At 34.4% G+C, this 72,089-nt stretch overlaps 3 protein-coding genes and 1 long non-coding RNA gene across 5 annotated transcripts; 3 read left to right on the top strand and 1 right to left on the bottom strand.

Moving 5' to 3' along the window:
* Nucleotides 1–26,572: 26,572 nt before the first annotated feature.
* LOC107890579 (uncharacterized) lies at nt 26,573–28,658 on the bottom strand. The gene is made up of 3 exons (XR_001681995.2): nt 28,429–28,658; nt 28,009–28,323; nt 26,573–26,847 (listed from the first exon to the last, which is right to left on the bottom strand). It is a non-coding gene; the product is annotated as an uncharacterized lncRNA (long non-coding RNA).
* Nucleotides 28,659–28,767: 109 nt separating this feature from the next.
* On the top strand, nt 28,768–32,306 carry LOC107890564 (bromodomain-containing protein 4). 2 transcript variants are annotated; one of them, XM_016815063.2, is made up of 7 exons: nt 28,768–28,938; nt 29,067–29,144; nt 29,601–29,639; nt 29,725–30,303; nt 30,426–30,473; nt 31,540–31,722; nt 31,831–32,306. In XM_016815063.2, exons 1-7 carry the CDS (start codon nt 28,846–28,848, stop codon nt 31,954–31,956), a joined length of 1,146 nt encoding a protein of 381 aa, XP_016670552.1. In that variant the 5' UTR covers nt 28,768–28,845; the 3' UTR covers nt 31,957–32,306. The 2 variants fall into 2 exon arrangements, with proteins under 2 accessions (XP_016670552.1, XP_016670544.1); XM_016815055.2 differs by having other exon boundaries at nt 30,390–30,473.
* Nucleotides 32,307–48,154: 15,848 nt separating this feature from the next.
* On the top strand, nt 48,155–49,219 carry LOC107908385 (dynamin-related protein 12A-like). The gene is made up of 4 exons (XM_041099092.1): nt 48,155–48,307; nt 48,418–48,488; nt 48,601–48,826; nt 49,112–49,219. The coding sequence occupies exons 1-4, from the start codon at nt 48,179–48,181 to the stop codon at nt 49,202–49,204; spliced, it is 519 nt and encodes a 172-aa protein (XP_040955026.1). The 5' UTR covers nt 48,155–48,178; the 3' UTR covers nt 49,205–49,219.
* Nucleotides 49,220–52,950: 3,731 nt separating this feature from the next.
* Nucleotides 52,951–53,968, top strand: LOC121202952 (tubulin alpha chain-like). Its single transcript, XM_041099091.1, has 2 exons — nt 52,951–53,097; nt 53,172–53,968. The coding sequence occupies exons 1-2, from the start codon at nt 53,062–53,064 to the stop codon at nt 53,823–53,825; spliced, it is 690 nt and encodes a 229-aa protein (XP_040955025.1). The 5' UTR covers nt 52,951–53,061; the 3' UTR covers nt 53,826–53,968.
* Nucleotides 53,969–72,089: the final 18,121 nt, after the last annotated feature.

Below are 72,089 nucleotides of genomic sequence, written 5' to 3'. Positions count from 1 at the left end.
CCAGCCTCACGAATTAAATCAACCCGTGTATCTTTTTCTCACTAAGCTCAGTCTAGTATAATGGAGTTCAACATTCACGACCATACAAAGTATCATACGGTGCCATTTTTATGCTTGACTGCAAACTGTTGTTATACGCAAATTCAACCAACGGTAGATATTTCTCTTAGTTGCCTTCAAATTCTAAAACACTGCAATGAAGCATATCTTCTATAATTTGAATTACTCGCTCGGACTGACCATTGGTCTGAGGATGAAATGCAGTACTAAAATGTAATTGCGTACCAAGAGCTTCCTGTAACTTTCTCCAGAATTGTGATGTAAACCATGGATCTCTATCCGAAATGAGAGAAACTGGCACCCCCTGTAATTTGAAAATCTCAGAAACATATAATTCAACTAATCTGTCAAGGGAGTAATCTTTACGTATCAAAATAACATGTCCAGACTTCGTTAAACAATCAATGATAACCCAAATAGCATCTTTCTTTCTCGAAAATGAGGGTAAAACCGATACGAAGTCCATAGTAACTCAATCCTATTTCCACTTCGGTATCATCACTGGCTGTAACAATCTAGAAGGTACCTGATGTTCAACTTTAACTTGCTGACATACTAAACATCTCGATACAAAGTCAGAAATCTCGCGTTTCATTCTCACCCACCAGTACATCTGTTTCAAATCACTGTACATCTTATTACTTCCTAGATGAATAGAAAGCTGCCACTATGAGCTTTGTACAAGACTATCTAAATGATTTCTAGATTTTTCAGTACACAAATTCTACCTTTGAACAATAAACAATCATCGTGTTCTATTTGAAATTCTGAATCAGAAGTCGACTCACATTTTTGAGCTTCACAAATGTGCTGTAAAAACATCGGTTTAGCTTTCATCTCGGCTAGGATCAAGCCATTGTCAAAAAGTGTCAGTCGCGTGTTCATTGCTCGCAGAGTAAATAAAGATTTTCTACTCAAAGCATTAGCAACTAGATTTGCTTTTCCTAGATGATAATCAATGATCAACTCATAATCTTTTAATAGTTCAAGCCACTTGCGTTGTCTCAAATTCAAGTTTTTTTTTGCAACATTAAGTAATTTAAACTCTTATGATTTGTAAAAATATGACATATTTCACTGAACAAATGATGTCACCAAATTTTCAACGCAAATACAATAGTTTCTAACTCTAGGTCATGAGTCGGATAGTTCTTTTCGTGCGGCTTTAACTGTCTAAAAGCATAAGCTATTACTTTGCCTTCCTACATCAAAACACAACCTAAACCATTTAGGGATACATCGTTGAAAATCACAAACTCTTTACCTAATTCAGGCTGAACCAGAACAGGTGCCTCGGTTGACAATGCTTTCAGCTGATTGAAATTTTGCTGGCATTTTTTGGACCATTCAAATTTCACATCCTTTTGTAAGAGTCGCATCATTGTTGTAGCTATCATCGAGAACCATTTGATGAACCTTTAGTAATAACCAGCTAATCCCAGAAAACTTCTAACTTCATATACGTTTCTCGGTGGTTTCCAATCAACAACTACTGAAATTTTACTCGGATCAACTCTGATGCCTTCAATTGATACTATATGTCCTAGAAAATTGGCTTATCAGAGCTAAAAGTCACATTTGCTAAATTTAACAAACAATTATTTATCTCACAGAGTTTGCAACACAATCCTCAAATGTTAAGCATGCTCAGGCTCATCTCTTGAATATATCAGAATGTCGTCAATAAATACCACAACAAATCTGTCTAAATACAGTCTGAAGATTTTGTTCATCAAATCCATAAATATTACAGGTGCATTAGTTAAACCAAACGACATCACAAGAAATTCATAATGTCCATACCTGGTTCTGAATGTAGTTTTTGACACATCTGAATCTTTCATTCGTAGTTGATAGTAGCCAGAATGAATATCAATCTTCGAAAATAATGTGGCACCTTTCAACTAATCAAACAGATTGTCAATTCGAGGCAGTGGATATTTATTCTTGATTGTAACCTTGTTGAGATGACGGTAGTCAATACACAATCTCATCGATCCATCATTTTTCTTAACGAACAGAACTAATGCACCCCAAGGTGAGAAATTGGGTCGAGCAAAACCCCTATCTGTCAACTCTTGCAGCTGAACTTTCAACTCTTTTAACTCTATCGGAGTCATTCTATAAGGTGCTACCGATATCGGTGATGTTCTTGGTACAACTTCAATAGGAAATTCAACCTCTCTAATCGACGGTAATCCAGGTAATTCCTTTGGAAACACACTAGGATACTCGCACACCACTGACATTTATTCAAGCTTCGATCCAAATACTTTAGTATCCAACACTTAAGCAAGGTAAGCATTACAACCTTCTATCATATATTTCTACACTGACATAGCTGATATAGCAACAGGCAACCCACTCTGACTATCTGATTCAATACGAAGTGTCTCACCGTTTTGACATTTCAATAGAATAATTTTTCATCTACAGTTTACAACAGCGTCGTGTAGAGTTAGCCAGTCCATGCCCAAAATCATGTCAAATTCATAAAAAGGTAACAACATCAAATCAGCCTGAAAATTTTAACCTCGAGTCATCAAAGGATGATTCTTGCAAACTTTATCAACTAGCACATACTGACTTAAGGGGTTCAACACTTTAACTACAAATTCAATGGACTCAGTAGGTAAATTCTTACTAGATACTAGATTCATGCAAACATATGAATGGGTTGATCCTGGATCAATCAAAATAGTAACATCAGTATCAATAATAGAGAAAGTACCAGTAATAACATCTGGCGTAGAAGTATCTTCTCGTACGCTTATAGCATAAGTCCTAGCTGGTGCTCATGCTTCGGATCTCACAGTAGAGTCTTTCATCACACCATGACTACCACTCACATTTTTGGGATTACGAGATGGTCTACCTCTCGTAACTGTGTTGCTCGGCCTCGTAGTCTGAACTTTCTCTTTCTCAATTTCTCTAGGTAATCACGAAGGTAATGCTCGAAGGAACCACACCCGAAGCATACTCCATTCTTCATTTGACACTCACCATAATATGGTCTTTTACAGTGCTTTCACTCAGGCTAAACATTTCTGGCACTACCCACACTTGTTGATACGTCTCCGGTTCTGTTGATTAGCCTGAGTAGTATAGTTGCCCGATCGTTAAAACAAAAAAGAGTCGTTGAGTTTGAAATGGAATCAGATATTAGGCTAAATGGAGTTTTAGGGTACAAGGATAGGTTTAAAGAAGAAGGCTAAGTCAATTTAGGAGGTTCGGTGAAGAAAGAAATTGGAAGCTTGGTGATTAGGTTTAAAAACAAGAACTTAAGAACAAGATTGAACCAGCGCTTTGGTTAAGGGTTGACCCGAAATCTTATAGGTTCTTAAAGTATTTTCGTACAAATTGGGAAACCTTGACCCACTATCTAAAATAGATAGGACCCTTGGTATAATTTTGGGTGAACGCCACACAAATTCGTGATAAGTTCAGTAGAATAAAAACGGGCTGATGCCACTAACTAGTTAGATAAGTCAATAGAGTCTTTGGACGAAATTTAAGAGAAGAATTCTCTCAACAATTTGATAGTAATTCATTAAGGTTTCAAAAGTCCTTTACAAAGTGATTTCAGCCTGAATTTATAGTTTTTACATGGTAACCGAATAGGCATTCTTAAGGGTTAAGAAAATAGCTTGAAAATTCCATAATTTTGGAGGAAGGTTCCTTGAAGCTTCCTATGCATGAAGAACGTCAATAGCTCTTCTAGAAGGCTTTAATTAGGCTGGAAAAATAAATGGAATGATTGGGAGCTGAATTGCAATAATTAGGACCAGCTAAGTTGCTTGAATCTCCTTTAATGGGCTGCTAAGTTCAGCCGAATGTGCTTGGAATAATTAAGCTGCTTGGGTGACTTCAATGGCCATGAGGTGTGAACAAATGAAATGGAAGGGTCATGCAGATGTGAACACACAAAACCGAACAGCCCCTAATGTGAATGGAATATTCTACTGGTGTGAACAGCCTTTAAAATGCTTTAGGCAGTCAAATGAGTCTTCTTGAGGAGCTAGAGAGTTGGCTGAAGAGTCACTTGGAAAACTTCAGCATTCAACACACTTTTCTTTAAGTTTTCATGCACCTAGGACGTCCAAGAGTAGTGTACCTGCAGCAAATACATTCAACAAATTAATTACAATTTAGACACATTAATTCGGCAACAAATAACACTAAGATCCTGCACATTAAATTCGGCAGCCCTTAGAACATAATTAAAACATGTTTGAGTTTTGGACAACTTAATTATTTAACATAAATTTGGCTGGACTTTGGATACAATAAAGCATGTAATAAACTTAGACAAATTAATAACATGTATTAAAAAAAACACTTTTATCACAAAATTTAATATGTCCAGATTTTAATAAATTAATTAGGTTTAAACTAATTAACTAATTTAACTAACAACAACTTATTAATTTATTCCAGAAAATTTAACGAAAGCTAATAGGTGAGCTCCTCGAGCTAAATTTGAGCTAATTGAGCTTGCAGGAGGTTGCATGGTTTGTTCCGTTCGATGTTCTCAAGCTGTTCAGCCGTGACATTGCACCAAATTCGATCTATGAATGCCTAAACTCCTTCTTTGAATCTTTTGGCTCGAGCACGAGTTATAGGACCCGTTGGAAATTCCAAGGGTTCATCGACAGCCTTAGTTGGTTCCCTAGCAACGGCCGTGTCATCCCCTCCCCCTTCGAAATGACTTGTCCTCAATTCGTCACCTACATTGTAAGGAGATAGGTCAGAAACATTGAAACTAGCACTCACACTATATTCACCGGGAAGGTTGAGTTTATAAGAATTATCATTGATCCTTTCCAAAACTTGAAAATGACCGTCACCCCTCGGCAATAGTTTGGATCTTCGTTGGGCTGGGAACCGTTCTTTCCTCATGCGTACCCATACCCAATCTCCGGGCTCGAAGGTGATGCGCTTTCGACCTTGATTGGCTTTTTGGGCATATTGCTTAGTCCTTTCCTCAATGTTCTTTCGCACCTTTTGGTGTATGTCCTTCACAAACTCAACCTTCTATTTTGCATCTGCATTCACAAATTGTTCGTTAGGCAATGGAATTAAGTCTAGAGGTTTCAAAGGGTTAAATCCGTAAACAATTTCAAAGGGAGAATGTTGAGTTGCCGAATGAATAGAAAAGTTATAGGCAAACTCTATGTACAGCAGGCATTCTTCCCATGTCTTGAGGTTCTTTCGAACAATGGCTCGTAATAACGTCGACAAGACTCGATTCACCACTTCTGTTTGCCCGTCCATTTGAGGATGGCAAGTGGTCGAGAACATGAGCCTTGTGCTTATCTTTCCCCAAAGTATTCTCTACAAAAGACTCAAAATTGTGCATCTTGATCGGAGATGAGTCTTCGGCACTCCATGCAAACGCACTACATCCCTGAAAAATAAATTAGCAACATGCGATGCATCATCAGTTTTATTGCAAGCAGTAAAGTGCCATTTTGGAAAACTGATCTACAACCACAAATATGGAATCTTTGCCATTTTTAGTTCTAGGAAGATGTAGAACGAAGTCCATTGATATGTCGATCCATGGCCCTTCGGGAATAGGCAAAAGAGTGTACAAACCATGTGGTTTGACCTTTGACTTGGCCCTTTTGCAAGTGATACATCAGTCACAGACTCGCTCCACATCTCTTTTCATTTTCGGCCAATAGAAGTGCTCGTGCAAAGTGGCCAACGTCTTTGCAACACCGAAACGGCCCATGAGGCCTCCACTATAAGCCTCATTCACCAAAACATTCTGTATAGAGCCTTGAGGATACATAGTTTTCTTTCTTGAAAAAGATAATCATTTCGACAATAAAATTTCTCACACGATCCAATTTCACAAACTTTGTACATTTCAACAAAGTCAGGGTTATTTACATATAATTCTTTCAAATATGAAAATCCCAACAATTTTGATTCGAGTGAATTAAAAAGGGCATACCTTCTCGACAACGCTTCCGCTACGATATTTTCCTTACCTTTCTTGTATTTGATGACGTACGGAAAGGATTCCAGAAATTCCATCCACTTTGCATGTCATTTGTTTAACTTGTGTTGTCCCTTGAGATGTTTCAACGCTTCGTGGTTCGTATAGATAACAAATTCTTTGGGCCACATATAATGCTGCCACGTTTTCAAGGCCCGAATCAAGGTGTACATCTCCTTGTCGTAAGTAGGATAGTTAAGTGTCGCCCCATTCAAATTTTCACTAAAGTAGGCTATTAGTCATCCGTCTTGCATTAACACGCCTCCAATGCCTAAGCTCGAGGCATCGCACTCGATTTCAAAAGTCTTGCTGAAATCTGGTAAAACAAGCAAAGGGGCATTAGTTAGAAGGTCTTTAATTGAATTAAAGGCACGCTCTTGTTCATCACTCTAAAAGAAATCAGAGTTTTTCTTAATGACACTAGTTAATGGAGTAGCGACGGTGCTGAAATTTGGAACAAAGCGCCTATAGAAGCTCGCCAAACCATGGAAGCTTTGAACTTGACTGATGCTTGTGGGTCTTGGCCACTCTTGTATCACCTTAACCTTCTCTTGGTCAACTTCAAGTCCCTTTGAGCTGACAACAAAACCTAAAAAGACAACTTGATCAGAACAGAAGGTACACTTCTTAAGGTTGGCATACAACGTTTCCCTTCGCAACACTTCCAACACAGCTCGCAAATGTGCCACGTGATCTTCTAACGACCTTCTATAGATAAGAATGTCGTCAAAATATACAACAAAATTTTCCAATAAAAGCATGCAAAACATAATTTATTAAATGCATAAATGTGCTGGGTGCGTTAGTTAAACCGAATGGCATAACCAGCCACTCGTACAACCCATGCTTGGTCTTAAAAGTCGTTTTCCACTCATCTCCTTCTCGCATCCGAATCTGATGATACCCAATTTTAAGATCAATTTTGGAGAAGCGTTGTGCCCCGCTTAGTTCATCTAACATGTCATCAAGGTGTAGGATGGGATGCCTATACTTGATAGTTATTTTATTGATCGCTCGACAATCCACGCACATAAGCCAAGTACCGTCTTTCTTGGGTACCAAAAGTACGGGCACAACGCACGGACTTGACTTCCTCATATGTAGCCCTTTTCCATAAATTCGGCCAAATATCGTTGCAACTCTTTGGTCTCTTCAGGGTTGCTATAATATGCTGGGCGGTTCGAAATTGTGGCTCCAGGAATGAAATTGATTTGGTGTTTAATCACTCGAAGGGACGGTAGGCCACTAGGAATGTCCTCCAGGAACACGTCTTCAAAATCCTGCAACAAAGTAACAATCGAAGATAGAAGTGAAACATCTAATTCATTAGTGTTAAAGAAATTTTCTTTATACATGAGAACAATCATTGGTTGTCCAAGAAGCAACGTTTTCCTAATATCTCACTCTTTAGCATAGACACTCAATTTTTCAATCCCTCGCTCATCTCGTTCTTCTTGTTTATTGCTCACTTTTACCTTATTTTCCTTGCTCTTATCTCTCGATTTTACCTCATTTTTTTATTTTTTCATTCTATTTTTCTTTTTCTATCTTTTCTATTTGTTCCTTTGCTCTCATTTGCTGAACAGAATTTTTTAATTGCACTTGGTCCTCGTACACTTATTTGGGAGTCATGGGAGCCAACGTCACACTCTTGCTATGGTATTCGAAAGTGTAACGATTCTTGTAACCGTTGTAAATGGCTCGTCGGTCAAATTGCCATGGCTTTCCCAATAGTAGATAACCCGCATGCATTGGGACCACATTATATACAACTTCGTCGCTATATTTGTCGTTAGAAAAAGGTATGACGGCTTGTTTGGTGACCTCTAATTCACCTCCGTCGTTGAGCCATTGTAGCTTGTAAGGTTGAGGGTGTTTCACCGTCGGCAATCCGAGCTTTTCTACGAGTATGCTGCTAGCAACGTTTGTACAGCTACCCCCATCCATAATCATACTACAAACTTTGCCCCAAATATGGTACCTCGAGTGGAAAATGTTCTCGCGTTGTTGTTCATCTTCGGTGCTTTGAACACTCAAACTTCGTTTTACAACGAATAATTCACCTTCAATGGAAAATTCAAGTTATTCTTCCTTCTCTTCGTCGGTGGGAGAGTCGGAATCATTCTCTTCCTTATCTTCAGATAAAATTTCACCATTGGGCTTCAGAGTCATCACCCATCGATTTGGGTATTGACTTGCATATGGCCTCGCCCGAGACATTTGAAACACTTAATGTCTCAAGTGGAATTGTGCCCGGCTTTATTGTTACGTTTGCTCATCTCCCCACTCGATTTGTTGGCCTTTGGATTCACAACAGAATCTCGTGACTGAATGGAAGTCTCCTTTTTGCCGGTTCCTTGGCTCTATTTTGAATTAGGAATGGAGTTTGGATAGGCTCCATGAATAGGGCCTTTTCTTTTGAGCTGTTTTTTGACCTTAACGGCCATATGCACTATTTCTTTGATCTCAACGTAGTGTTGAAGTTCAACTACGTTGGCAATATCTTTATTCAATCCAGCCAAGAACCTCGCCATTGTGGCCTCCCGGTCCTCCTTGATGTTGGCTTGAATCATGGCCACCTCCATTTCTTTGAAATAATCATCCACACTACGATTGCCTTGCGTAAGATGTTGTAACTTTTGGTACAACTCTCGATGATAATATGCCGGAATGAATCTTTTACGCATCAAATCTTTCATTTCAGCCCATGTATTGATTGGACACTCCTCGTGCCTCCTCCTGCTAGTGGTTAATTGATCCCCCCAGATCATTGCGTAGTCAGAGAATTCAATGGCCGCCAACTTCACCTCTTTGCTTTCTGAATAGTTATGACACTCAAAAACTAACTCAATCTTCTTTTCCCACTTTGAGTGCGCCTCCAGGTCGGATTTGCCTTGGAATAGGGAAATTGACAATTTGATGTTTTTCAAATCGTCATCTACTTGAACTCGATCTCGTTGAGGACGATTTTGCTGGCCTCTCCGTCGTCCACTTATATTGACCCATGTTCACTCTCGACATCACTTGGCTCGGTCCAATCTTCTTCAAGTGCTTGTTGCCTTCCGCGTAGTCTAGGTGGACTTTGAGGTGTTCGTTCGCGTTGAGCACGTCCCTCGACTTGGTTGAGCCTTTCTTGGATTGGCTCAAGTTTGCGATCGAACAAACGCTCCACTTCTCGCAACAATGCTTGAAGACTAAGGTCCGGTACATTTTGAACAGGTTGCCTCTCGACTCTTTCCCCCATGTTGCGCTCCGGGCTTCGTGACATGACTAAATGTATTCCTCATCACAAATCCTCTCGGTCACTCGAAAAGAAAGAGTAGATGTCTCTCATGCTCGTGTTTACACTCTATTTGGCTTTTACATCCCCTCTATTGTGCTCACTCACTCACGCCTTTTTCCGCTCATTTGTTCTTTTGTGATTTCGTATAAGATTCCGTTGGACTAGATATTCTAGTTTAGGGGTCGGTTTCAAGAGGTTTGCAAGGGTAACTATATAAGGGTTGTGGGTGGGTTGAAAGACAATATTTGGTTATCTAATGTGGCGTGAAAGTGGATCGTAATGGAAATAAGAAGTCGATGATCGGGAATGTCCAAAAAGATGAAAAATCATTTTCAACACTTTTTTTTTCTTTTTTTTTCAAATTTTTTTATCTAAATTTTTTAATAAATTTCAATATAATATGCTGATTTACAAATAAAATAATAATAAATACAACCTTTTTTTACGATTTTTTACAACTCTACTTACATCGGTTCTTCTCGAACATTCGTTCTTCTTATTTTTAATAGCTCTGATACCAGATGACACGCCCCCGGTTTCGTTGATTAGTTCGAGTCATATAGTTGCCCGATCGTTAAAACAAAGAAGAGTCGTTGAGTTTGAAATGGAATCAGATATTAGGTTAAATGGAATTTTAGGGTAATAAGGATAGGCTTAAAGAAGAAGGCTAAGTCAATTTAGGAGGTTCGGTGAAGAAAGAAATTGGAAGCTTGGTGATTAGGTTTAAAAACAAGAACTTAAGAACAAGATTAAACCAACGCTTTGGTTAAGGGTTGACCCGAAATCTTATAGGTTCTTAAAGTATTTTCGTACAAATTGGGAAACCTTGACCCACTATCTAAAATAGATAGGAACCTTGGTATAATTTTGGGTGAACTCCACACGAATTCGTGATAAGTTCAGTAGAACAAAAACGGGTTGATGCCACTAACTAGTTAGATAAGTCAATAGAGTCATGCAAATGTGAACACACAAAACCGAACAGCCCCTAATGTGAATGGAATAGTCTGCTAGTTTGAACAGCTTTTAAAATGCTTTGGGCAGCCAAACGAGTCTTTTTAAAGAATTGGAGAGTTGGCTGAAGAGTCACTTGGGAAACTTCAACAAATTAATTCGGCAGCAAATAACACTAAAATCCTGCACATTAAATTCGGCAGCCCTTACAACATAATTAAAGCATGATTGACTTAATTATTTAACATAAATTCGGTTGGCTCGAGCACGGATTATAGGACCCGTTGGAAATTCCAAGGGTTTGTTGGCAGCCTTAGTTGGTTCCCTAGCCATGAACGTATCACTTGGTACAGACGTAGCCTGAGGTTTTGGACTGGAGCACCGGTAACCTCTGTCTCTACTAGAATATCCCACAGAAGTTGTAGAACGGTTGTGATGCTCTTTAGATCTCTTTGATACCGATTGATATGACTTTCTCGAAGATCTCTTTCTCAAGTCTCTAACTTCAAAATCAGCATGCCTTTTCTCTTTACTCAGCTCATCGGCCTTATGTGCTAGTGGACCAATACAACAAATTCTTTCAGTTCAAGAATTCCAACTAATATCTTTATGTCTTCATTTAACCATTCTTCAAATATTTTAAACATAACAGTCTCGGTTGGAATACACTCCTAGGTATATTTGTTCAGTCTAAAAAATACCCGTTCGTATTCTGACACAGTCATACAGCTCTATTTGAGCTCAAAGAATTCTTTACATTTCTAATCCAAAAACCTTTGTCTAATATATTTCTTCTGGAACTCGGTTTGGAAGAATTCCAAATTGATCCGCTCTCTTGGCACTACTGAAATCAACGTGTTCCACCACTGGTAAGTCGAATCTTTCAATAATGATACCGAACACTTGACACACTCGACCGGCTAACAAGACAATTCGTCAAAAACTCTAATTTAGGTCTCTCGATATCATTTTCAATAGTAGCTCAAAATTCTTCATCCCCGTATTTACAGATCTTATCAACAGGTGGCTTATTGACTCATATAGGTTCCACACCTTGGGGACTAACGGGAATCGGTTGGGGAGCAAAGGGGTGGAGGTTTTTGAGCAGCCGGATTCGTCCGTACGAACTCAGTAAATCATTTATTCATCATCTAAAAGAAGGCTTCTTTAGTCTCTCCTCCCTTGCCTTTAGATACGGACCTTGTACAGCTCGATGCTACTCTGTAAACGGAGGCTTGAATGTTGCTTTCTATCCATTGGAGTCACCTCGGTTCGATGTCATTGCTACATGAAAACATGTTTTAAAACTGTCAGGATATATCACACTATCATAGGTTATATAATGGCATGTATAGCTTGACTCGTACACACTACGTTTAGTCCTAGAATTGAATACACTGTTACTCTAATACCAATAAATGTAACACTCTTAACCCATATTCGTTACTAGAATAGGGTTACAGAGCATTATCAGAGTTTACAATTGAAACGGATAGAAATTTCAAACATTTCATATCATAGCAATAAACATATTAAAACCAAGTCAAAACATACATACTGTCCCTCATACGAGCCCTCGATGCCCTAAATATTCATTAGAAACAAGTCAGGACTAAATCAAAAACTCAGAGAATTTTTCAAAAAATAGTGAAAATTTTCAACACTGCAGGGATCACACGATCGTGTGATCAGGCCGTGTGAGTAAGAACACACCCGTGTCTCAAGCCTTGTGGGCATTCGATATAAGGACACATAGCCATGACCCAGCCCGTGTCCGTGCCTGAGTATCTCACAGACTTATCTCACACGGCCAAGCCAGACGCCCGTGTGCCTGGCCGTGCACCTATCGAAATAGCCTTACACGCCCGTGTTCCAAGCCGTGGGCTAAGCCATCTAACAACCTAACTTGCAACCAGTTGAAAGCTATAGGAAATACTCTCAAATTAAATAGGATGTTTGTATAATGAAATAATGTAATTAAATGCTAAAAGACAAAGAATTGATATGGCAAATAAAATGTAGTGGCAAATTACAGAGAAAAGTAAGAGTAATTCTGTTGCAGAATGAATAGGGTTGGAATTATTCTGGTGAAATGCTCATGTCAAAGTAATGCCATGGGAAAATATTGTCTAATCAACTACTCAGAAAGTCACACTATAACTTGCCTTTTTCGATAGCTAGAACTTAAGCTAAAAATCTAGGTTAGTGTATGTCTACAAAACTCTAGATTAATAATTACAATGAACGTTCTTCTCTTACAACTCACAACATCTATGTCTCAAGAGCTACGAATATTTTGTCGAGTATTCGCTTGTATCAAACAAGTCAAGATCCAGTATATTTAACCTTTTCAGAATTAAAAATACATCTAAGAACACAACACACAATCAACTATGTTTACAGCTTGCATGCATGTATTTAAAATAAGCATAAATCGAATGAAACATTGATATCAACAATCTCAAATCACAAGAATTAAAGATGATAAAACATTCACCCTAATAACTCTAACCTAAAAAAGATTTAGTTCATGGGTGGAAAAGTTAAAACTAAATTAAAATCATTCATCAACATTAAAACAAGTGTGAATCACAATAATCAGGAAAAAAAAGGTAGAAATTTCAGGATTTCTCGCCACACTTTAGCTTGTCTTTTATCTTCCGATTGTACGTGAACCCAGGTTAGATGTCTCTTCCCTTTTCACGTCTATATTCTGCTCTCTGTAGATGCTACTCTTTCTTTCTCTAGAATTCTCCAATGGAGTTCTTCTTTGCGGAAAGAGAGGATTGTTATCACCAGTCTCTTTCTCACGCTGATTTCTTCTCTCTCCTTCTTTTATTAGGTAGATCTGTCCCACCTCAACACACATTTTCCACTCCCCTTTTCAGGTTTGTTTTTCTGGTACACGCACAGTGGTTGAGAATGACGTGGATAAAGTGCTGAGTCATCTTCCCAGAATTGCCATGGCAATTCTGTTGGCAATCAATCTTACCATTTGCGACGACAATGTTTCACTTCCCTTATTTTCCCTCTTCATCTTCTTCCTCTTCCTACTCCTGTGTTCACACAAAACCACAACTTTCCTCCCAAAGTGATAAAAGTAACAATTAATGATCATTATATTACAATCCATGCTTTGTTATGCAATGTTCTAAAAATATCATAAAAAATGTATTCACTTAATTACAACCACTTAATTCCATTTAGAGGCCTTAAATATAACTCTTTTCGAGAGTTATCAAAAATAAAGAGAATTTATTCTCAACTTATAAACATATTTTTCAAAACAAAAATTTTATCGGTTTCTATTAAAAAAGAGAGAATTTTTGTTTTCACAAAAACTTTTTCTAGTTCTATGTTTTGATTCCATTGGTTCAAGCCCACACTTGAAGTAGTTCATGGTACGAGAATAGTAGAGAAGATCGTTTGGTTGAAAGCTAGAAAACATCAAGGATCCGCTTATCCAAAAACACAAGTACAAATTTGGTTAAGGTTTATTGCTATAAATATCACAAACTGGGTCGGTTTTCAAATGTTTAATTTTCTACTATGCAAGAAAACTATTTTCAAACTGAATTTTTTCCAATAGTTATTATAGTCTTTTCAAATTGTGATGCCTTCCGAGTTGCCCAAGAAGCTACTACCTAAGAGGGAGGTAATCAAAAGATCGAGTTGATGCCTAATACTAAGCTGTCGACTAAGACCCCATATCGAATGTCTCCACTAGAGTTAGAAGAGTTGCGGAAATAGTTAAAGGAGATTTTATATGTTGGGTTCATTAGACAATCTAAAGCCCCATTTGGTGCACCAGTTTTGTTTTAGAAAAAGCACGATGGGTCATTAAGATTGTGCATTGATCATCGAGAAGTAAACAAGATTACTGTGAAGAACATGTACCCAATTCTTCTCATTATAGATTTGTTTTATTAGCTTGGTAGTGCGAGGTAGTTTACTAAGTTGGATTTGCAATTGGGGTACCATCAATTTAGAGTAGTCAAAAGGGACGAGCCAAAGATAACTTGTGTGACGCGTTATGGTTGAGTTTATTTTTATGCCTTTTGAACTGACGAATGTTTTAGCGACATTTTGCACATTTATGAATAAGGTACTTCAACCCTTTTTAGATTGTTTTGTGGTTGTTTACCTTGATGATATTTTGGTGTATAGTATGTCCCTTGAAGAACATATGGAGCATTTAAGAGAAGTGTTCCAGACCTTGCAGGCGAATGAGCTTTATGTAAAGGAGGAGAAATACTCATTTGTTCAAGTGAAATAGGTGATGACAGAAGAGCCTATGATTGCCTTGTAGGATTATACCAAACCGTTTGAGGTGTATACAGACGCATCAGACTATACCATTTGCGGAGTTTGATGTATTGACGTAGGATAGGCATCTAATTGCCTTTGAGAGTCAGAAGCTTGATGATACTGAGTGGCGGTACACAATTCAAGAGAAAGAGATGATTGTAGTGGTACATTGTTTGTACACATGAAGACATTATTTGTTGGGTTCCAAGTTTGTAGTATTTACAGACAATGTTGCAAATAATTATTTTTTGACTTGGAAAATTTTTTCTCCCAAGTAGCCTTTTGGCAGGTTTTCTTGGCAAAATTTGATTTCAGTGTAGAGTATAAGCCTGGGAAAGCCCATAAAGTGGCTGATGCACTAAGCCAAAAAATGGAGTTTGCAACAATCAATCAAATTGATAGCTCTCTATTGAAGATAACTCTCTATTGAAGCACATTAGAGAGGGATTGTCTTATGATCCCACAGCCAAAACATTCATCAAACTTACCGGAGAAGGAAAAACGAGACGATTTTGGCTTGAGGAAAATTTGTTGATACTCAGGGGCAATGTCTTTATGTGCATCAATATGGGGGATTGCGCAAGGAGATCATGAAAGAGCATCATGATTCGAAATGGGCTAATCATCCAGGTATGCGCCACATATTGGCTCTTTCGGAGGACAGTTATTATTGGCCTCACATTGGTGATGATGTTGAGACTTATGTGAAGACTTGTCTAGTGTGTTAACAAGATAAGATAGATCTGAAAACGTCAACTGGTTTATTGCAGTGTTTTCCCATTTTGTAACGTCCATGGGAGAGTGTATCCATGGATTTTATTATTGGTTTACCGAAATCTGACAGGTTCGCGAGTAATGTTGTTGTGGTCGACAGGTTTTCCAAGTACGAGACCTTTTATTTTGGGGAGGCAACTAGTTTATTCCTTAGACATGTGGTGAAATATTGGGGAGTGTCACATTTTATTTTATTGATAGAGATGATCGGTTTACAAGCCAATTTTGGACAGAGCTTTTCAAGCTGATGGGGTCAAACTTGAACTTTACCACTAACATGCATTCGTAGACTGATGGGCAAACCAAGAGAATAAATGCTTTATTGAAGGCCTATCCTCGCCACTATGCGGTTGCCAAACAGAAGGACTGACTGAAATTGTTAGATGTGGTTCAATTTTCTTATAATTTGTAATAAAGTGAAGCTAGAAATCAGAGTCCATTCGAGATAGTGACGGGTCAACAACCACTCACACCCGATACTATTGTGATTCCTTATGAAGGACCGAATCTAGTAACTTATCAATTTTCTAAATATTGGCATGAGTAGAATGACTTAGCCAGAGCTTGCCTCCATAAGGCAAGTAAACACAACAATAAGTGGACTGATAAAAATCATAGAGATGTACAGTTCCATGTTGGTGATTCATTCATTGCTAAATTGCATTTGATTTTGAGCCACATTGGCTTGCACAAGGGGATTCTATGACGGTATGAGGGATTTTTCAAAGTTTTGAAGAAGGTAAGAAAGGTGGCCTGCAAATTGAAGTTGCCAACAAAACTCAAAGTTCATCCAACTTTCCATGCCAATATGCTTAAGTCATTCCACGAGGATACGAAGGATGCAAATCGAGGCAAGTTTAAATGAGCGTTGATGGGGGTAAAGGTCTCCTATGATCGTGATACTAAGTGCATCATGGCAAATCAAGTGATCTGATAGAGCAGGCTGAAGCATGAGTACCTTTTTTTATGGAAGGGACTTCTCGACAATAAAGCTTGTCGGGGAACCTTCCAAGGCTCTGTAATAAAGCTAGTCAAGAACCTTCCAAGGCTCTATGGCAATTCTAAGAGAAGATTCACCGGTTTCGTTCTGAGGATGGGACGAGGGCGTCGTGAGAGTATGTGGAGGAGAATGTCACTGGCCGCGAAAATGAGCTCGTTACTGATGTGTATGTTTTAGACCCTTCATTTTCCCTTGAGGTTATTCGCCCCATCAAGACTAGCCCATCACGTGGAAGGGACTCAATGCTCATCTACTTGAATCCTGGTTGAATTGAAACACCCTAGTAAATTGTATTTTACTAGGATAATTATTGTAAATCCTAAAGGATAAACATGTGTAAAATTTAAATTCCTTAAGGCTCTCTTATTGTAGATTGGAACTAATCTCAGCCATCGATGTAATTTAATCTGTACTGTAAGATTTGGGGGAAATCAACTATAAATAGATGTCTCCTCCTTCATTTGTAATCATTTCATTCTTTCTAAGCTAAAGAATTTTGAGATCATTTACTAAAACATCTTGTGTGCATCATTTCCCTTTGGCTTTCCTGTTCTTCGTTGTTGTAATGCCCATTAAACCCAACCCAATTCATCGGATTCAAATCTCGGGTGCTACTTCACATACGACTTAGCAAAATTTTGAAACTGATGATAGATACCCCTTACTTAAAACAAATTTCTTTTTATTCTATTTAAAGACTCAATTTCAAGAAAACAAAATAAAGTATTTAGGAATAGAATATTACATCATACTTTTCACTAAATCCTTTACAATACAAATGTTTACTACAGATTGGATCTTAGGTAAAGTCCTATGATATGCCACATTTCTACTGTATGCATAATAACCCAGTCTGCTACTTCCTTCGCGTATTCTTAGCATCGTCCCTCTTGGCGCAATCTCATCCCGTCATTACTTGAAACATAAACACAACACTTGTAAATTTAGGAGAACATAGTGAGAGTTAATACAGATTTCCTTTGCATATACTTTTTATAATATTTGAAGAATATTAGTGTGCCAACTTCCCTTCTCAACCACTACTTTTGTTTTGGTGAATTCTTTCACAATTATAGGCTTACAGTTACACGTTAACTACTATACTATTAGCGTACCAGTTCTCTCTTAACTACCTTACTGATTTAAGATCCTTCTAGACATTTCATAAATCAGAGCCCACTTCATACAGACCATCCCTTCACATTACACTTATTTCAAATCTGTTGTTCACAGTTATTGTTCACTAGAGGATACATACACGTTTAGCGTATACTCACGCAGATTTGAATGCCATCAGTTTACTAAACAAATCATTTTATAGTTCAATACCCAACAAGCTCATACTGATCATAAAATATACAAATTATTCAAATGAGTTCCACACAAATTTGTTACATGACACCAGATACTTAAGATAGTAGTAACTTAGATTCCATAAGATTTCAAAAAAAGACATGATATTAAGTGGACATAGCAAATTCTAGATATTCAGATTTTAGCACTACATAACACAGACGAACTCAATTTATTAATTTCATATGTCTTTCATAACTATGAATACACCCATTTTCAACACTAATAGATTACCATGGTCGATACCCTTTTTAACATACAAATACACATTTCTTTTCAAGAATTTCCTTTTAAACTTATTCAATTACATCACAGATCCAATTCAACCAAATTAATCTCAGATGTATCATAACCTTATCAGAGCAATATCTATCATAGAATACTCAGAATTTACCAAGAAATCATAAGGGTGGATAATCACCTTCTACCATACAGACTTAGCAGAGTACACCACAAGGGCCAAACGAAATAAGCCACAAGGGAAAATTACAAGATCATATGTTTACTACCTTGTCAGACTTTCACATAAGGTGTCATAAGTTTCTCCCTCATGGAATTTTATACATAAATTTCATGTATTGTGTGACACCCCAACCTGACCAGGACAGACTGGCCCGAATTCGTAGCGTTACATTAGCCATTGAAGCGACTCCCAAGCTAACGACCACCTGATGCACACCCCAACCTTATAACACCTTATTTATGACTAATTAACTATCATTTATTAATGCAGGAGCAATTTTTGAGCCATTTTTAAACTTTTTCTAAGTATTTAAACCTAAGGGTATTTTAGTCATTTTACCACCTAAGGTTAAACTATCTCGATTTTATTTTTAAATAGCTACCAACCTTCTTTTAGTCAAATTATGCAAGCCCTAAAAATTTTAGCTTAATTCGAGTTCATTTACTATGTCAAATTCAAGTTTTATTATTAGAGGCTAAATCGTAACTTTTACAAACTTTTAGTACATTCTCCAAATTAAAAATTAAAAGTGTTTCTACCAAATATTAACAATTACAAGTCTAATTCTAAAATATTACCAAATTTCCCTATCATTAAAGGCTTCAATTAATCTAATCAAGTTTAGGCCTAAATTATAAATTAAGCAAATTAGAATACTATATTACAAAAACCAAAAATCAAACCCCCCAAAACCCACACGCCCGTGTGAAAAGACACACGCCTGTGTGCAAACCACTGCACCTATTTTGTCAAAAATTCATTTTAATTTCCTGATTTTATATATTTTACTTATCCATTAAACTTGAAATAGGTATAATTAATTACCATAAACATCCACACATCTCCAATTTAATTTATTTACAACAAATATGCAACAATTAATCAAAATTTAACACCCAATTATACACTTAGCAAACACCAATTAATTCACACAAGCTACATGCCTTAGTCGCAAGCAATCGACTCCATGGTAAGCTTCAATTAATCATTGTTAGTATAAAATACATGCTTCATACACCGTGTTAACAATCACCGTACGAACACTCATCAACATATCATAAGTCAAACATCAATTAGACATAAAATCATGTATTAAAGTAATTATAAAATTACCAAAATTAAAGTCTAAAATTTAATGTCCAATGTCCATCACAAGTAAAATAACACTAGTTCCAAAAGCATCACAATGCCTCTTTTATAGTCTCTAAAGTAAATTTCTTAAGCCACTACCGAACCTTATTCTTGGATTGCCCTTGCACTTGCTTCTCGACTCCTTTTGCCCAGAAATTCTCTACACGAAATGTGAGAGTATGAGCTTAAAAAGCTCAGTGAATTATAGTAAAATCATCAAGTAATTTGCACCAAACCATGCATAAATCAAAGCAATTAAGCAATAAATTTTCAGTAACAACATGTTAACATTTCACCATAACATCACATGCTATTTCAAGAATTAAGAATAAATTTTTCCATGGTATGTAAAATCATCTTTTAACACATAAACATTCAATTATATTGGCACAATCAATCAATTATATTGGCATAATACATCTATGGCAATAAATAAACGTGTGATCATACATTGGATAAACGGATCTCCGAACTCCCACAAATCAAATACAGTCCTCCGAAAAGAGCAGGCTGAAACCACACGCTCCCTTATACCGCCTCAAATAATCCGATGAGTGGAGACTCAAGCTCAACACTCCCTTATCTACTCTAAATAAATCAGTCCACCAAGTGCCATATGCTCACAATATCACAAATAATGGTGAGTACTCACAAATCTTATGGCATGCCAACTATATCCAATGGATCCACCATGTAATGTTGCCAATATAATCATACATGCAAGGCATAAAATCTTCTGTTTAATCACTTAATTTAGGATATTAAAATGCAAATAAAATCATGTTGCTAAGCAATTTTAACATCAATAAAATTAAGCCCCAATATTCATACACCAATTAGAACACCTTTATCAAATGTTCAATAAATCAGAAATTCATGCTCCAAATATCAATTTATTCCATACACAACTTACAAAACCAGTTGCCATTTTTCTCTTTTATAAAATAAAACCTATTTTTGCAAATCCAACCATCCAATATGTAATTAAGTTATTAAGAACATCAATTAAACCTTTAATTTTAACACATAATCAAGCCAATTGATCAAATTGCCCTTAATATCACTCACCTCCACACTTATCTCTTTAAGCAAAAATGTTTTCAGACAAGCAAGTTTGAGCTTTAATTCTTCTTTGCATGTTCGTCCTATTGATGTGGAGCTTTAACAGAGACAAAGTATGCATTGCAAACTAACAATAGCAATGAAACATGGAATTTGATAAAGTATACGAATCTAAATCATTGCTCTAAACTACCTTACTGATGTTGCACAACTAAGCCGAAATAAGGAATTCCTCAACTAAACTCCCTTTTCAGCACCTCAAACCACATCTAATCTTCATTTCTAGTCCAATAACATGTATTCTCAGTGTTAATTTCATCATTTAATCCGTTTCATAATTTTCCAGAAAAATCATTCATGTTCTTGATCAAATTTGAATTTCTCAAAATTGATCCATAAAACATGTTTGATCTTTTGGTTTAAGATTAAAAACCTCTTATTAGACCTATTTTGAGCTTAGACATCCATTAATATTTGGATTCCAACTCAAAATTAAAGATCCACCATTGTTGATCCTCAAGTTCAAGAAGAAGATTAATGTTTAAAATTCATTTTAATCACTTTAATTAACAAATAATTATTGAAATCAACTTAAAAACAAGTTTAGAGATGAGGATTACCTTCAATTCAACTCAAATTATTGATTTGGAAGTTTGAATCAAAATGCTTGAAGAAATTCGGATGACTTTTTGCCCAACTTTGAAAATTATTTCAAGAGATTTTAGAGAGAATTTTGGGAGATAAAAGGTTTAGATCTATTCTTTGATATTTGGTTTATGGAAAATAAGAAAAAATGAGAGAAAAAGCTCTCAATTCAGGTGAAAAATGAGTGAAAAGTGAGGAAGTTGTAGAGTTTTAAAAACTGAAAACCCCCACATAATTTTCAAAATTTAGGGAATTTACCATCACGCCACTCTCCCTTTTTCCTTGTTTTACAATTTGCTCATTTCCCTAGAAAATTTCTAAAATATGGTTTATCTGCTATAAAACCTATTACACATTTCCCTTATTTTTCAAATTAGTCCCATTTAATTAATATTTTAAATCACCCAAGTAAACTCTCATTTTAAATTATTTTTAAATTCTAATTTAACCCAAAATATTTATTTTTACCCAAAAATTATTTAAAACCATAAAATATTTATTTTTGTGAAATATTTTTGTTTTTTGAAATATTATTTACCAATTTTTAAATGAAATTAAGCTAACTATTTAAGAATATAAATCGCTAATTAACCCGATTACTTCCCAATTTCCACTCGGAACCCGATAAACTTACCCAAAACTACTAGACCTATTTTTGGGGCCTTATATATCATGATTTGCCAGCTCTATCTACACATTATCGAAGGCTACACCATGAATATTCATACATTCATATCTTGTCATGGGTCTTAGCCGTATACAAACTTTCATGTATCGTAATCTACCAGTCCAATCTTCATTGTACTAGAGGCTACACCATGAGTGTTTTCATATCATTTTAAGATGCCATGGGTATCAACCTCATGGTCTTACACTTGTTTCATATCATGACTTGCTAATCTAGTTAGCAATAAAATTGCCTTACTAGAAGCATCACAGAGGGACATTTTCCCAGCATTCTCTTACCCAGATTTGTTCACGTTCTTGGTTGATTCATACTTTTTGTATCAAACCTTACTTGCATACTTAGCATCAACATTCTATTTAACAAAACCTCGCAAACGTCATCATAACACGTATATAATTTTTATAATGCTTCTTACACTTACCAATTACTAGAGATATCATTGTCATTATGATATACTTATATTTGAACAGTACACATGCAAAATTCAGATAGAGACTCACCTGATACTCACTTACTATAGTTCAAAGCTCCAGACTAACGCATCCTTCTCAAATTAGTAGCAAAAACTGCTTCAAGAACATAGGATTACCAAATTAAAACTCATTTACATAAAAATTATTATCATCTCAATTACTAACAACCCCCATGCAAAGCTTTGTGCTTACAACTTACTGTTCATTTACCCCTTATAGACTTACTCTTTCACAACTTAACACGTAGAGTTGTAATACTTACCCAGAAATGGAATGACCACTAATTAAACCAAGAACCTTACCTTCCAGTTTAAATGAGAAAGAGATACATTTAAATTTAAGAAAAGAATCAGAGAGTAGTATTAAAGAAGGAAAAACGTTTTTCATGAACCCTTCTCATACATATATATAACTCAATCCTACTTAGTGGAACTTAACAAGTGTCACTTAATTCAGAACTTGTCCTTATTATTGGTTTACAAATTCTGAGAGAAACATAAATGAAAATCTTACATAATAGATATTGGACCAGTCAATCTAGTTGGTTCCTAACTAGGTCACTTTATAACCCAACTAGAATAATACCAAGAAAAATAGGGCGTACTATGCATTTGGCTATAATTCATACCATAAATACCATTTTGCTTAGCAAAAATCTTTCTCTTTTAATAACAGAATAATCTGAAATGGAATTTTCACTTACTTACACGACAATTACTATACATCCACACATATTCCCTAAAAGAAACAATTGGGCGGATTACACTTCGGCAATCATATTATTTCACCACTACACGCTTGAATCTTGAATCTGCCAGATTTGGGGTGTGACAATTGCTCTTTCATTCGAGTTTCTTTCCTCTATACTTTGGTGCCTTAGAGAATTTCTACGAGAATTCTTACTTTTGTGAGAGTTAGGCTGATTTAGGCAATTTTAGAGCACATAAATCGCTTAAGGCTACACAGTTTACGAGACTAAAGTTTTAGCCCATGACACTAGCACCATGCTGGAATGTGTCTGAAGAAAAAAAGAAAGGAAAACGAAACATGTCCAAAAGTAAATCAACCTCTTGGACTACTACAAAAAACACCATCGAATTTCAAAGTAGCACGATCTAATTCAAAATTTTCTTTTATTACAAAAATCATTGATTTAAGTTTTAATGTTAAAACTTGTTTTTTTCCTTTTATAATTTTCTATAATTTTCAAACTTTTAAATATTTTTTATATTTTTTTGAAATTTTTAAATAACTTTAATAATTTTCTATATTTTTAAAATTTTTAGAGTTTTTAATAAATTTTTTAAATAATTTAATTAATTTTGAAAAAAAGTAACCACGTCAACAAAGTTAACACCTATTAATTTTTCCATCCAATTTTGACCATTATGAGAAAAATAAAAAATTGGAGGGCTAAATGAAGCGAAAAAAGAGATAACATTTTTTTTATAGTTCAAGGGCTAAATAAATCATTATGCATAAAAATTTTGGTATACTATCTGTCCCCACATGCGGGTAGGAAAAGGAAATTTTTATTACACCAAAATATCTAAAAATTTTCATCAAAAGTATTAATATCGCGTTAAATATTAGTATTTAGTTATAAACTTTTGTATCTATTAGAAATTTTAATAGACAAAAATATCTAACCATATCGCTCAAAAATTTTGGTAAGCTTTAGAAATCTATTAAAATTTTTAGGGTAAACTATTAAAATAGCCACTTTTGTTTGCCTCATGTTACATTTTAGTCACTTATGTTTGAAATGTTACATTTTAGTCACTTACGTTATTGTTTTGTAACATTTTAGTCACTAAGCGTTAATTTTCATTAACGGTGTAACAATAAACTAATGTGACACGTTAAATCATCATTTCAAACGAAAATTTTAGGTTAAATTATACAATTGGTCCCTATTTTTTTTTCATTTTGAGCAATTTAATATTTTTCTTTTATATTCTTTGAACTTTCCTCTTTTTTATTTCCATTCTCTTCTCTTTCTCTCTTTGTTTTCCTCCCTTTTCCATTTATTTTAACGTAATTTTTCTATATTTTCCATTTGTTAAAACTAGTCTTATATTTTTATTTTTTGAACAATTTAATTTTTTTCTTTTTCTTTTATTATTTTCATTTATTTTTCTCTCTTCTCATATTCTTCAATGCAGAAACATAATCTTTATCCACCAAATAAACCAAGTTCTTGTTTCTTTCACATGATTCCTAAATTGAATTTCACTCAAAACCGAATATTAATCATTCTTAACCAAATCTCGATTTGAATAACCTAATTTTGAAACTAAAATTGGATCTAACTAATCAATATAAAAAACCATATCCTTAATTAAATCTAAATTTAAAATTAATTCTTTATATTCAAAACAAAATTTTCCTGTTTCCAAAATTTTATAGAATCATGTAGATTATCCATTTCCTTCTCTTTTTTGATGAATAAAAGTAAGCAAACAATAAAATTGATCTAAAACTTCTTGGATATTCCTAAGCAAACTTGATAGGAAGTCGAGCATGGATGAAGCGAAGAGAGAAAGGGAGCATGGGACCAAACCGGTTTGGGTAAATTTGAGGGTAAGTTTCATACGGTGATCGTTTTAGTCATTGAGAGTGTAGAGCTCGTTTGAAGAATCAGTGAAGCAATGTAGTTTCGAGAGGGCAAGAATGTTGTAGGTAAGATATATATGTGGTGGTCGTGGGGGTTGGTCAGGAGGTTAAGGGAATGAGCTCGGGAAACTTTGTTAGGGGTGGATTGCTATAAGTCACGACTGACGAGGTCGTCGAGTGAGGCGAGCTTGTGGACTAGGTCATTGAGAGATCCAAATTGGTTTGTTAAAGTGATGATGGACGATAAGGGTTTGTAATTGTGGGGTGATAATATGCGATGCAAGTTTTATTTTAGTTTTAGCTTTCGCCTTTTTTTTTTCTTAAACATAAAAAAGTTTTAACAAATGGAAAATATAAAAAAAAAACTACGTTAAAAGAGATGGAGAAAGGAGGAAAATAGATGTAGAAGTAGAAGAAAATGAAAAATAAAGAAAAAAAGGAAAGTTAAAAGAACATAAAAGAAAAAAATTTAAATTGCTCAAAACAAAAAAATATGGGGACCAATTGTATAATGTTTGTATAATTTAACCTAAATTTTTTTTTGAAATGATGATTTAATGTGCCACATCAGTTTACTGTTACACCGTTAACAACAATTAATGTTACAACACGTTAACGTAAGTGACTAAAACATAACATTTCAAAAATAAATGACTAAAATGTAACCTGACGTAAACAAAAATGATTATTTTAATAGTTTACGAAAATTTTAATATCTAACTATTCTCCCCACCAATTTCAATATTTAGTTAGAAATTTTAATATTAACTTATAACAGGTTAATTGGGTAATTTTATTTTCGAGCCTACGGCACAACTCCACCAAAATATAGTGTTTGTTTGTTTGCCAGTAAAATATTTTCCGAAAAATGATTTCTGGAAAATGATTTACTTTTCTGGAAAATGATTTACTGAAAATATTTTCTGTTGTTTGGATGAATCTGTGTAAAATATTTTCTGTTGTTTGGCAGATTTCCTGAAAATATTTTCCGGAAAAGTTATTTTTACATATATTAATAAATTTATATACATATTAATAAATTTTTATATTTTAAATTGTTTTTACATATATTGCAATTATTTATTTATAAATAAATAAATCAAATTAAATATATAATAATACTCAATTATTAAGCTACAATATTAACCGTCATAAATTGAAAACAACCAAATTCAAATAAATTATTTGTAATTGTGTTAAAAAAAAGTAAAAAACAAGGATTGAATAATTATAAATTAGTTTCCAAACCACAATTACTACTAGAAATTAATAATATTATCCAAATGCATAATTAGTAGTACACCACATGATAACAACAATATTTTTCAAGTGCATAACTAATATTACACCACATTAAAGTATCAATATCTTCAACCTTGAAGCCAAATTATACTTTACATATATATACTTAAAATTATAGTTTTCTACATCAAATTATCTGTGTGAGTGTATTAGGAGCTTCAAAACATACAACAATGTTTTCATTTCAACAGCTTCTTCGAGTTCTTTGATCAACCATTAGTATTAGCTTATCTTAAGAAACCAACATGACATTAGGCTTGAAATACAAAACAGTGCATTAAACTAAAATGCTCAAGAGTCTCCTTATCCTTGCCTCTTATATCCAAACCAAACAAAGCCTGGATCCAGCTCATGCACACCAAAAGACAAGATGGTAAACACAGAACACAGATCTAAGGATACAAATATAATCATCCATTATATCATGGTTCTTATGGATAGAACAACATAGACTAGTAATAAATAGCATATATTATGGAATGTCAAATTGCATCACATGAGTTAAATATAACCATGGATACTTATAATGGCATATTTCTAAGACAAAAAGTACACTTCAAAAAATGTTTATTTGTGTTAGGAAATTGTTATTACAAGCAGTACACTTCAGAAATTGCTATTTCTAATTGTTGTTTTTCATTTAAGCTAACATCAAAAACATTGGTTTGGGAGGTAGATGCTGCTTTCTTGGCTTTCTCGGCTGCTTTTTTCTTACGGAATTCCTCCAGCTGCAAGAAAGGAGGGATCAATTGTAACAATACTTGGTAAACATACTCTAAATAATTATTTGTTCATTTGCAAAAACCCATTTATGTAATAAAATCTAACTTAAAACTTCTATCATAAGCATAAATCTAAAGTAAAAATTATACAAAATCTAATCAACCAAATGGACGGTTTAGGAGGATATTAACTTTTCAAACTATGTAAAAGGCACAACATTCAAAGACAAAACATAGAAATCTAGAATGGGAGTTCTTTTTGTTTACCAGCCCTAGTTAGTAGAACATGAATGACTATTGAAAAAAATCAGAAGAAGAGTTCTAAACAACCAGAACAGATTCAACACATCACAAAATAGAAGTAGAAATAAGACACTTCACTCAGGCACAAATGCATATAGGCAACCTTAAACTGCAATGCTATCGTTATGCAACTTAAATACACTCTTCATCTGAAATCATTGTTATTAGAGTGTCAAATGCAGTGAAGCTTCTTCATCTTTTCCAGCTTGAATACAAACAAAAGCACTTAATGACAAAAATGAACTCTCAAATCCAATTTAAGAAGAAAAACCAAAAAACATTGGTCATATTTTTAGCTCCAATAGCATCACCTTAGGTAGTTCCAAAGATTTAAGGCATAAAAGCATTGAAATTCCCAAAAGGTGTAATCTAACAAAATAATTGATTCCATATACCATCAATTCCAGACATGATCTACAAAAGAATTGCTAGACAATGCAAATATACTACAGATCATATATGAAAATACCAAAATAGACCGCCAATTCTAGTCTTATTCCGAAATCGATATCCAAAATAATTGACTATATAGTAACCAAACCATTTACTAGATCGAAAATCACATTTCAAAACAGAAAGAAAACATCAAATCAACCGATAAAGAGAAAAAATCAAGAACAAAAAGATGTACACGACGCTTCTCAGCTTCTAGATGCTCTTGTTTCCGTGAAGAAGGTAAGGCCTCAACCGACGCCATTTTCATTTTACCCTTTCTTTTTTTTTTCTTTTTTTTTGAATTTAACTATGAGAATCCAAAATCAACAGATGAACAAGGAAAACTTTGAAAAATCGAATTTTTTTACAGAATTCTCAATTATTTACTCCATTTCAAAGAAATCAAATGCGGGAAAATTGAATCCGAACCTGTAAATATCAAAACTGAGCTATCTGTAGAAGATGTCTGGGAACTCCTCTATGAAGGTCCGAATAGTGTAACCCCTATTCACGTAATAATCCTGCTTCTCCTCTTCCTCTTTGCTGGGCTTCAATCCTCGGTTCACCGGAGCCAAAAATTGTACGTACAACCTCAAGTTTTGGCTCAAACTTGAAACCGTACTGCCGACATCTTTAACACCGACCCTAGTGTTGGTCCTTGACCAAACTTTCTCATCGTCGTTCTTCAAAATTGCGCAGCTCTTGAGGAATTTAGGACGGGGGGTAGGGTACCTGGCAAATTTGCTAAGAGATTGAAAAAGAAGAAGAAGATAGATAGATAGATAACAAAAATCAGAATGATCGAAGAGATAAAAATGGGTAGACTAGAGAGAATATAAAGGAGGGTACCTGGCAATAGCACTGGTTTGCAACCTAAGGGGAAGGGGAAAGGGAGGAGGAAAGTAGAGAAAAAGGCGTCATTTTCCCGTGTTTTGGAAAATGTCTTACCGAAAAAAAACTTGTAAGACATTTTCCCAAAAGAAGTGTTATTTTCTCATGTTTTGGAAAAGCTTTTACAGTGGGTATTTGTTTTCCACCAAACAGATGGTGGAAAATGATGAAAATATTTTCCGAAAAACAAAATACAAGCAAACAAACAGACCATAAATTAAGGGATGGGTGCGAGGAATGGAGTTGGATCCCTTAATAGCGCACTTATAAAAATGCCCAAATGCAGTTGCCGGGCTAGGCCTTTCAAAACAGCTTTGCTATAAAAGGCCCCACACAATAATAGCCTGAAACTGCACTTCAATCTCGACATAGATAATGGCGGGAAAGCAGATCGGCGGCGAGGGCTTGCCAGCCAACATCGCTGGAATGTCGAAGAATCAACTTTACGAAATCATGTCCCAGATGAAGGCACTCTCACTTTCAATTTTCTATTTCATTTCTTTTTCCTTTGTTCCAAACGCCAGTTCCTTCGCCATCAAATATAATTGGTAATTTAATTACTAGTTTTTAGTTGATCGTTTTTTGTCTATATGCAGACGCTTATAGAACAAAACCAGCAACAAGCGAAAGAGATCCTTATTCAAAACCCTCTCTTGACTAAAGCCCTATTTCAGGTTTTTCTTTTCTTTATTTTTTTTTCAGTTTTCTTTAAAACTCTCTTCGTTTCCCTTTCCGATTTATTCTCTATTCTTTGAAAAGTTTTTATTCTGATACCGATTGTAATTACACGTTGCTATTATATGTTGGTTCGAATGAATTGTCCGTTGCTATAACTGTGAGAATTGCATGAACTTTTGGTATAGTTGTTGAGAGTAGCTAGTCACTAAGAACCCGAGCAACTGGGACACTGAATACGGTTGTATTCAAGAACCTTTGTATGGTCAATTAGGTTTCTGAAGTTGCTTTTGTATTTAAGGGATGCCTGTAGTTCTTTTATCTTTCTTGGTGGATTAGTTGTAATGCTGTAATAGCCCTTCTTTTGCTTTGAAATGCATGTTTTTAGATGGTGTACTGTTGAAAATCTTTTGGAGCTTCCATGCCTGAACAGGTTGTTGTTTGTTTTACTCCAGGCTCAGATTATGCTTGGAATGGTTAAGCCCCCTCAAGTGGTATGTTTTTTTTTTTCTGTGAAGTTGTCTTGAAATTTTTATGTTGGGGACTGTGCCTGTGCTATGAATCTTTGTTTGTGTTTAGATTCCTACCATTCAGCCACCTACATCGCAGCAATCTCAGTGTCAGCAATCAGCACAACCTCCTCCAATGCCAAACATCCAGCCAGCAAAATCAATGCCAGGTCAACCCGGGTTGCAGGACCAAGTGGCTCCATCTCAGACCCAACCTCCTTTAAGGAAACAGCACCAAAACCAAGCTGGGGCACATATCTCAGCTGCTGCTATTCCTCCAGCCAGCATTCAGTCTCAACCCACGCCGTCACATTCCCTTCAGACACCACAGCAGATGAAGGGGCATCTGAATCCTCCGATGTCCCTTCCACAATCATCTCAACTGCCAAATGTACCTCCAGTTCCTCTTCACTCATCTTCACAGCCCCATCATCATCAACAAACACACATGCCAATGGCCTCCGGCCAGTTGCAGCAGTCTTTGCAGACAACTGGAATTCCTCATATGCCTCTCCAGCCATCAATGCCGCAACAGGCTAGACCACCTACACTGCCAACTTTACATCATCAGTATACCCCCCAAATGGGTCCTAATGTTGGTTTCCAGCACCCCGGTGCTCCCCAGCATCTTTCACAGCCTATATTCCATGTAAGTCAGAAGTTGAATTTTGGAAGCCTTGGGTTCTCCCTAGTAACATATTCTGCAATAATTCCTTTTATTTTTGAATTGTCCAGTCAAGTAATAAACCACCTTCTTTTCCACAAGGACAGCCACCACACTCAAATCAGCTGCCACCTCAACCAATGTATCAAAATCAAGTATGTGCATAATTTAGTTGTTGATTTGTATTGGTTTGACCACTTAGCAAGAATTCTTTATCTTTCGTGGCTGATTATAAAAGTAAGCTCATGTCTTTTATTTATGCTTAGTGGCCATAAATTAAGCTCCATGGTCTACCTTGCATTTAGAATAGATTCAATTACTTTTTATCAGGCGCAAGGCAATATGTCAATTTAGATCTCCCTTCTGCTAGGTGATTGGTTGACCAGTTTATGCTTTGGAGTTCAATGAAATAAAATAGTGGATTCCTTTCTGTGTATCTGAAAAAGTTCGACAACATTTGCCTCATTAATTCACCTTAACTATTTGGGTTTGTGCCCCATTAAAAATTGTGGAAATCTTTTTTTTTCATTATAATTCTTGCACGTGAAGATGGTAATATAATTGGTAGTTAGAAATGCATGCAACTGTGATTGCAATAGCACTCAATTCCAACTTGTTGTAATTCAATGTAAAGAAAGGTGATTGCCTGAGGTACCTCGATGCATTTTAATCAAGTCAGTGAGGAGAAATATTTGTAGCACTCAATTGCAACTTGTAATTCAATGACTTTGAGTCAAATTATTCTAATCATGAAATCAAGATGGCTCTTCATTGTCTAGCTCATTCCGTACTTGATGTTGCGGTTGTAGGTAGTAGTTAACTTATTTTATTTATTCTTTTTCCTTACCTTTTCCTTCCAAAAGCAAAAGGTAAGCGAAGAAGGCCTTTTAGATGCACGCACGCACACATAGTGACACATATCATATATATTTCTTAAGAAGTAAATGCTAATAGTTTCATGATAATTATGCATGATTTAGTTTTCTACGGAGCTGATATTTGAATTTGTGTAACACTTTAAAGTTATTTTTTGTCAATCAAATTTGATGTATTTTTTAGTAAAGAGTAAGCGATAAAGAACTTAACGAGAGTTTAAAATCTCCAAAACTTGATTTTCTATATTTAATGCAAAAAAGTTCCATGTCGCATGGAATAGCTTGTAGGAAATGTCTATTGCTTAATTGACAACATATTTGGTATGTGCACCGGTTATTCTTTCAGGCAGGAGGCGTACATTTAGGATCTGATTTTAGCAACCAAGTTCGAGGTTCAATGCAGGCTGATAGAGGATCTTCTTGGATGTCAAGCCAACCAGATAATTCAACACTAACACAGCTTCAAGGACCCTCAGCATTGGTTCCCAGTCAGATGGGTTCTGGAAATCAGCCCCCTCGGCCTGCATCGGTGATTATCCAAATTCCAAACTATGAGTTTAATATTGAGCAAAGATTAACCATCAATAGCTGAAGTTGATGTACTAACTAATCGGTTTTTCCTATTGGCTGATTATAGTTGACTCCTGAGATGGAGAAGGCACTACTTCAGCAGGTAATGAGCCTCACTCCAGAACAAATTAATCTCTTGCCTCCAGAGCAAAGGAATCAAGTACTTCAGCTCCAGCAGATTCTTCGCCAATGAGAAGGTCTAATAGCAGAAAAGATTAATCTCTCTCCCCCCCGCCCCCCCCCGGGCACATTGCATGCGAGGAATTGATGATCGAGATTGAAGGAATTGTTTAGCATTTGCTGCCAAACCTTTGCGAGCCTTAGATATTTATTTGAAGGTTTATAGATATAGAGAGATTATTAAAGTTGAACCTTGTTATGGGGCGGATTTATAGGCTCTTGTTTTCTTTCTAGTGTGGTAAGTTGACAAATTAAAGATTTGTAACACCTCTATTCCGTCTCCGTTGTTAGATTAGAGTTACAGAGTGTTACCAAACAAAATAGAACATTTAACTATTTAACAGACATAATTTTTTAACTAAATACTAGCATTTGCCAAATAATTTAATTCCTAGTATACATACACAAATAGACCTTAAAACAAGCATGCAGGGCCCTAAAAACAATTTGAGAACAATCTAAGATCAAAGTGAGCATACAGTTTGAGACCAATTTCTTGACCTTAAGACCTTAAGGAGTAACCTAACCAAAAACAAATACGCATCCAACCATTTAACTAGATATATCATTATAACATAACAATTTAAAAATTCACAACTGTCTATATGCATGTCACATCCCAAAATAGAAAACATCTACCGAAATAGTTGAATACTGTGAGCTTCTAGTCCATCCATACGGTCAGTCCGCAAATTTGGCAACTACAAAAGAACATAAATAAAACAAGTAAACTAAAGAAATTTAGTAAGCTCATAATTTAAACATCAAATTAACTTACATTAATTGAAATAAATATTCAAATAGACAATTTACAAGTTCACAAACCACTATAAATTCAATGTATTAATGTCCATAATGAGCAATCACAAGATTTGCTACCATCAACTATTCATTTTCATATGTACTCAATTGCAATAATCGATATCATATAGGTAACAAATAAAAGTTCACATACATGTACACAACTAACTAGATAAAAATGACATAACAACAAGAAATTTACATTTACATATCAAAACACAATGAACTTACCTACTATCACTTCCGATTAAAACGCAAGGATTACTCCGTAAATTTCCCCTTTCTTCGATATTGTCTTTTCGACTCGTTTCTTGATCTATATAGTTATTAAATTCAATTTATTGAATTCACATACATTTCAAACTCAATTCAATGCATAAGACTCTTAAGTTTTTATTATTTATACATTTTCCCTAAACTTTTACATTTCTCACAAATTAGTCCCTAAACCCGAGATTCCAAATTTAACAAAATTTTACAATTTCCCAAGTTAGCCGAATTTATTCTTATGCTAGGGCAGTCCATAATTATTCAAAAATTACACAAATTCCATAAAATTTTAATTATTTTATCAATTTACTCCATTAACTAAAACTATCAAAAATCATTCAATAAACTAATTTTAACTAACTAACTAACAATATCTCAATTTCACCAATTAACATAAAAAATAACTAGCAATCAACAATGGCAAAAACCAAATTCCTTAACAATTTCAAAAACGAAGCTACGTGTTAGTTGAACCTAGTTGCAATGATCTCAAAAACACAAAAATTACAAGAAATAAGCTGAAAAAAGACTTACATGCAAGGAGGGTTATGGCCGAACCTCTCAAGTTCAACAATGGAGCATTCTCTTTCAATTTTTCGGTGGAAACAACTAACGATGATGATAAATTTTATTTTTATTATTCATTAGTTTAGGTTTTTTTTAATTACAAGTTTACCCTTTTAAAGTATCACGCATTTTACTTAATTCCAAGTCCAAAACCGTCCATCAACCTTTACTATGGTTCAATTATCATATAAGTCCTCCCTCATTTAATAATTTAACACCTAATCCCTACAATTCAATTATGACTAGATTTTTTTTTTATCTTTTACAATTTAGTTCTTTTTCTAAAATTAACTAGATAATATTAAAATTTCTTCACCAAAATTTAATATGACCTTAATGTAACTCCATAAACATTAATTAAATAATAAAACACAACTTCATATATCAGAACTGTGGTTCCGAGACCACTATTTCTAACACTACTGAAAAATTGGATATTACAAGATCAGTGTTCGCCTTTATTCGTCTATTGGCTTTTTGTTTGGTGTTTGTTTGTCATAAGTAGGTTGAGAATAAAATGAAAATTAACAAACATGATTCGAAAATTACAAGGTAGAGCTAAAGCCATTAGACGGTGAAGAAGGCCTCGAGTCGAGAGTGGCCTACTCTCTTTTCGTTTAATTAATGCTGTAAACGGTAAAGCTAGCTTATCCAAGGATAGATGCATCAATTTTCACTTCAACTGAGGTTGCTTTTATTTTTTTCACCTATAACCTAGTAATTTATAAATGAATTGAGATATTCATTCAATGTCTAGAGACTAGAATAAAGGTTTGGTACTTCTAAAATTTTAATGATATGAAATGTGAGACATTATTGCAAAGGATGTAATTGTTAGAAATGTGAAAGTTATAATCATCATTCCACTAGAAATGTGATGATCACTTGTTATGAATAGGATTGTCCAGAATGTAAAAAGTTACATTGATCACTTCGCTAGAAAATGTGATGATAACTTTAAAATTTACCTGACCAAACAAAATGAAAATTTAATTAATTTTTATTTTTTAAATAATATTTACTATTAAAAAAATTTAATTTATTATTAAACAAGTAATTTAATTAATTAATTTTAAATAAAAATAAAGTAATTTTTTATCGCAAAATTAATAAATAAATAAATTTAAAATAGTTTTTGAATATTTAATATGTATTTAAATTAGAATATAAATTAAAATGTAATTTGATAGTATTTAAAATAAGTTTAAAATTAAATAATTTTATGATTTTATAGTTAGAAGAAATGAGAAATTATTTTATGGATCTTTTCCACCGCATCCGGTGGAAGAGTCTATAAAATAATTTCTTTAATGATATAAAAATAAAATAAATAAATAAGAAAACATAATAATTTTATCTCAAAGCTAAATTTTAGCTTTCCGTCCATTTTCACCCTTACACCAATTAAATTATTTTGTTATGAATGCATGGACGTGGGTTGGGTAAAAAGAGGGAAAAAAATATAATGGCTACAATAAAAAGTACTTTTATGTGTAAATTTGAGCAATAACATCAAATATGTACTTCGGCTTTTGCCGCGGAGGCACTTGCATGTCTTTAGGCGGTGCAAATGAGTCTGGATATGAGACACAGTGCGGTGGAAATTGAAGATGATGACCTTGCAATAGTAAAAAAGGTAAATGTAAATGTTGAAGATGGGTCGGTTATCAATGCTTTTATTAAATATTTGAAAGCTTTAAGTGAAGGTTATGACAGATTCCATTTCGTTCACACTGCGAAGGGAAGGAATGTTGTGGCACATTTACTGGCAACAAAAGGGATTAAAAGAGGGGAAAACAATTTACTTGGTGGGAAAGGTGCCAGATTTTGCTGTTGACGAAGTGGAGAAGGATAAACGTGGGAAAGGGCGATTGGTCTCCTAAGGAGCTCTTGGTGTTTCCAAAAGTCCTGATGCCTGAAAGGGGTTTGGGGAGTTCTATCACTCAGCTGAATTCACATTGTTTCTAGAAAAAGTTTCATTTTCTTGTGTTTTATTTTCTGTTGTTCCCCCCCCCCCCAACACTATTTGTTTTGTTTTCTATGTTAGTTTGAATAAATGGTTTCAAGCTGTTTTACATAAAAAAAAGAATTTTAAAAGCATTGCAATTGCTTATCATGGTGTTGTCATCAATCATGAGTTAATGTTGAGTTACCTTGTGATACGAGTCACAAAGGCCTTAGATGCGATACGAAGGAAAAAGAAAATCAAGATTCACTTTCTTGTTTTCAAGAAAATCAAGAAACCGAATCTTGGTCCAATTTTGCTGTTTTGAGCGATTTCAAGAATCAAGAAAATCAAGATTTCAAATATTGAAAATCTTGGTCCAAGAAACCGAATCTTACAACTAAGGCGCATTGGATCTCAGTTACGAGCATTAACAAGCCAATTTCGGGAGAGAACAGATTACAAGCCCAAGTTCTTAAAGACAAGGCCCAATAAGATGTTCCAAGTCCAATCCAGAAATTTAAATCAGATTTAGTTGAAAATCAGGCCATATTGTCAAAGTGGCCAAATTTGTAAAATTTTAATTCTTTAAATACTTAGTTTTAATTTTTAGACTTTATAAATAAATTTCTATGTAAAAATTTAGCCCAAAGAGACCCAATAAATGTATTGGACGAAATTCCCTTGAAAATCAATAATTAGGTTTTTTTTAGTTTTCCTATTAGGGTTAGGAAAATAGTTAGAAGGCCTATATATATGGCTTGGCCAGCCACCAATAGAACACATTACAACTACATTAAAAATTTCAGATTTGCTTTGAGTGAAAATTTTCTTTGAGTTCTTCAAGAATTTTCTCTTGAGTTTTCTTTAGAAGTAGTTTTAACAATCTTTCTGATTGTGGGAGCCATCTTCAGCCTTCTTCTTGCCATTGATCTTCATTGGAGGGAAGATTAGAGCCGTTTGAAGGGAGTTGTGAAATCTTTCGGGATTTCAAGACTTCTTAGGGCTTTTCTTTATTCTTTTGCTGTTCATTCTTCTTTATTAAATTCTGCTTATGCCGTTTTGTTGAATAATTTGGGATTAATTGTACTTGTTTCGTTTCAGCCATTCCAAACTTCAAGATCTGATTCGGCACTTCCTTGGACATAAAGAAACATTTTTGATTCACAAAAATTCCCCTTTTCTTGCCGTCCAATCCCTTGAACTAGTGTCCATTGATTTAGCAATCTGTTTTTAATTTAGTTGCTGTTTTGTGTTCTTTGATAGTTTCGGCTGATTGGAAGTTAATCTTGAGGCTTAATTTTGTGTTCTTGGCTTCCAAGAACATCTATTCATAAGTGTTTTGATTCTTGGCTGTTCTTTATTGATTTGGAGATTTTTAGTTTCCAGATCTAATTGATTCTAATTAAGTTTTGCTATTTCGTTTCAGATCCAAACGTTTAGAGTCTTCGTAGGAGTTTCCCGTGACTTGACGACTCGATCTTGGTCCGCGCACAACCCTCTATCATTTGGTATCAGATTTTGGGTGTTTTGGGTGTTCTTGGTTGATTTCTAAACTGATCTCTATTTTTTAAACTATAAACATCAGTTTTACCCAGAAAAATTTTTCGAAAAAAATTCATTTGAGTGGGTAAACGTTGTCCGATTAATCTGAAATTTTACATACATATTTTTGGCATAGTGATTGAATATAAAAAATATTTCCCACAAAAAATTCAGTTGAAAAAGTCAAAAAAATTGAAAAATATGAAATCCAATAAAAATTTAAAAAAAGATTCAGCAGGTTGAGTTTGGTGCCCAAACTTTCCAGATCAAAAGTTCAATATTTAAGGACATTCCAGATTTAATTTTGTGATTTTTGGAGATCGGGAACACCTCGAACGAAGTTGTCAAGTTACTCCGCAATTTTTCGGGTTTTTCAATTTCAGCAATTTTTATTGATTCTTAGCTGTAGGTTTTCATTTGTTTTCCTTTATTATCTCTTTACACTATCTAACACCTTCTTTTTCCTTGTGTTAGTAGGATTTTTAAGGTGTGCACAATTCTTCCTCGGTGCAACACAAATCAATTGGTGTCTCGTCAGTTTTTGGCATCCTAGTGCAAATTAGGATTCTTTGGTAGTTTCGGTTCATACACTTTCAAATCGGTTGATATAGACTCTACTAAAGAACTCACAAGACTGAATTCTACCTCATTGAGAATTTGATTTTTTTCTTTTTGAGTGACTAACGGTGAGGTTTGCTAATTTTTTTCTTTTGAGTGTTGAGTATTTGTTTTGCAGGTTTGATCTAACGAAATGTCTAGGATGAGTCAAGTTGATGATCACCATAATGATGTCCATGATATACTTAAAACGATCCAACAACAGTTAGACGAACGGGCTGCCATACTTCGAACATTGAGTGCTACTATCAATGAGATGTGGGTGGAGAAAAGAGCCCAACGAGGACAACTTAATTCAAGTGAAAGGGCAGAAATAAGAGTGCCAAGAAGACGAACATCCAACGAATATTCGAGAAGAGATTCATATCATGATTCCTATTCAACGAGGAATTCAAGACGATGCAAAGCAAGTTTCGAGTGTGAAATTTTCCAAGGGGACGAACAAGTAATCATAAGTAATTCTTCGTATGCCCCAAGGTACTCGTCCACTGAGAATCAAATTCAAAAAGGTTATCATTGTTCGTATGCAAGTCATTCCGTACATACCCAACGAGAGTCTTTTCGTTCTGATTCATTTGTAACATCTCTATCTTGTAATGAAAGAAAGACACAAAAAGAAATCAAAAAAGAAAAAGAGAATGAAAAAGATAAAAAAGAGATTGAGAGTGGAAAGGAATGTGATACAGACAAGAAAATTGAAAAAGAAATTGAAGAAACAAAAGAAAAAGATGAGGAAAGGGTAGTGAGGAATGTTTCCACTAACCAAGATATGAATTTTTCTTGTGTTGCTACTTTTCAGGTTCCCGAAATACCGAAAGATAACTTTCAACTTCAATACATTTCCGATGAAAGACGCTTTCATACGATCAACATAGGCAAGGTTGAAGATGAAATCACACTACATGAGCCCGAAGGTAAGTGAGGTAAGGAAATTTTAGCAACAGAGTCCCGTGCAGATTTGAAAATTATTGGTGACTTAGTTATTAAAAGATCCCTTCATTTTGATCTGATTAATTGTTATTCTTCGATTTTGGTTGATAAAGTCATTACGAAAGGAAGCGTGAGTTGTTACTCTCTTAATTTGCCTTGTGTAAAATCCTCGAATTTGTGCAAATCTGTTTTGGCAAATACTTTCTATTATTTTGATACTTGGTTTTTGAATAAGGTAACAAAATTTTCCAAGTTTGTTTTCAATTTATATTCGTGCCTTAAACAATTTCTGTGGTTATACATAAAATATGAGTTCCATTTGAAAAAGGTTAACTCAACAACGGAGCTTCGACTACACTATGCCCCCGATGAGCGAATGTTTGTATTCAATGAAAAAGGTAAAATCGACCCTTATTCTGCTACTTATAAAGGTAAGATGCTTGAAACTTTTGAAACACCTTTGTACTCCTCGGATAGTGACAAAGATCGTGTTGATGATTTAATTTTTGTAAAACACTTAGATCAAAACGTGTTTGACTATCCTATTTTATTTCTTGATGATCTATCTGTTTTAATGGTTGATAAAAAGATTATTGTTTTTGATGCATGTGTGAGTGACTCTATAGTCCATCGATTAATGCATGGTATGATTGTGCAACTCTGTGAACTATGTGGACCTTTCCAAATACCTACTTGTGACGATTACGTTTACCATTTGATTTATTACTCGCGATTTCTTCATGGTTTGTGGAAACAATTTGAGATGATTGAATGCCTTAAAACATGTCTATCTTTGTTTCGAATAATTGACGAGGTATTGGCGAGTAAATTAGCTTATTTGCATGGTAATCTGAATCTGTCCATTCGCATGCGTTATACTTGTTTTGTTATGCTTATGATTGGACTACAAGTTTGTTTGTGTTGCTATTTACTAACTCATGGCTATTTTTTTCAGTGGGCTCAATTGCCATTAGTCCCGTTCGATCGAGGAAAGCCGAGTCCATTTGATTTTTCAGATTTGGGGATGAATCTTTTTGAGGAAGGGGGGGAATGATACGAGTCACAAAGGCCTTAGATGCGTATACGAAGGAAAAAGAAAATCAAGATTCACTTTCTTGTTTTCAAGAAAATCAAGAAACCAAATCTTGGTCCAATTTTGCTGTTTTGAGCGATTTTAAGAATAAAAAAAACCAAGATTTCAAATCTTGGAAATCTTGGTCCAAGAAACCGAATCTTGCAACTAAGGCGCATTGGATCTCAGTTACGAGCATTAACAAGCCAATTTCAGGAGAGAACAGATTACAAGCCCAAGTTCTTAAAGATAAGGCCCAATAAGATGTTCCAAGCCCAATTCAGAAATTTAAATCAGATTTAGTTGAAAATCAGGCCAAATTGTCAAAGTGGCCAAATTTGTAAAATTTTAATTCTTTAAATACTTAGTTTTAATTTTTAGACTTTATAAATAAATTTCTATGTAAAAATTTAGCCCAAAGAAGCCCAATAAAGGTATTGGACGAAATTCCCTTGAAAATCAATAATTAGGTTTTTTTTTAGTTTTCCTATTAGGGTTAGGAAAATAGTTAGAAGGCCTATATATATGGCTTGGCCAGCCACCCATAGAACACATTACAACTACATTGAAAATTTCAGATTTGCTTTGAGTGAAAATTCTCTTTGAGTTCTTCAAGAATTTTCTCTTGAGTTTTCTTTAGAAGTAGTTTTAACAATCTTTCTGATTGTGGGAGCCATCTTCAGCCTTCTTCTTGCCATTGATCTTCATTGGAGGGAAGATTAGAGCCATTTGAAGGGAGTTGTGAAATCTTTCGGGATTTCAAGGCTTCTTAGGACTTATCTTTTAATTTCTTGCTGTCAAATTTTTCTTTTAAATTCTGCTTGTGTCGATTTTATTTAATCACTTTGTTTGTTGTTCTTGTTGCATTTCAGGCGTTCCAAAGCATTCCAAATCTGATTCGCCCTCTTCTTTACTAAAGATCGGATTGCTCCTTTTGTTCTTGGCAGCAAAATTCGTTCAAAATCCCTAAATTCCTTGTTCTTGCCGATTTCTTCTTTTCAGATTTGGGTTGTTTTGATTGCTGGAATTTTGGGGAACTTTAAATTGCTGTTTGTGTCTTTCTTTTCAGATTCGGCAGATTGGAGTATTCTTTGGGGTTTAATTACATGTTCTTGATTCCCCAAGAACCTTTATTAAAAATTATTCCTATTATCAATTTGATTCTTTGCTGATTTGGGGATTTTTATTCCAGATCTGGAAATTCAAAGTTCTAATCTTTTAATTTCTGTTTCGTTTCAGATCTGTTCATTTAGAGCGTCATAGGAGTTTTCCTCGTGACTTGACAACTTGATCTTGGTCCGCGCGCAACCCCCTATCACCTTACGACACCAACTTAATTAACAACATTATGAATATAAATACTTATCTCACGTTTGATACTCTGTCTTCAATATATGTTTTTAAACTATAATTTTAAAGATATGTTTTAGCGTGCTCCTAAGTGAGCAAATTTTTTAAGATATGTTTTTAAAGTACGATTTTATAAATTGTGGTTTTACGCACTTTAGTGCGAGCTCTATGAGCAAGTGTTTTCAAGAAAACACCCTATGCGAGCTTTCTGTGATAAGTCTCTGTGCGTGCTCCTTTGCGAGCCTTATGTTTGATATATTGGTATACCAAAGGATTGTGCGTACTCACCTATAAGTTCTGGGATTTCGGGTGTTAAGGCCCTAGGACATGTTGAAAGATAAGGGAATGTCGAGTTGAGCTCCATTCACTAGGACATGTTGTAGAACAGGAGAGTGTATTGCTTCGCGCTACACTTATGAGACATGTTATAATGACTTTTTAAGTCATTCTAAAGCATTATAAGAAGATCTGCATATCCAACGAGACAATATTCTAATAAGTGTGTTAAGTGCGAGAACATATTTTATGTTTCATAGCCATTCTGATAAGACAAATATGTAAGCATGTTTCATGCTATATAAGTTTTGTTTTCAGACAAGCACAAGCTAAGTTTTTAAATTCAATTTTTAGTAAATACATGTAAGGCCCTGAAAATAGGTCTAGTAGTTTCGAGTAAGTTTACCGGGTTCCGAGAGAAAATTAGGAGTTAATTTGGTTTATTAGTCATTTTTTTATTTAGTTAGCTTAATTTTATTTAAAAATCGATAAATAATATTTCAAAAATAAAAATATTTTTAGAAAAACTAATTTTATGGTTTTAAATAATTTTTGGGTAAAATAAATATTTTGGGTCTAATTAGAATTGAAAACTAAATTAAAATAGGGCTTTAATTGAGAGGGTAACACCCCTAACTCATATTTGTCCCCGGATTAGGGTTACAGAGCATTACCGTACAACCAAAACATTTAAACATAATTTCATTAACATAAACGCATCATAAGCCAATCATACATATACATTCCGTCCCTAAATCGAGCCCTTAGGCCTTAGAAAGATCTTAGAAACAATTCGGGACTAAATTGAAAACATTTGGAAAGTATAAGAAAAGGTTACAAAAATTTGGAAATAGGGATCACACGACCGTGTGCCTCACAAAACTGAGACAAACACCCTTGTCTATGTCTCAGGCCGTGTAATCTTCGAACTAGGGACACATGGCCGTGTCCCATCCCGTGTCCTCACCCGTGTAACTCTTTGAGTAAGGTCACATGGCCATGTCACACGCCTATGTGCCAGGCTGTGTAACTCACTAACTTGCATAGAAAGGAACCTTTAGGAGACACATGGCTGTGTTGCCAGGCCGTGTATCACACACAGTTGAGTCACACGCCCGTGTCTCAGGCCGTGTGGACCTAAAATTCACCCAAAACAAGCCATTCCCAACACCAATTCATGCATAATCACTTGAACACTTCATGCACACCTACAAGGCATCAAACCCTACCTAAACATACATATGTATATGCCATTTCAAAACCCTAATTCAACTAACCAAAATGACATTCAAGGCACTTCAAATGCATTCATCAAAACTTATCTAAACATGCATATACTATCACATTTCAAACATCAATTACTAATTCAATACTTACGAAATCATACCATAACTAGGTCATAATCATATTAATTCAAAACATACCTTATGAGCCATTCAAAACATGCAACATAGGTAGCCATAATGTTACAATCTAGCAAAGCATCAAATGTTCCAACAAAGTTAACTTGCATCATATATACATACCAAAACATCAACTAAACATTCAACTAAATACCATTACAAGTCCACCTATACATGTCATTATAACCTTGGCCAAAACATCAAAAACTACTGCTATATATATGTATGCTGGATAGTGTGAAAGATCTCCGACGAGATTCCAAACAGGTCGAGCTTCCGATAATCTATAAAACATAGGAAAGAAACTACGTAAGCAAATAATGCTTAGTAAGTTCGTAGAAAATAAAACATAACTTACCATTTAATTTACATAACAATTATTATAAGCATAATATAACCCAAACCACAAGCTTGGCACAAGCCTATACATCATCATCAATACACAAGTTAGTGCATTTATACATGACTCATTTGAATTAACCATATGATAAGTCATTTTCATATGAAAATACATCATTTGATTCATACATCCTTTTCATGAGCATATGCATAAATCCATTTGGTAACTTACCATTTCAATCCATTTTCTTGTCCGTTGAACCATCTAGAATATCATCGGATACTCGAGTAAGCTCACACGAAGTGTGCTTAAACATAGAGCCCTAACCTTTCCTTTACATCATTGCTCACACGAGTTGTGAAATGGGCTTTGCTCACATAAGTTATCGGTTGGAATGCAAGCTACACGATGTTGCTCACACGAGCTGTGGAAAATCCACAACAAATGCAGGACCTCAGGCATCAGTAGGACATTCAAGACCAACACCCGAAACATGAAATCCCTAATGTCATGTCATTTGTATCCTACGAATTCCTAAGGTTCAACCGGGACTCGATAACCGTCATTGCATTGATTTATTTATAGATTGATCAATTCACATGATAAATAACATATTAACATACTATTTGAAATAGCATTAAAACAATAATAATATGTTTGGTTTGGTGTATTGGCTAAGCCAATACACCCCTAATCGGTGGGCTCCACCTAATCCCTCTCTATCCCGTGTTTGGTTTAAAGTATTGGTTGTAACACCCCGAACTCGAAACCGACACCGGAGTCGAACACGAGGTGTTAACTGACTTTAACCCCTTATAAAATCTATTTTCCAGACACTGCCCAATCTGTGTACTAGTTGTTTTAAAAATCATATCTTGAGTTTCGTAACTCGAAAATCAGTTCCGTAATTTTTCCCAGAAACTAGACTCATGTGCCCATCTATGTATTTTTTTCTAGAATTTTTGGTCGGGCCAATTAGTACAGTTTATTAGTCAAAGTCTCCCAAGTTGCAGGGGTCGACTACACTAACCTTTGCCCATTACGACTTGGATATCTCCCTGCACGGGGCTTCAATACTGATGCCGTTTGTTTCTATGAAAACTAGACTCAGAGAGGAATCTGTACATGTATGGTACGACCCCTAATTATCTCTGGTTAATTTATAATAAATTTCCAAACTCGGAGCAGGGAATCCAGAAACCGTTCTGGCCCTGTCCCACAAAAATCTGATTATCTCTTAATATACTGCCCATATGATCTTTTCGTTACTTCCTCATGAAAACAGACTCATCGAGCTTCGATTACATAATTTATTCATCAATTAATTCCACTCCTACTATTTTTAGTGATTTTTCAATCTCATGACACTGCTGCTGCCAGCATCTGTTACGAAAGTAACTAGGTCCATTTCATGCCTACCCTTGATCCAACTCTTTCGAACATTCGTGCCATTTTCGCATGGCTTAAAGTTTACATGCCAAAGTTCAAACACAACGTAATAGCTTATACATGCCAAAATGTTCCTCTAAGCCAACTAAAAAGAAAGTACCAAAACTTGCTATCCGGTGTGATGACTTCGATGACGGCCCGACCCCGCAAAAATAGATGAGTCCAAGCAACCTATAATGGGTGACAAGGAAACATCGAGTGAGTTTATAACTCAGTAAGTCATAAGCAATGCACTACCATCTATCAATAACATTATCACAAGAGGAAACAAAATGGAACGAGGCAATTTACTCCATCCATACCGAACCATACCATAGTTCCTCCAACCTATCGATTCAATTTCATATCAATTCATGCATTCACATTCTATATACTCATCAATAGGACATTGAAGCATTTTCATAAATCGATTTATTTTCGTTACAAGCAAACGACTAAACGGCCTTTCACCCATCCTACGATAAATTTTATGTACTTGACTTCAAGTATATTTGTCACATAGGTTTGAACTTACCGAGCTCAACACCAAGTATAAGCATAGCACCTATTAGCCACGTACTCAAGACACTTACCCGATCCGCTGTCCGCGATCGACTCAATAGTGTCGCACACATAGTGTCCATAATGATTCACGAATGTATATTGAGCCCGCACACTCAGTGCTATATAATCAAATCGCACACTTAGTGCTACATAGTCAAACTCGCACACTTAGTGCCGCATGGTCAATTCGCACACTTAGTGCATCATATTCAATTCGCACACTTAGTGCAACATAGTCGAATCGCACACTTAGTGCTGTACAATTTAATCCCGCGCACTTAGCGCCAATCTCATGGTCATAAATGGTCATCCCGCACGTTTAGTGCCGAGATCAACAACTCAGTACATCTTACCTCTTTTCTTTCATTCAACAATTTCATCATCACATACGTACATGCATATATATATGTATATTTATTCCTTCCATTCGGCATCAATACATACACATTATGACCATTTGAAATAATACCAACTACATGCTTAATGACTTACCTCGTGTTGGGTAAGACGGTTCCAACTCGGCTACTCGATAACCTTTTCTTTGCCTTTGCTCGATTCACCTCCTTTAACTCCTTGAGCTAAATCAATAATTTAACTAGTTTAACCACCTTGTTAAAAATTTACAATCCAATTTCACATGTATATGTATGTTAGTATATTCGGCTAATAACCTCATGCAACTACCAAAGCCGAATCAACTCAATATACTTATGAATATATATATATCATCATCGAAATCACCTAAGCTTAGACATCAATTTTTTATTCCAAGCAAGTTGCCGAATGCAACCTTACTAAATTTTCATGGATTCAAGTCATGGATTCAATATACCATTACCATGAAATCAACAACCAAAAATTCATAGACAATTTAATAAAATCACATTACAAATCTCAAATTCAAACAAAGACCATGGCCGAAATGCACATATAACCACATAACAAAAATATTGAACCTTTGGTTGCCTAACTAGCTTAACATCCATCAAATTTTAAATCAAGAAACTCACCTCATCTACAATCAACCCTCAATACCCTAAAGCATCAAAAACGTCATCAAAGAAATACAACCATCCATGGCCGAATGTCATCTTCTTAACTTTACAAAAAAAAACATTTGCCATGAGCTAGCTTCTATACTTGGTGGCCACTCCAAATATACAAAGATTTTCAATGATAGAGCATTAACATACCTTAATCCACTTAAAGGACCACCTTGGCCGAATCTTGCTTCCTCTTCTTCCTCTAGTTAGAACAATTGCAAAAGAAAGAAAACATGAACACTCCTTCTTCCCTCCTTATTAAGCATTCAAACTCCCTCATTTTTCATGCCACAACATCAAACACTCCTCCTAGGCACAAGCAATGGCCGAATTCTTTCCAAGTTTTTTCTCCCCTTCTTTTTCTTGGTTTTTCGGCTAGGAGATGGCAAGTATGACACCCATTTTTTTTTGTTCCCTTTTCTATTATTATCCCCATCATTTGTTCACCAAAAGAAAACATATTAAATTAGAATGAGTGGAGCATCATCACTCCTTGGCCGGCCACCATGTATTTTATGGGCAATTTGACATGCAAAGCCATGCTTCCTCACCCTATTATTAATTACTCCTTATAATTCATCTATCATCTTTTCTAACTTCGTCAACTAGGTCCTTTTTGAATTAATTCACAATCCTAATGCTAATATTAAGCATTTAATTTCTCATATATTCACTGTCACACAAAAATTTATGCAATTAAAACACAAAAATAAATTTTTGGCTCGGTAATGTGGTCTCGAAACCACATTCCGACCAGGGTCTAATTTGGGTTGTCACATTGGTAATACGGGTGTAATCGGTTACTTTCCTAATCGCTGAAAATCACCGATTTCTATTCCCCCCTTTTGCCCAGATTAGGAACGGCTTCAGCAAACCCTCCCTGTTTTACCCTCCCCCGATCCCCTGTGTTCCTCTTCCGTTCCTTCAAGCTTGCTCCCCCGTTTCATTTCTTTTCTTTTTCGGTCGATTTGCTCTCTGTCGATTTGCTCTCTATTTTACCCTCCCGATTGCCTTCCCCATTGTCTTCATTCCTTCTACATTCTGCCCATTTGCTCAAGTTTCAACTGATTTCCTTCTACCTTCTCCCTTCTTTTCTTTTTCTTTACAACTTCTCTGTCACTCTTTCGATTGGCCTTCTCAACCAGTCGGCACTCTTTCGATTGCTCTCAAGTAGTGGGTTTCGATACTCTTTCGACCGATTGCTCTCTTGAAAGGTAAAGGTTACTGCCTTGTTAGTGTATTCACTTCTTCAACTTTTGTGTTTAGACTGTTCTAGTGGATGAGACTCCAATTTGGAGTTTGTAACTCGAATCTTATTGAGCAAATGTAACACAAAAGTGAGGGTGATTTGCTAGTTTGATTAGACCAATTTTCCTCTGATGCTTCTTTGATGCTACTGAGATTCCCCTAAACAGGTGGACATTAATTTTTTACTTTCACTTTGTAATATTGTTTCCTTTAGGTCACACAAGGGATTTGCTAGTTCATGCCAACACCTTCTGAGAACCGTGAATGTTGCAAGAACAAATATAATGTCCAACATACAGTACTGGTATGCATTTTGTGCATTCTATTTGGTTAATTAGATGTTGTAGGTTGCTATTGTGTTTATTCTTGGGAACCTACATCTGTTTTTAGGTGAAGTTCAACTTTGACACAATTGATGAAACTGATCTCCTTGAAGAGACATTGTTTGAGACGTTTTGAAGAGTAATTGCCCAAATTTTGTGGTAAGTTGATTCTGTGCAGGCACACAGTTTATTGAAAATATAATTATGTGATAATTATCTATTGATATCTATTGATGGTTTGAAAGATTTTACATGTGATAATTTGGTTGAATGGGGACTGATATAGTAAATTAGATTGAAGCTGCAATGAGTTTGATATGCGTCATTCACATATACTTACTGTTCTTATGCAATTTTAGCTAATTTCTAAACATTTTCTCTCAAAGAAGTAGAATTCTGTTTATTGATCATTAGATTGAACTTTTTATCCTATACTTTCTTGTAAAGGACAAGATGATACTGGGTTTACTGCTATCTTTTCTTAAGTTGTATTATCTTTGTCATAATGGTTAATGTCTCAGCATTTGGAAACTGTTATCAAGTCTAGAATCCCTGGCATTCAGTCCCTTATTAATAAAACAATTGCTGAACTTGAAACCGAATTGAGTCGCCTTGGAAAGCCTATTGCAGCTGATGCGGGTGTAAGTGTGCTCTTGTGTGTGGAGTTTGGAATTCTTTGGCTATTCCACTTGCAGTTGATTATTAGTTATAAGCTATTTAGGAATTACTGATGATTGAGATGCTTATACAGGGGAAGTTGTACACAATTATGGAGATTTGCCGTATTTTTTATCAAAATTTCAGAGAACATTTGGATGGGGTGTATGTATCACGTCTTTTTTGTTTTACCTTCCTTAATACACCTGTCTTCAACATCATTCAATTTTGCTAATTTTGTTAGAGATTTTGTCTTGACTTTCAATGTTGTTCACAGGCGTACTGGTGGTGATAAGGTTTACAATGTTTTCGACAACCAACTTTCTGCTGCTTTGAAAAGGTTGCAATTTGACAGGCAACTATCAATGGAGAATATTAGGAAGCTCATTATTGAAGCTGATGGCTATCAACCACATTTAATAGCTCCTGAACAAGGATACCGTCGTTTGATTGAATCTACTTTAGTTACTATCAGAGGTCCAGCTGAGGCTGCTGTTGATGCGGTATGAAAGTAAATTTTAGAAAAATGCTATATCTGTCATATTCAATTTGGCATGCCAAGATCATCTGGTTTTCTTTTTCTTTCAGCATCAGTTCAGTTGTGATTCTTAAAACACATTTTTTTTCTTTCAAGTATCAATATTCTTGCTATCCTCTACTATTTAGTTGTCTTACATAAAAAATGTTGATAATTTTTAACTGCTATTAAGGTCTCGGTTTACTAGGGATCATGTTGGTCATAGACTGATGCTTCAAATTGGATTGATTTCATTTGTTACATTTTTCAGACTCATTCCATTCTGAAGGATCTGGTTCACAAGGCTATGAGTGAAACTCCGGTATATTCCCATCTTTGCTTATATTGTTCATGTACCAAATAAAATTTGCCTGCTATTTTTCTATCTTTTGACATTGAGTTTAGTATTCTTCAAGGTTTATAAGAGTCAACTTACCGTCTGTTACTTATTTTGGTGAAACAAATGATCAGTGAATGATTTCTGGGAAATTTCTTTTGTAGCAAAAACGATTATCGGCATTATTGAATGAGGATCCAGCAATCATGGAACGCCGATCCGCTCTTGCGAAGAGACTGGAATTATATAGGAGTGCACAAGCTGAAATCGATACGGTCGCTTGGTCGAAGTAAGAGTGGGTAAATTTAGAACCATGGGGCATGGTATTGGGATCTGTTTTGTTGTATTTTCGTTAAAGCAATATATTTTTTACCATATTTTAGAATGCAAACATCATTTGTTGTGTATTCTAAGTTTCTTTAAAGCTGTATAATATGCAAATGTTTTGCCACTTTATCGCTTATGTGATTTTTCATTCATTAATTTAAGCATCCGAACACATTTTGGAAATAACTTGAGTTTGACCCAAATACCTTTTCTTTTTGCAATTTATTAATTTAAGCATTTTTGAGATAAATTTTAAAATTACTAGATAAATCCTCTTCCCATGCTTCGGAAAATTAGTCATATTTTGACTAAGATAATAATTATTTTAAATTATACAAATTCATATAAGATAATTTATTAGTTATAATTATTTTAAATTTTATTAAATCATATATTTTAATTAAAATATATTTAATATTAATTATTTCAAATTATCTTTTATAGTATCATATATTATGATTTGAGTAAATTCATATAAGAATATTAATTATTAAGAATTTTATTAAATTATATATTTTAATTATAATATATTTAATAATAATTATGTTAATTTATATTTTATAGTATCATATATTATTATTTGAGTAAATTCATATAAGAATATTGATTATTAAGAATTTTATTAAATTCTATATTTTAATTATAATATATCTAATAATAATTATGTTTAAATATGATTAAATTATTTATTATTGATAATAATAATCTTATTAAAATTTAAATAACAATAACAATAATCATTTACCAAAATAAATTTATGGTAAGGGTATTCTAGTCATTTTAGTTTTTTCCATTATGCTATTACACCTCTATTCCATTCAACCAAACACAAGATTACTATTACGCCTCTATTCCATTACATTCAACCAAACAGTTGATTTGCTATTACACCTCTAATCCAATACACCTCTAATCCAATACAACTCTAATCCAATACACTCTAATCCAATACAGCGAACCAAACGTACCCTTACAGCATGTTTGGTTGGATGTATTGGCATAGCCAATACACCTCTAATCGGTGGGCCCTACCTAATCCCTCTTTATTCCGTCGTTTGGTTCAATGTATTGCTAATACGCGTGTAATACATTACTTTCCTAATCGGTGAAAACCACCGATTTCTAATCCCTCTCTTTTGCCCAGATTAGCTGCCACTTCAGTTTACCCTCCCTGTTTTACCCTCCCCATTCACGCTTCTGTTTTACCCAAAATCCACCGTCTTCTGTTTCTTCCTTCTAGCTTTCTTCTCCACTCTCCTCGCTGTCTTCTCCTTCTTTTTTTACCTCTCTTTGACATCACAACTTTGTATTGTAAACCCTTTGCCAACGCCGTTGCAGTACTCTCTGAACCGATGGCGGACCAATCTCCTGCGGATCAGACCCCACCGTCTTCCGGCATGCAGTCTCTCTCCGTCGATTCTCAACCTCCCTCCTCCTCTTCAACTCCACAGTGAGTCATTTTCGTTGTAATTTTTTGTTTTTCTATTTCTTTATAGATGGAAATCGAGTAAATATATTTATATATTTTGAAATCATTGTTTCAGGATGAGTTTAGAAGAAAAGTTCAAGATTATAAGAAGTGTAGGGGAAGAATGTATTCAAGAGGATGAACTGCTAAATCTTCTAAATCATAAACCTGAACCCATTTGCTATGATGGCTTCGAGCCTTCTGGCAGAATGCACATTGCTCTGGTATTCTACTTTTTCTTTTTTCTTTGTTTCTTTTTTTCTTTTTTAGAATCTTTAAGTTTTTTCCCTCAATTTTATAGTCCTCTTATATTGATTTCTCTGTAGATGTAGGGATTGAATCTCAGAATTGAATCAACTCTTTGATGGATTTGATTTATACAGAAAAGCTAATTATGGGTTTGTTTATTTATTCCTAACACATCATAACAGATTGAAATTTGGCAATTTAACTTTTTTCTGATTATTTGACTTCAAAGTTTTAGCTTCTTCGTAGTTATTTTATTGATTTTATTGTTTTTTTAAACAATTGTTATATGCATATTTCCCTTTCAATAAATTTATGTTGTTTGCTGCATTTGTTTTCAGATCTAAGTTCTAACATACTTCTTTCATTCACTTTGTTTATTCATATACTGTGGCTCTACATTTAGATTTATTGTGTTTCTTTTTAAATGTTGAATTCTTGTGGTCTTCAGATGAAATTAACTCCAGGGCATCAGAGTATTGGCCACTTGTAATGGATATAGCTCGCAGAAACAAGCTGCCTAGGATAATGAGGTGTGGGGCTAATAAGATCTTTTTGATTTGTTTTATTAATATTTTGTAGTAATTCTTTTGTTGACTCCGAATACAAAATGTGTTTTTCTAGGTGTTGTCAAATTATGGGCCGTAGTGAGCAAGATGAGTTGTCGTTGCCCAAATTCTTTACCCATGCATGCAGTGTGCTGACATATTTTTCCTTAAGGTGCTTCTGCTCTGGATTTTATCCTTTCCTGATTCCAAGGCTTTTAGAGAACTTTAGGTAGATTTATAAGTAAATCTCAATAAAAGTGCGAGTGTCACTCTATTTCAAGTTACTTCTACGAATTACTCAATTTGTTAACCATATAAATGCTTATTAGGCGTATTTTCTAAGTGATATCCATTGTTTCATTTTCTTTTTCTAATTGAGAATTTTCATTATGACATCATTTGGTATCCTTTTATTGGAGTAATTGGAATTTTTTTCTCAATGTGTCCAAATAAAGAAAGTTCCAATTTCTGATTGAAGATCCAAATTTACTATTATATTCCTCTACATAGCTATTTTAAGTTTGACAGTTTAAGTAGAGAACAACTGTTAAGGATCTCCAGCATTGTTGCTATTGATCTCCTTCCATTTTTCTGCAGTTTATTCTGGACTATTTTTTATAAGCTGTACCCTTGCTTGTGTACATTCTATGTTTTCTTGTAGGTTATAATGTTAATTCAAACTTTTATTTATCTAAAGCTGTTGTAATTGCTTTATGTGGACAGGCGGACATTTGCCAGTTAGGCATGGATCAAAGGAAGGATAATGTGCTTGCAAGAGAGTACTGTGATGACATTAAGAGGAAAAACAAACAAATTATTTTGTCTCATCGTATTGTCCTACTTCAATATCTATTTTGGTTCTTGAGATCAATTGAATGTGGGGAAAAACTTTTTCAAATTTAAAAACTTTGAGATGCTTGAAGAGTTGGACATAAGTGACAACCAGATCAGAGTTTTACCCGAGTCTTTCAGATTATTGTCGAAATTGAGAGTTTTTCGAGCTGATGAGACTCCCCTGGAAGTTCCACCAAGAGAAGTAATCAAATTGGGTGCTCAGGTAATGCTAATCTAGCTACAAATTTAACTTGCTGGGACCTTTCCTGTTTGATTTCTTATGAGCTACTAACTCATTCAACTTCTTTCTACATTAGGCTGTTGTTGAGTTCATGGCTGATCTCATTGCCAAGAGGGATACCAAGGCAGCACCACCAAAGAAGGAGAAAGGTTTTTGGTTCAGGATTTGTTCGATTTGTTGGACGTTCCAGACCACAAATACAGACGACAACATGTAACCAATGAATTACACTAATCTCAACAGGCTGGTCTCTCAGGTACAATAAATGATGGCTTTAATTTGATTGTTTGCATTGTATGTGTATACTTATGATGTTTGGATCGTTTACAGGTTATTTCTTCCTTGACTGCATCTTTGAGATTTGATGGTGCTTTGAATGTGGATGTGAATGAGTTTCAGACCAATTTAGTCCCATACCCTAGAATCCATTTCATGTTGTCTTCATATGCACCAGTGATTTCAGCGGAAAAGGCTTACCATGAGCAACTATCAGTAGCAGAAATCACAAGCAGTGCATTTGAACCAGCTTCAATGATGGCCAAATGTGATCCACGCCATGGGAAATACATGGCTTGTTGCTTGATGTACAGAGGAGATGTGGTGCCTAAAGATGTGAATGCTGCAGTGGCAACAATCAAGACCAAAATGACCATCCAGTTTGTTGATTGGTGTCCCACAGGGTTCAAGTGTGGCATCAACTACCAGCCTCCAACTGTGGTACCTGGTGGGGATTTGGCCAAGGTTCAAAGGGCAGTTTGCATGATTTCAAATTCTACTAGTATTGCTAAAGTGTTCTCAAGGATTGATCATAAGTTTGATCTGATGTATGCAAAGCGTACATTTGTGCATTGGTATGTCGGTAAAGGTATGGAGGAAGGTGAGTTTTCTGAAGCTAGAGAAGACTTGGCTGCTCTTGAGAAAGATTATGAAGAAGTGGGCTTGGAATCTGGTGAAGGAGATGAAGATGAAGGGGATGAGTACTAGGCTAGAATATAGAGTAAAATCTGCCAATGGACTTATTGGTCAGCTAATAAAAATGGGTTATTTTGTTTGCCTTCTCTATTGTATCAAACTTCAAAACATGTTTTAATGGATCTTTGCTTAATTTCATATGCTCTAACTTACAGTAATTTCATATGCTTCAAAAAGTATGTGTGCTTCAAAAATGGGTTCTTTTGTTTGTATTCTCTATTGTAGTATCAAACTTCAGAACATGTTTTAATGGATCTTTGCTTAATTGTTTTTTTTAATTCATTACTGATATTGCTCTAACTTGCAGTAGTTTCATATGCTTCAAAAAAGTATGTGTGCTTCAAAAGAATATCAAAAGATGGAAGAGAAAGCTTCAAATTTATATTCAACCTTATGAAATTATTTTAAATTGTATAAATTCATATAAGAAAATTTATTATCAAGAATTTTATGAAATTATATATTATTATTAAATTATATGTAATAATAATTATTTTAAATTATACAAATTCATATAAGAAAATTTATTAGTTATAATTATTTTAAATTTTATTAAATCATATATTTTAATTAAAATATATTTAATATTAATTATTTCAAATTATCTTTTATAGTATCATATATTATGTTTTGAGTAAATTCATATAAGAATATTAATTATTAAGAATTTTATTAAATTATATATTTTAATTATAATATATTTAATAATAATTATGTTAAATTATCTTTTATAGTATCATATATTATGATTTGAGTAAATTCATATAAGAATATTAATTATTAAGAATTTTTTCAAATTATATATTTTAATTATAATATATTTAATAATAATTATGTTTAAATATGATTAAATTATTTATTATTGATATTAATAATCTTATTAAAATTTAAATAACAATAACAATAATCATTTACCCAAACAAATTTATGCTAAGGGTATTCTAGTCATTTTAGTTTTTTCCATTATGCTATTACACCTCTGTTCCATTCAACCAAACACAAGATTACTATTACGCTTCCATTCCATTACATTCAACCAAACAATTAATTCGCTATTACGCCTCTATTCCATTACACCTCTATTCCATTACGCCTCTATTCCAATATAGCGAACCAAACGTGCTGTTATTGTTTTAGGTTAGTGGACGCGATTCCATTGCAAGAGAGGCGAGAGCATGACAGGGCTCCATGGGTTTCCGCCCTTGTTTCATCTCTATAGGCAATGATCTGATTCAAGTGAAGTTGCTTTTTCTCTCAAAAATTGGTTTTAAAGCTTGATGAATCTTCTCTTGTACTAATTGTATTTATGTGCAATTTGTCTTATATTAATTGTACATTTGTACGATACTTGGCCCTCGATTGCTTATAAACCTTTCTCCGAAAGAAAGTTTAATTCACCAAAGAAAATAATAATTATTCGTTCTTTTAGTTTTAGCCGAATATAAATACGTATAGTTTTACAAAACGACTCTATTGATATTTATAAATACTTAATATAAATATTATTACAAAGGCATTGCCGATTGATTTTTAGTTTGATTAGTATGGGCATTGTTGTTAGAAGACATAAGTTCAAGTGCATTAAAGTGCATTATCTTTATATTTATGGGTTGGGGAGGGAATTGATAGTATCACAATTTGTAATGAGATTATTAAAAAAAAAGTTATTATAAGGGTATTTTATTTTTATATAAAATGTTTACATTGGAATTTGAACTTAAGACATTGTCATCTCTAAAATCACAACATTACCATTTTAACTAAAACCTCATTTGTGTTATAAAATAATAATAATGCAAAGAATACAAAAATAATAAATTCGAATAAAGAGGGATTTTTATTGCATTTCTCTTCTTTTTCATCATCATTCCAAGTAGTATACTCTTATATATATATAGGGAGATTAAACTCCTCATTTTCTAATACATAAATAAAAAAAAGGGGTTACAAGGTGTAACGCCCCGTACCCGAGACCGTTGCCGGAGTCGGACACGAGGGGTTCACAGACTAAATTCGCTTACTATTGCAGTCCATTTTAAAAAATTTCCAGACAGCTGGCTAACTGTGTCGCTGTCACCTTAAAAATCATATCTAGAGTTTCACAACTCGAAAATCAGTTTCGTGATTTTTCCCAGAAACTAGACTCATATTTCCATCTACATATTGTTTTCTAGAATTTTTGGTCGGGCCAATTAGTACAGTTTATTAGTTAAATTCTCCCCTGTTACAGGGTGCGACTACACTGACCTTCATGCATTACAATTTGGATATCTCCCTGTACAGGGCTTCAATACTGATGCCGTTTGTTTCTATAGAAACTAGACTCAGAGAGGAATCTATAAATATATGGCATGACTCCTAATTATCTCTGGTTAATTTATAATTAATTTCCAAAGTCGGAACAGGGAATCCGAAAACTGTTCTGGCCCTGTTTCACGAAAACCTAATTATCTCTTAACATACCACTCATATGACCGTTTAGTTTCTTCCATATGAAAGTGGATTCATCAGGGTTCATTTAAATAATTTATTCACTATTTAATTCCATTCCTACTATTTTTAGTGATTTTCCAAATCTACATCACTGCTGCTGTCAGCATCTGCCTTTAAGGTAGACTTTACCTATTTCATAGTTTCCATGATTCAACTAGCCCTTTTAGCATAAATAGCACAAATTATGATAGTGATTAACCATTCCCATGGCCAATCCTTGTTAAGCATATCCACACCTCTCAATAACCATATCCATACCAAATGATTATAACATTATGCTCAAACATATATAAGCCATTTTCGCATGGCTATCCAAAATTATACAAAACCGAAGGGTACATGACCAACAACAAAAGGGTAGTCCTATACATGCCATTTTCAGAGTTCAACCAAAAGTGTACCAAAAGGGTTTTGATAGTGTGGGCGACTTCGACTTCAATAATCCCGAGTCCGATAGCTGACGAACCAAAATCTATAAAACAGAGATTCAAAGAACGGAGTAAGCATTTAATGCTTAGTAAGTTTTAAGCAAAACAAAATGTTCTCAATCACTATCATTGGTCATTCATTTCAACTGTTCGATGAAGTTAATCTAGAGCTTCATCTCGATCTATAATATCATTAAACGCAACACTTGGCTGCCACATATATACTTTCGAATAATAATGACCTAGATGGTCAAATATTTCCAAAGCACATTCTTCATCGATTTTCAACTTTCAATAATCCTTTCCACTTGTTCATAATCACATCCATACTTTTAAGTATTTCAACATGACAAGTACTAAATTACCATAGGCACATAAAGAACCAACATATTCCTTATCACATATATGTAAGCTTACAAATCATAATCCTTACCTTGTACTGGCACATCTAGCTCAACCCAACCCATACTCAGATCATAAGGCTTTTGGGCAGAATATGCACTAATACATAAGAATATTTCATCGCATACTTTATTATACAAACATACCAATACCAATTAGATCATTCTCACATTTGGAGTTATAATATTAATCACATTTACCTACCTCTTTGATACTGATAATTCACCTCGAAATCACTCCACCGATGAGTAAGTAATACGTACCTCAACATCTTGAATACATAATACTTATTTGATGGTAACTTAATGAAGATACTCAATATCAAAGTCTTACTTGAATCCTAGCATTTAGCCGTCGGGTCTTTAAAGCTCGGATATAGTACGAGCACGAAGCCTACGGACATTAATCAGGATAATATTCTCGCATAAAGCCTGCGGGGTTTTAACCCGGATATAGTACTGACACAATTGCCCTTCGGGACTTATCACATTTATACACTTCCACATCCATCACATTGGCCATTCGGCCTTATCACATATATACACTTTCACATTCATCACATTGGCCATTCGGCCTTATCTCATATATGCATGTTCACATTCATCACATTGGCCATTCGGCCTTATCACACATACACATGTTCACATTCATCACATTGGCCATTCGGCCTTATCACACATACACATGTTCACATTCATCACATTGGCCATTCGGCCTTATCTCATATATGCATGTTCACATTCATCACATTGGCCATTCGGCCTTATCACACATACACATGTTCACATTCATCACATTGGCCATTCGGTCTTATCTCATAAATGCATGTTCACATTCATCACATTGGCCATTCGGCCTTATCACACATACACATGTTCACATTCATCACATCGGCCATTAGGCCTTATCACATATATACACTTTCACATTTATTCAAATATACTTCACATACCACATATACTATCATGTACAGACTTGGTCTTGGCCGAATCTACATCCATCACTTTCCAATGCATAATTCAATTTTACGCCATACTATCATTTCATATTCGAATACTCATAAGCTTACAATATCACGATTTAGAATTCAAGTATGGGTTTAATCAATAGCTTATGAGCAACTAAAACAAGTTTTATCCATGTTTACAACAAAATCACATATTCACTACGAGCTGTTTTCCTGAGCAATGGTCACTAAATTATTTATAACCGGAGCTACAAAACTCCAAATCACTTGCCGTTAATTTTTCCTGAATATAGACTCGTATATCTTCCATCCATAAAATTTCCAGAATTTTAGGTTTGGCCAATCAATACCAGATTTTTCTTAAAGTTTCCCCTGTTTCACTGTTTGACTAATCTGACCACTCTTCACTACGAATCAAATTTCTCATTTTACAGAATTCAAAATGTGTTGTATTTGATTTCATTTGAAACTAGACTCATTAAGGAGTCTAAGCATATAAATTTTATCTTATATCCATTTTTTTACAATTTATAAAGATTTTCTAAAAACAGAACAGGGGATTTCGGAGTCATTCTGACACCGTCTCACACAACTTTAAATATCTCTTTATAGGAAATTTCTTTGCTCACAAGGTCTCTTTTATAAGAAACTAGACTAATTAAGCCTTGATTACATATTTTATTCAGCCTATAATTCCACACCAACAATTTATAGTGATTTTCTAAAATCACGTTACTGCTGCTGTCCAAAGCAAATTATTACAATTTGCTCTTAAATTTCCAAGTCCAAACACATATGAACTTACCATTTGAGTTTAAGACATATCATGGCCACATCATATCTTATTAAATCAACTCATTATGTCCTATTATGATTGAATTTACTCAACGTTTAATCACTTAAAACTTACCTCGGATGTTGTCGAACGATTCCGATGGCTATTCGACCACTTTTTCCTTCCCTTTATCGGATTTAGATCCCCTTTGCTCTTGAGCTTAATTTAAACAAATAAATTCATTTAATATTTTCACTTGGGCAATTCCATTCAATACATGTATGTCATACAATTTAAGTACAATGACCTTGCTCAATACTATTTAAACATCATGCATTACCGAACTTCATCAACACCATCTAACTTCATATAGAAACACATATCGTCCTAGGTCGGTACACAAGTCAAATGCATCATTTAAATTGTCAAAGTCCACAATTTAGTCATATTTCTCTATCATAGTTTCTTCACTTAAACCGAATTAACAAGCCCATATAGTCCTTGGCCGAATGCTATTTAACCCAAGTCATCAAGAATTTCATTATTTAACACCTTAGATATCCATAGCTAAATAGGTTATTTGTACATACATATATATACATAAGTGCATAGATACTATGTTACTAACAATTATTTCCTTGCTTAGCAGCCGAACCAATATACACATTACTTCATATCTACCCGTCACGTTTTCTCTACTTAAACCGAATAAACTTGCACATAAGGTCCTTGGCCGAACCTCACTAAAACAAGTCAACCAAAATCTTAGTATTTATCTTGTGTATAACCTTATTTACCTTCCAAAAATCGCAAAAAATCAAACTCTTAATGTTTATGTACAAGGCCGAATCTTAACATGATCCAACCTCCAACTCATTCCTTTCAACAACCAAAACCGAATGCTCAAGCCATCACCGAGATTTCAAAATTTTGCCATGGTTTGTGTAAGAAATTTGCTAATTAACTAGAAACAAGTTTAAAACTTAAGAATTTAACACAACATACTAACCTCCCCTTAAGCTCAAGGTGACCGAAACCTCTCTTCTTCCTCCTTTCAAACCGGCCAAGAAGAACCAAAGGATGAAGCCTTTCTTTTTTTTTTCTAGTTTCGGCAAAATGGGGGAACAACCACACACTTTTTTTTTGTTTTCATCATATTCCCTTTCATTATTTTATTCTCATGCTCCTTGTTTTATCATACTTCCCATGAAACACTAACTTAACATGTTTATGACATGTTCTTGCCCATCACACTTGGTCTACCATACTTGTCATGGCCGGCCACTACATATTAGGGGGGAAAATTGACATGCAAGTCCTCCCTTTTGATTACATGCACTATTAGGTCCTTGTAGATTAGCCTATCACATTTCAAAAATGTCACCCATAAGTCCTTTTGACTAAATTCACATGCAATTTACTAAATCGAAGCCTAAAACTTTCACACCTTCATAATCACATATTTTAGACAATAAATATCACATTCAAATAATTTGGTGACTCGGTTTAGCGGTCCTGAAACCGCTTTCCGACTAGGGTCAATTTAGGGGTGTCACACAAGGAGATGAAATGTGAAGAGTTAAAGAAGATGAAAGGTAAAAAATTGATTATAATAAACATCCACTTAATAGCATTCATAACCCTCCCCCTTTGATATTCATTGTATAAATGATATGCCTCATTAAAAACCTTAAAAGGAAAAACCTTGTGGAACAAAAACTTAATGAAGAAAAAGAGAGAGTACATAATCATTTGACACACATTATGTCACAACCTTAAAAGAAAAATGAAGTGCTAATTTACTCCTCTTCATGTAAGCATCACTTAAGATCTTTGAAATGACGCAACCCAATGCTGAAAATTAACTTCTCAAATGTAGCGATAGGGAGTGCCTAATTGAATTCTCGATTATTCTTCGCATCGGATGAGGGTTGTTACAGCAGTACATTTTTTGCTCCCCTTATTTGAACATCATTTTATAACTCAATATTAAGACATTCAATATTATTTATCAATAGTAAATCATCAACATATACAATAAATTTTGTTGATGTGTAATAACAATAAAATTCAATTGCATTTTTATTCATTAAATGTTGCCAACAACTTTATAAAGCATGATGTATTGTATCATTCACTATTACCAATACAATGAATGTATTGGACACATAAAGAATTGATATTTCGAGGCTATTATTTTATAACATCATTGTATGACCATTTGTTATTATTGAATGTTCGATCTATAGGTTGAGACAATTTAATTTTTAAATATACTTTCATTGTAAAGTTTATCTATCGAATAATTATTGCTCTTGAAAATTCTTCAGGAACTCCAATGATATTTGATACATTAATATCAACAATGACGATAATAACTTATATGTATAAATACATTAATTAATAAAAACTCCTGAACAAAATCATATCCACATTTAATGATTTTCTCATGAAAGTCAAGTTTTATGCTTTAGTTATCAATATTATCAAATAATTTATATCAGTTGAATACAAATTCACTAGACCTAAAAAAATAATTTTATTTGTGCCAGACTATTGCATCCACAACAAATTAATCATTTTTCATAACCAAATACAAGTGTTGTAAAAATTTGTGTTACAAGTCAATTTTATATATTATGACTTGTATTTTTTCCACTTTTATGCTAACAGGTACAATTTATATAATATGTTTGGACTTTATGTTCGAGATACATTTCATAAGTTATAATAAAAACGTTTATTTATTTTGATGACATGTTCTCATCTTAATGCTTTCAAGTATATTTTCATTCAAAATTCTTATTTTTCCATAATATTTCCTTTTGTCAGCTCCATCATCTTTGGTTATGACACAACTAATTGAGATATCTCATTATATTCATAATTTCAGGTACCTAAACCTCTTTTGGGGGTTTTATCAAAAGTTATGCATTGGGTCTCTTCATGAGTACTCGCCTCTTTTAGCATGTAACCGTATTCATTTCTTTATCCTTTTTTTCAAGAAATTTTTATTTTATGGAATCGATTGGTTTATCATGCTTCTAGCATGCCCAAGACTTATTTTTATTACATTGTCCTTCCGAGGCATATAATCATTTGGAGCATTTTAGTTGGTATGCATTAGCTAGTATATGCAATCTCTAAATGTCATCACTAAACATGTCTGGCAAATAATTTATCCTTCAAACTTTATGCATATAATATTAGTGAGGATCGCAAAAAAAAAAAAGACATAATTATTTAACCAATTTGTCTCCCCTTCATACTAAGAAAACTTGTAACATGACAATAATTTTTCAAAATTATAAATATATCTCCCTTAAACTTTTTCACATCGAATGAAAATTCTATATTCTCTCAACTTCATACTTGATGGTCCATCTTAGTGCATTATGGTGGAATATAAAATAGATATTGCACATCCAAATATTCTTTAGATGAAATCTATTGGCTTATAAATGAATGTCAGTTCTCACAAGACAAATATTTCTTACATGTTGGCCTGATGCAAATAAAATTACATACTTATTGTAAAACTATTCTTATATTAATGGTTAAGCAATTAAATTGAGGCATAGTTTTGCTAACCATTAAGTATGAAATATATAGGCATAGACAACTTAATATTATCCTAGCTAAAACTATGAAAATCAAGCTTGGGATATAATGCACCAACGTTGTTAGCACAAATTGCATACTATAGAGATTTTGCACAATTATTTCAAGAAAAATATTGTAAACTTCTCATTGCACACATGTGATACATGAGCTCATATATTATTTGGTTATCATCCAAAAATGCAATCGACCTCTAACTTTAGCTAGTATTAGTTCAACATCTTATCCAAATAACTAGTATTGATGAAAAGTATTAAAATATAACTTCTAGTTATTCAATAAAATCATATAAATTTTCATCAAATTATTTTGCATCATCATTGACTCGAGATGGTCTAACCGGTCATACCGACACTATGAACTTCTTTTCACTATCTCATATGTCAATCATATACGTGTAATGTATTCCTTCATGAAATATTTATAACACAAAACACGAGTATCTCATGTCATTTCTATTCATGATTTTAATGTAAAACACATAAAGATTTCCCTCAATATTTATATCTTCTCGATCTAAAAATAACAGTATTATGTTCTACGAGATTTTGCATCATAAGGAGGTGCAACATTAGCTCTTCAAGAGCTTTTACAATCTAATACAATATTAATTAGCTCTTCAGGAGCCTGTAATAAAATATCACTTTGTCATATAACCTTAATAAATGTCTAATTTATTTTAAATAATAAGAAATTTTGCAATTTTTTTCAGCATGGATGATAAAAATTTATGATCTTCAAAAACTTTATTATTCATATAAAAATAAAATGAATATGTATAAATAAAGCATATATTAAACATAACAAATAATAAATTCATGTTACTAAAAAATCACTATGGTTAGATAATATTTTTTTATATATACTATAACACAACAAATTGCAAAATATTACAAGGTCAGATCAAAGTAACTTTACAGCTATAAAGGTTTAAACACAAAAATTTTCTAACCTCCACTCAATCATGAAACTATCCAGATAGGGTGAATATCCCAAAGTTCATGACAATTAAGTAATTTTACTCACATTCTACAATAATCATATATTTTAATCAAAATTAAAACTAAACCAACCAATTCTATTAAAAATGAACAAATGACAAAATAAAAACATTTATCTCCACATAAAAATCCCAATAACTAAATGAGTGAAAGGTTTTAAAAATTCATAGAATTACAGATAGAGAAATATATAAATTAAGCTTATAATAGAAATAAAATCAAATTTCAAAAGAAATTGATTAGATTGACTTTAGATTACCATGGATAAGAAATAGTGATTGTAAGCGTCCTTTGTAATCAAGAGAAAAAGTGTGACACCCCTAATTTGACCCTAGTCGGAAAGCGGTTTCGGGACCGCTAAACCGAGTCACCAAATTATTTGAATATGATATTTATTGTCTAAAATAAATGTGTGAAAATTTTAAGCTTCGATTTAGTAAATTTCATGTGAATTTAGTCAATAGGACTTATGTGTGACATTTTTGAAATGTGATAGATCAAAACATAAGGACCTATTAGTGCATGTTGAAAAAGGGGGACTTGCATGTCAATTTTCCCCCCCATCTAGTAGTGGCCGGCCATGACATTAGGATGGACAAAGGGTGATGGGCAAAACATGTCATAGACATGTTGTGTTGGTGCATCATGGGAGGAAACAATAAAATAAAATAAGGAGTATGGGTAATAAAATAATAATGGAAAGGTAAATGATGATGAAAAAAATTGTCTCATCCATGTTTCCCCCCCCTTTGCCGTGAATTGAAGAAAGAAAACAAAAAAAAAGTGTTCATTCTTGAACATCTTTGGCCGAATAGAGGAAAGAAAGGAAGGGGAAGAGCTTGAGAAAATCGGCTATGGTGGTTTGCTAGACTAAGGTATGTTTGATGTTGTCCTTGAGATTCATGCATGTTTTTAGTTGTTAGTTTGAGTTCTACCTAGCCCATGGTTTAAATCTTTGCTATGAGATGGAGATGATATTCGGCCATGGGTGTTGTCTTCTTGGTTGATGTTTGATGTTGTGGTGATGAGGCATGAAGATGAGTTAAGTTTTGGCTAAGGTGGATTTGTGTTGATGTCATTTGCATGCTAAGTGTAAAGCTTTGTAATGATACATGTGATGGTGATTGATGACTCTTGGATTTTCTTTTTGGCATTTTTGAGTTAGACATTAAGTTCTTTGTGTAACCCATGACCAAAATTGAATGGTATGGTGTCTTGATGCATTCGGCCATGGTAGAAAGTAGATGTAAAATGGTAGTAAGGTGAAGTGCAAAATGTTAGTATTTGATTACTAGTGTATATAGGCGTATTAGCCGAGTTTTGAACTTGAAACAAAATGATATATAAGCAATACAAGTAACTATACTTGTAGGAAGTATTAAGCATATAATCGGCCTCGACATAGATATGTATATTCGGCCATAGGAAGAAGATTGGTGTTGAATGTATTCGGCTAGAGGCAAGCATATTGATGCTTTTATCTTGGCTTAGACAATCGGCTAAAAGAGAGTGTGGGCTAATATGTTGAATTGATTTATGATTTCATATGTATGTGACTTTAATGTCTAATGTATGTATATATGGGCTAAGTACCTTGAGTTCCTCTTTTGATGCTCAAATGATTAAATCAATTTATTTGTTAAATTAAGCTCAAGAGCTTAGAGGACCAAAGTTGGATAAGGGAAGGGAAAAAGTGATCGAATAGCCGCCGAAATTGTTCGACCACATCCGAGGTAAGTTTTAAGTGTTTAAACGTTGAGTAAATTCAATTATAATAGGACATGATGAGTTGATTTAATAAGATATGATGTGGCCATGATATGTTCTAAGCTCAAATGGTAAGTTCTTAAGTGTTTGAGCTTGGGAATTTAAGGGTAATTTGAAATAGTCTGCTTCGGACAGCAGCAGTAACGTGACTTTAGAAAATCACCATAAATTTATGGACTTGAATTAGAGGCTGAATGAGACATGAAATTAAATCTTAATGAGTCTAGTTTCTTATAAAAGAAACCGTGTAAGCAAAGGAATTTCCGATAATGAGATATTTAAAGTTGTGTGAGACGGTGTTAGAATGACTCCGAAATCCCCTGTTCTGTATTTAGAAAATCATTATAAATTGTACAAAAATGGTTATAAGATAAAATTTATATGTTTAGACTCCTTAATGAGTCTAGTTTCAAATGAAATCAAATACAACACATTTTGAATTCTGTAAAATGAGAAATTTGATTTGTAGTGAAGAGTGGTCAGATTAGTCAAACAGTGAAACAGGGGAAACTTTAAGAAAAATCTGGTATTGATTGGCCAAACCTAAAATTCTGGAAATTTTATGGATGGAATATATACGAGTCTATATTCAGGAAAAATTAACGGAAAGTGATTTGGAGTTTTGTAGCTCCAGTTATAAATAATTTAGTGGCTATTGCTCAGGAAAAACAGCTTGTGCTGAATTTGAGATTATGTTGTGAACCTTGATAAACTTGTTTTAGTTGCTCATAAGCTATTGATTAAACCCATACTTGAATTCTAAATCATGATATTGTAAGTTTATGAGTATTCGAATATGAAATGATAGTATGGCGTAATGGCCGATGTGATGAATGTGAAAGTGTATATATGTGATAAGGCCTAATGGCCGATGTGATGAATGTGAAAGTGTATATATGTGATAAGGCCTAATGGCCGATGTGATTAATGTGGAAGTGTATATAATGTGATGAATGTGAAAGTGTATATATGTGATAAGGCCTAATGGCCGATGTGATGAATGTGAAAGTGTGCATATATGTGATAAGGCCTAATGGCCGATGTGATGAATGTGAAAGTGTATATATGGGATAAGGCCTAATGGCCGATGTGATGAATGTGAAAGTGTATATATGTGACAGGGCCGAGTGGCCAACGTGATGGATGTGAAAAGTGTATAAATGTGATAAGTCCCGAAGGGCATTTGTGTCAGTACTATATCCAGGTTAAAACCCCGCAGGCTTTATGCGAGAATATTATCACTGATTAATGTCCGTAAGCTTCGTGCTCGTACTATATCTGAGCTCTAAAGACCCGATGACTACGTGTGGGGATTTTGTCCGGGTAAGACCCGATAACTTCGTGTGGAGATTATGTCCGGGTAAGACTTCGTAATAAGAATTGCTTATAAATATATTCAATGCGAAAGGTTAAACAGGTATGTACTCCAAGTTTATATGTGAGCTTGATTTGCACTAAATCATAAGGTAGTTATGTGATGCATACGAGAGCAATCTATGAGACTATTCCTATGATTATGTGACATCGGATCAGTGTGAGAGGTGATGTGAAATCATACGATATATCTATGTCACATGAGCTCACTTTTATGTGAAAGTTTATCTGCCTATTGTATATGATGAGATGTGCATATTCGGTAAAGGGATGGTATGCCCGAAGGAAGAGTGAAATAAAAATACGAACAACTATGTTATAATTTGATTGTTATCTGTTGACACTGCTTAAAACTTACTAAGCATTGTAATGCTTACTCCGTTTACTCTGTTTCCTCTGTTTTATAGATCTCATTGCGAAGCTACAGGCTTGGGGATCGTCAGCAACTAGTCACACTATCACTATCCACTGTTTGGTACTGCTATGTTTTGGATTATCTTATGGCATGTATAAAATAGACTAGTGGCGGAAGAATATTTTGGTTAATGTATATAAGCCATGCGAAAATGGCATCTTTTGAATGTTTACTTAGAGAAGTTTAAATTTTATCCCTGGCCGTGCTTAGTACTTATCTAAATGAATGACCTTTATTTCAAGAAAAAGTTCAAAATTTTACGGTTCTGACATGAGTTACAAGCCCGGTAATGCCCCTTACCTATTCCGGCGACGGTCACGGGATAGGGGTGTTACATTTTATTGGTATCAGAGCTACGGTTTAGTCGATTCTAGGACTAACGTAGCACGCGTAAGTCTATTTATACATGCCATAAAGTGATAAAATGATAGTGTGATGATTTTTGGCTATTAAAATGTGTTTGCTGTATTGCAATGAATCTTGATCCCGATCGAGCTATAGCAAGCTTTTGACTATGAGAATTTGCGATATAACTTCACTTAGATATGCCTAAATTATTAAGTTGATCAGGTGCGTATCATGTACTCGTATTTGAATTTCGATTTGGATTGAATTATAAGGGTATAAGTGATGCAATTTTGAAAGAGTGTTATGACTATAAATGTGATTTTTGTATGTGGCTATGGAACTGGAAGTTGAATGGTCGATAAGCATGTTGTGTTTGCATTCAAGTAATGTAAATGATATACTAATGTGTATTGCTATATGTGTATATGTACATGAGAATTGAGAGTGATATATCCGGGCTAAGTCCCGAGGAGCATTTGTGCTAGTGATATATCCGGGCTAAGTCCCGAGGAGCATTCGTGCTAGTGATATATCCGGGCTAAGTCCCGAGGAGCATTCGTGCTAGTGATATATCCGGGCTAAGTCCCGAGGAGCATTCGTGCTAGTGATATATCCGGGCTAAGTCCCGAGGAGCATTCGTGCTAGTGATATATCCGGGTTAAGTCCCGAGGAGCATTCGTGCTAGTGATGTATCCGGGCTAAGTTCCGAAGAGCATTCGTGCTAGTAATATATCCGTGCTAAACCTCGAAGAGCATTCGTGCTGGTGTTATATCCGGGCTAGGTCCCGAAGAGTAATCATGCTGGTGACGTGTATTCGGGCCTTCGTGCCTAGTAGGCTTCGTGCCGGTAATTTGAGCAAAGTTTAAGTGCTCATTACTATACAAATTCAAATTTAAATGAGATGATATGTTTAAAAGTGTACATACATGATGTTTATAGACTTGGTTAAGTCATATCAATGTGTATTAACGAATGAATAAGAGTACTATGTATGTGAATAATTAGAGGCACTGTGTGTGTGTGAATTCCTTTAACCGAGCACTATGAGTGCGAGATCGGTCAGTGGGCACTAAGTGTGTGAAGTGGAATTCATGTAAGACCTCGTTTGGGACGAAGGCATTGATTTGAGATAGTGTGTAAGACCATGTCTGGGACATGGCATCGGCTCGATATGTGAGAATATGTAAGACCATATCTAGGATATGGCATTGTAAGAGCTATATGTGCTATTGCTGAATGGACACTATTTTGTTAATCTTGTTCAAGAAATTATTTTGATTAAGTTTCGACATTCGAAAGTTTGAAAGAATTTTTGGATGAATGTTGATAATTTTGGATATACGAGTTATGCGCTAGAATAAATCTCATGCCAGTGTATTATATTAGGCTTTATGCCTATTCGACTGTATACGGGTAACGTTAACTATGATTGAATGTGCTAAATGAACTAAATGTTCAGGTACGTGGAAGTTGACTTTTCTTTTGGAAATGAGTTAAGTTGAATATTGAGATGTGATAAAGTTATAAAGGATATTTATTGGGATGTTTGAGTATATGTGTACTTTCGGTTAGGTTACAGCTTATTCATGAATGAAAATGTGGGTTACAAATATGTGGGTTGATGATGTGAATTATACATGTTAATATGTGCTTAATATGTGTTTGAAATGCATTTGTGAATTAAGTTAAGTGATTATTGCTTATGAAATCAAGAAAATGAGATATTTGTGCATACTTGTAGAAATGTTTATGTATTTGTTTTAAGATAAGAAAATGATTTTATAGATCGATGCGAAATCAATAATGAATTACAATTGCTATCGATGAGCTAATGTTTATATGAATATAATTCAGTAAGAGGACGTTATCCTAAACTATGCATCGGTGGAAATTTTCGAGGACGAAAATCCCTAAAGGGGGAGAGAGTTGTGACACCCCTAATTTGACCCTAGTCGGAAAGCGGTTTCGGGACCGCTAAACCGAGTCACCAAATTATTTGAATATGATATTTATTGTCTAAAATAAATGTGTGAAAATTTTAAGCTTCGATTTAGTAAATTTCATGTGAATTTAGTCAATAGGACTTATGTGTGACATTTTTGAAATGTGATAGATCAAAACATAAGGACCTATTAGTGCATGTTGAAAAAGGGGGGACTTGCATGTCAATTTTTCCCCCCCATCTAGTAGTGGCCGGCCATGACATTAGGATGGACAAAGGGTGATGGGCAAAACATGTCATAGACATGTTGTGTTGGTGCATCATGGGAGGAAACAATAAAATAAAATAAGGAGTATGGGTAATAAAATAATAATGGAAAGGTAAATGATGATGAAAAAAATTGTCTCATCCATGTTCCCCCCCCTTTGCCGTGAATTGAAGAAAGAAAACAAAAAAAAAGTGTTCATTCTTGAACATCTTTGGCCGAATAGAGGAAAGAAAGGAAGGGAAAGAGCTTGAGAAAATCGGCTATGGTGGTTTGCTAGACTAAGGTATGTTTGATGTTGTCCTTGAGATTCATGCATGTTTTTAGTTGTTAGTTTGAGTTCTACCTAGCCCATGGTTTAAATCTTTGCTATGAGATGGAGATGATATTCGGCCATGGGTGTTGTCTTCTTGGTTGATGTTTGATGTTGTGGTGATGAGGCATGAAGATGAGTTAAGTTTCGGCTAAGGTGGATTTGTGTTGATGTCATTTGCATGCTAAGTGTAAAGCTTTGTAATGATACATGTGATGGTGATTGATGACTCTTGGATTTTCTTTTTGGCATTTTTGAGTTAGACATTAAGTTCTTTGTGTAACCCATGACCAAAATTGAATGGTATGGTGTCTTGATGCATTCGGCCATGGTAGAAAGTAGATGTAAAATGGTAGTAAGGTGAAGTGCAAAATGTTAGTATTTGATTACTAGTGTATATATGCGTATTAGCCGAGTTTTGAACTTGAAACAAAATGATATATAAGCAATACAAATAACTATACTTGTAGGAAGTATTAAGCATATAATCGGCCTCAACATAGATATGCATATTCGGCCATAGGAAGAAGATTGGTGTTGCATGTATTCGGCTAGAGGCAAGCATATTGATGCTTTTATCTTGGCTTAGACAATCGGCTAAAAGAGAGTGTGGGCTAATATGTTGAATTGATTTATGATTTCATATGTATGTGACTTTAATGTCTAATGTATGTATATATGGGCTAAGTACCTTGAGTTCCTCTTTTTATGCTCAAATGATTAAATCAATTTATTTGTTAAATTAAGCTCAAGAGCTTAGAGGACCAAAGTTGGATAAGGGAAGGGAAAAAGTGATCGAATAGCCGCCGAAATTGTTCGACCACATCCGAGGTAAGTTTTAAGTGTTTAAACATTGAGTAAATTCAATTATAATAGGACATGATGAGTTGATTTAATAAGATATGATGTGGCCATGATATGTTCTAAGCTCAAATGGTAAGTTCTTAAGTGTTTGAGCTTGGGAATTTAAGGGTAATTTGAAATAGTCTGCTTCGGACTGCAGCAGTAACGTGACTTTAGAAAATCACCATAAATTTATGGACTTGAATTAGAGGCTGAATGAGACATGAAATTAAATCTTAATGAGTCTAGTTTCTTATAAAAGAAACCGTGTAAGCAAAGGAATTTCCGATAATGAGATATTTAAAGTTGTGTGAGACAGTGTCAGAATGACTCCGAAATCCCCTGTTCTGTTTTTAGAAAATCATTATAAATTGTACAAAAATGGTTATAAGATAAAATTTATATGCTTAGACCCCTTAATGAGTATAGTTTCAAATGAAATCAAATACAACACATTTTGGATTCTGTAAAAATGAGAAATTTGATTCGTAGTGAAGAGTGGTCAGATTAGTCAAACAGTGAAACAGGGGAAACTTTAAGAAAAATCTGGTATTGATTTGCCAAACCTAAAATTCTGGAAATTTTATGGATGGAAGATATACGAGTCTATATTCAGGAAAAATTAACGGAAAGTGATTTGGAGTTTTGGAGCTCCAGTTATAAATAATTTAGTGACTATTGCTCAGGAAAAACAGCTTGTGCTGAATTTGAGATTATGTTGTGAACCTTGATAAACTTGTTTTAGTTGCTCATAAGCTATTGATTAAACCCATACTTGAATTCTAAATCGTGATATTGTAAGTTTATGAGTATTCGAATATGAAATGATAGTATGGCGTAATGGCCGATGTGATGAATGTGAAAGTGTATATATGTTATAAGGCCTAATGGCCGATGTGATGAATGTGAAAGTGTATATATGTGATAAGGCCTAATGGCCGATGTGATGAATGTGGAAGTGTATATAATGTGATGAATGTGAAAGTGTATATATGTGATAAGGCCTAATGGCTGATGTGATGAATGTGAAAGTGTATATATGTGATAGGGCCTAATGGCCGATGTGATGAATGTGAAAGTGTATATATGTGATAGGGCCTAATGGCCGATGTGATGAATGTGAAAGTGTATATATGTGATAGGGCCTAATGGCCGATGTGATGAATGTGAAAGTGTATATATATGTGATAGGGCCTAATGGCCGATGTGATGAATGTGAAAGTGTACATATGTGATAAGGCCTAATGGCCGATGTGATGAATGTGAAAGTGTACATATGTGATAAGGCCTAATGGCCGATGTGATGAATGTGAAAGTGTAT

Source organism: Gossypium hirsutum, chromosome D08, assembly GCF_007990345.1.
Source record: "Gossypium hirsutum isolate 1008001.06 chromosome D08, Gossypium_hirsutum_v2.1, whole genome shotgun sequence".
Lineage (NCBI taxonomy): Eukaryota > Viridiplantae > Streptophyta > Magnoliopsida > Malvales > Malvaceae > Gossypium > Gossypium hirsutum.
This window is presented reverse-complemented; position numbering and strand designations above follow the sequence as displayed.

Coding starts and splice junctions, on each gene's coding strand:
- LOC121202952 (XM_041099091.1), top strand. CDS start 53,062: ATGAATTACACTAATCTCAACAGGCTGGTCTCTCAG. Junction 53,098..53,171: donor TCAACAGGCTGGTCTCTCAG/GTACAATAAATG, acceptor GATCGTTTACAG/GTTATTTCTTCCTTGACTGC.
- LOC107890564 (XM_016815055.2), top strand. CDS start 28,846: ATGGCGGGAAAGCAGATCGGCGGCGAGGGCTTGCCAGCCAACATCGCT. Junction 29,640..29,724: donor TGGTTAAGCCCCCTCAAGTG/GTATGTTTTTTT, acceptor GTTTGTGTTTAG/ATTCCTACCATTCAGCCACC. Junction 31,723..31,830: donor AGCCCCCTCGGCCTGCATCG/GTGATTATCCAA, acceptor GGCTGATTATAG/TTGACTCCTGAGATGGAGAA.
- LOC107908385 (XM_041099092.1), top strand. CDS start 48,179: ATGTCTCAGCATTTGGAAACTGTTATCAAGTCTAGAATCCCTGGCATT. Junction 48,489..48,600: donor AGAGAACATTTGGATGGGGT/GTATGTATCACG, acceptor TGTTGTTCACAG/GCGTACTGGTGGTGATAAGG. Junction 48,827..49,111: donor CTGAGGCTGCTGTTGATGCG/GTATGAAAGTAA, acceptor TACATTTTTCAG/ACTCATTCCATTCTGAAGGA.